Source organism: Schistocerca gregaria, chromosome 8 (genome assembly GCF_023897955.1).
Source record: "Schistocerca gregaria isolate iqSchGreg1 chromosome 8, iqSchGreg1.2, whole genome shotgun sequence".
NCBI classification, from domain to species: domain Eukaryota; kingdom Metazoa; phylum Arthropoda; class Insecta; order Orthoptera; family Acrididae; genus Schistocerca; species Schistocerca gregaria.
Genome location: NC_064927.1, coordinates 427,611,916 through 427,684,004, shown reverse-complemented (window position 1 = coordinate 427,684,004; position 72,089 = coordinate 427,611,916). Strand labels below are relative to the sequence as shown.

Below are 72,089 nucleotides of genomic sequence, written 5' to 3'. Positions count from 1 at the left end.
GGAAAGAAATATGAATGTTTTAGTTGGAGCACTTTGGCGCTTTGTGATAGATGGCGCTGTAATAGTCACAAACGTGTAAGTACGTGGTATCACGTAACATTCCGCCACTCCGGACGGTATTTGCTTCGTGATACATTACCCGTGTTAAAATGGACCGTTTACCAATTGCGGAAAAGGTCGATATCGTGTTGATGTATGGCTATCGTGATCAGAATGTCCAATGGGCGTGTGATATGTATGCTGCTCGGTATCCTGGATGACATCATCCAAGTGTTCGTACCGTTCGCCGGATAGTTACGTTATTTAAGGAAACAGGAAGTGTTCAGCCACATGTGAAACGTCAACCACGACCTGCAAAAAATGATGCTGCCCAAGTAGGTGTTTTAACTGCTGCCGCGGCTAATCCGCACATCACTAGCAGACAAATTGAGCGAGAATCGGGAATCTCATCGACGTCGGTGTTGAGAGTGCTACATCAACATCGATTGCACCCGTACCATACTTCTATGCACCACGAATTGCATGGCGACGACTTTGAACGTCGTGTACAGTTCTGCCACTGGGCACAAGAGAAATTACGGGACGATGACTGTTTTTTTTGCACCCGTTCTATTTAGCGACGAAGCGTCATTCAGCAACGGCGGAAACGTAAACCGGCGTTATATGCACAATTGGGCAACGGAAAATCCACAATGGCTGCGACAAGTGGAACATCAGCGCCCTTGGCAGGTTAATGAATGGTGCGGCATTATGGGAGGAAGGTTAATCGGCCGCCATTTTATCGATAGCAATCTAAATGGGGCAATGTATGCTGTTTCCTACATAATGTTCTACCGATGTTACTACAAGATGTTTCACTGCATGACAGAATGGCGATGTACTTCCAACATGATGGATGTCCGGCACATAGCGCGCGTGCGGTTGAAGCAGTACTGAATAGCATATTTCATGATAGGTGGATTGGTCGTCGAAGCACCATACCATGGCCCGCACGTTCACTGGATCTGACGTCTCCGGATATCTTTCTGTGGGGAAAGTTGAACGATATTTGCTATTGTGATGCACCGACAACATGCGTCAGCGCATTGTCAATGCATGTGCGAACATTACGGAAGGCAAACTACTCGCTGTTGAGAGCAATGTCGTTACACGTATTGCCAAATGAATTGAGGTTGACGGACATCATTTTGAGAATTTATTGCATTAATGTGGTATTTACATGTAATCACGCTGGAGCAGCATGCGTTCTCAGAAATGATAAATTGGTTGGTTGTTTTGGGGAAAGAGACCAGACAGCGAGGTCATCGGTCTCATCGGGTTATAGAAGGACGGGGAAGGAAGTCGGCCGTGCCCTTTGAAAGGAACCATCCCGGCATTTGCCTGGAGCGATTTAGGGAAATGACGGAAAACCTAAATCACGGTGGCCGGACGCGGGATTGAACCTTTTTTTTTTTTTATAGGATGGAGCCCCTCCACGCCCGCACCAACGTGGTGACCAAACCAAAAGTTCTACTGTCACCTCCGTATAACATGTTAGTTTTTAGAATCAAGAGTCACAGGATGCAGGCTGTGATGTTATCCATGCGTCTGGGTAAGATTACTCATTTACATGGTCCATCAGGAGATAGAAGTGGTCGAAAGCGATTGAAGGGTAGCGGTTTTTAAGGGCAGAGGGAAAAAAGTGCCAAGGCAAGCGCCAAGGGAAAAAAACCTCTGCGATAGTAGGACGGGTAGTAAGGGCAGTAGCGGATTACTAGCTGCGACAGCGCATGCAAGGTGTGGTTATGTTAGTGCGAGGTATCGTGCATCGTTACCGTTGTCGTTGCTGGCGTTCGTTCCAGGATCTGCTGCTGCTGCGTCCCTGAAACATGACATTGTCATCATATATTAGTGGGCGATCGGTCATAGATCAGCTCACAGTGTGGGGGGTGTGTGTGGCTGGTTTGCGTGCTGTGTGCAGTACGGTTTCCCTGCGGTTGCCGGTATTTCGGCGGGTTAATCATCTGGGGTTGCCAGTAGTAGCTGAGTTGCAGGGGCTCGCCAGTACTGTCATGTTAGCGTGCTATGGACCATAGATGTTTAGTTTCGTGCTAATAGTGTTTTTGGTCTATTATGTTGCCATCTATGGTTGTGGTCGTAGTTACCCAGAGAAAGAATAAACGGGTTACGCGACTGTCTCGTGTTCCTGTATAGTCGTGTGGAGAGTTTTTGGAATACCTGCAAGATAGTATCTAGCCGATATTCCCGGTGAAGGTCCGCGGTGCGCGTGTAGCGCGGAGCGTTGCTTATGATTCTGAGTACTTTGTTCTGTATGAGCTGCAGACGGCGCACACGTGTGGGCGCAGCGTATCCCCAGACGGGAGCAGCATACGTCTTCAGAGGTCTGATAAGTGTGGTGTACATGGACCTGGACACCCTCCTATTCAGTGTGCTACGCCTGTTAAGCATAGGGTAGAGTTGTTTGAGCCTCGCGTTTGCTTTGTTGGTCACGTGTTGGATGTGGTCCCCCCAGAGTAGTTTCCGGTCCAGCCAGACACCGAGGTATTTGACCTTCTCTCGGAAACGTATTGGGCGTGCGTGTAGTGTTATTTGATTGCAGTGTTGATGTTTGCGCAGTTGTTTCGGTCTTCTGGTGAACAGAACGGCTTCGCACTTGTCGACGTTTACTCTAACACGCCACTTCACCAACCAGGGCTCTGCCGTTCTGAGTGCGGTCTGTAGTCGTGAGTTAATGTTAGACGGCTTCCAATCTTGCGCTAGGATGGCAGTGTCATCCGCGTAGATTGCCATCGTCGTGTTATGTGTATCTGGGAGGTCGTTAATGTAGAGGTTAAACAGTAAGGGCCCTAGGATGCTTCCTTGGGGTACCCCTGCCTGTATACCGTGTCGTGTTGATTGTTTGCCCTGCACGTCAGTGTTGAAACTCCTGTCCGTGAGATATGAGTGTATGAGACGTACGAGCCCGTCGGGAAACCCTGCGTCGTTTAGTTTGCGTATGAGGCCGTTGTGCCATAGACGATCGAAAGCCTTCTCGATGTCCAGGAACACCGCACCAGTTGCTTTGTTCATGTTGTATCCGTGTGTGATGTATTCGACGACGCGGAGGAGTTGTTGTGTTGTCGAGTGGTGATTCCTGAAGCCGAATTGCTCCGGCCTCAGGGTGTCATTTGTGATGCAGTGCCTAGTGAGTCGTTTTAGTATTACCTTCTCAACAATCTTGCTGAGCGCGCTCAGCAGGCTGATGGGTCGGTAATTTTGTGGGAGGGAGTGGTCTTTCCCCGGCTTCCTGAACATCAGGACGTTGGCCATCTTCCAAAAGGCGGGGAAGTGTTGGTGTTTGAGTATGGCATTCGTGATGTGCGTGAGATAGTCTATTGCTTTATCCGTGAACTCCTGGAGGACACGGTTTTGAATGCCATCGTGACCAGGGGCCTTCCTAGCAGTGGTATGCATGATGGCCCATTTCACTTCAGCTGTGCTAGCCTGGCGGATGTTGTTGCGCGCTGGTTGGGCCAGGATGCGAGTGACCTCCTGGTCTGTTGCAAGTGTGAACACTGGATCTGACGGATCCATGTTCGGTGTGAATGACGCTGCAAGTGTGAGGGCCATCAGTTCAGCTTTTTCTTCCGCAGAATATGCCGGTCCGTCGGGCCCTTGTAGTGTGGGTGTGTAGTGTTTCTCCCTGGTGAAGTGTCGGGCCATCTGCCACACGCCAGGTCGCGTGGTGTCTAGCCCTGCGAGTTTTTGGTCCCACTGTTGTGTTTTAAATGTTTGTATTTTGTCCCGGATTATTCCCTGGAGCCTGTTAATGTGCCGTTTGAAGTGCTGGCGCCTGGTACGCTGCCAATACCTCCTGAGGCGGTTCCTCATTGAGATAAGGCCCAGGATCTCCTGGGGCAGGGCAGCACTGTAATGTTGTGGTGTGCGGATTGGTATGGTGCCGGCTATTGCGTCTTGGACGGCGTTAGTAAGGGTTTCAACAGCATCATCTATTTGGGCTGTCTCATTAATTGCGTGGGTAGGTGGGATGTGACTGTCGAGCGTTTCCTTGAACAATGTCCAATTCGCGCGCTTGTAGTCGAGCATCCTGCGTTGGTCGATGTGCTGCAGTGTTTCTTCAATGTACAGCATAACAGGTTGGTGATTTGAGGGCAGATCGTTTTCAACAGCAACGTTGAGTGTCGTTGTTATGCCCTTGATGAGGGCCATGTCTAACACGTCTGGCCTGTGTCCCCTCCGGTAGGGAATGTGCGTCGGTTCGGTCGGCGCTAGTGTAATGTAGTTTCGTCCTAGCGCGTGTTCATATAGTTTTTTGCCGTTGGAGTTTCGTATACGTGAATTCCAGTCTGGGTGTTTCGCGTTAAGATCTCCAGCGGCTATTACGCGCGGTGATATGTTGAGTATAGTGCTGATGTCGCGTGTCACTATGTTCTTAGGACTGTTGTATACTGACACCAGTGTGGTATAGGCTCCGTTGAACTTGACCCTGACGGCGGTTGCCTCTAATTTTTCAAGTTCAGGGAGCACTATGTTTGTGTGTTCGATGTCTTTGTGTATAATGATGGCCGTTCCACCGAAACCAGAGCCGTCCGGTCGGTCGGTACGATAGACGCAGTAGCTGGTAAAGTTTAGGTGGTTGTGCGGTTTGAGTTTAGTTTCGCTCAGTAGTGCGATAAGGATGCCCTTACGCTCCATGAACGCGGCAAGTTCCGCCCTTTTGTTGTTGATCCCGTCTGCATTCCAGAACAGGATCTGTGATAGTGTCTGGTTGTTTGCGAAGGGGGCCGGGTGTGGCGTTTTATCCATGTAGGGATGTGAACAGTGTGGTGAGAGCTGTTTGTATGGCAGCCAAGTACTGCCCGGGTTGGGCATCCAAGAGCTGTGAGATCAGTGTGGTGACGGCCGAGAGGATCCTGAGAAGGATCTCTCTGGTCGTATGCTGGGGGAATAGTGTTTCCATTATTCCCCCTTGTGTTGTGTTTGTGTTGTGCATGTCGGCCTGTGGCTTGTTTGTGGTGTTAGCGGCCGCTGGTGCGGGTGTTGGCGTTGTGTGTGGGCTGGCGCTTGTGTTGCTGCTGTGTGCTGCAATCTGTGGTGCCTGTGTTACAGGTGTGGTGATGGGTGGAGTAGTGTGTGTGCTGGTGTCACTGGCTTGCTGACTGTGTGTCTGCGTTTCCGTGTTCTGTTGTTGTCGAGTGGTTTGTTGTGGCGATCTTGTGTCCCCGTTCCTGTTCCCTTGAGGTCGCCTACGCCTTCTCTGGGTTTTCGGTTCTGGGGGTCCTTGTGTGGGTGCGTCTTCCTGTGCGGTCTGCGTGGTTTCGCATGCCGTGGCCTCAGGGAGTGGGGTCGTGTTGTTTTGGGGAGCTGGTGTTGGAACCGGTGTGGTCGATGTGTTTTTTGTTGGCTGAGACGGTTGTATTGTTGTCGCAGCGGTTGTGTTTTGTGCGTGTGATGGGCGCGGAGGTTCCGCCGCCCGCACCGCTCCTCCAGGGCTCGTAGCCATGGCGAACGTTACACCGTTCCTGACAGGGTTTGGTGCGGGCCTTGGACGTGGTATGGCGCTGGGTCCTCTGGATTGTTGTATTTTACGCCTCTGCGCCTCTCTGTATACGTCGCAGCCCCTGTAGTTGGCCGCATGGCCTTGACCACAGTTGGCGCAACGGCGTGCGCTTTGTTGTGCTTGTGTACAAGCGTTGGATGCGTGTTTGCCAGCGCATCCGCGGCAACGGGGTGCCAGGCGACAGCGAAGGGCCGAATGACCGAATCGCTGGCAGTTGTTGCATTGTTGGGGGACGAGTGGTGGTTCATATAATTCTACCCTTACGTCCATCCGCAGAAGGCTTTTTATCTGCAGAAGGCCGCGGGAGGCAGCCGTATCGGCCATCTCGACCAGGTAGTGTGGTAGGCGGGTGTGTGTGCGGAAGCCCGTCATCCGGTTAGCACTTCGGCAGTCGTAACCAAGGAAGTTGAGCGCCGCTTGAACTGTTTTGTTTGGTGTGCTGGGGTCCACTCCCTTCACCACGTACTGCTGTGTCCGCTCTTCAGCCGTTATGTACGTGTAGTGCTCGATCCCCTGTTCTTTGAGGAAGAGCAGGAGATCTTTGTACTCTGTGTTAGTAGCCACGTACAGTGAGGCCCTATCCCCAGAGTATTTAGTGTGGAGCGTGCAAGGTGTGTGCCTCGCTTCGAATGTGGTGTTGAGGACGCTAAGGTCCCCATAGTTCTGTATTACGACTGGGGGAAAACCAGTCTTTTGTTGTGCGGGCGTAGCTGCGGTTTGTGTATTTGAGTTATTACTGACCGCAGGTCGGTTCGTGTTGGTTATAGTGTCTGTGTTCCTAGCCGGAAGTGTTTGTTTCGGTGTAGGCAGCAACGCCTTTCGGCTGCCTAGCGAGTTTGGTTGCTCGCATGTACCTCTTGTGTTTCTGCGTTTGTGTGATGGGCCCTCCACCTGCCAGGGCCCGGTGTAGTGTTGTTCTGTGTCCTCGTCCGCCGCCGCTGATTCCGCCACTGGAGTCAGCAGCGACAGCGGGACGGTCGTGCAGGAGTCACCAGTAGCAGGCGAGTGAAGCGTGATGTGAAGCGTGGTGCGCTTCGGTGTGTCGTTTGCGCCGCAAAGGTCGGTTATCAGCCGACGTTGGTCCAGCAGTTCCTGCGCTTGCTGCGCGATCTGCCGATCCTTGTCGGCCAATACCTCCCCCACGGCGGCAAGCGGGACGCTGGCGTCGACGGGGTCAGTCGACCCGAGCGCCTCTTTCGCTGCAGCTTTGCTGCGGGTTATGGCGGGAGAAACACCGGCGGAATCTGCCATCTTGGTGTTCTGGGAGGGACGAGAAAGGGGAACGACAATTTTGCTCTTTCTGAGAAGAAAAAGCCCTAACTGTTTTACCCTACGGAAGTGGGGGGAGTGCCCTACGGCCTAGCGTGCGCCGTTAGTGCAGTGGCGCGGCACCTAAAGGAGGTGCGGAAGAAGAGAATCGGCCTACAGTACGCGGGGTGATCCGACGTGAACGGGCCCCTGGCACTGATTAACCCTACAAAGAACGAGATAGCCTCTCTGGGGAGTTTGTAACAAACGTTACGGGGTTGCTGTGAGTCTAGGACTCTTCGCGACAATTCTGCTTTCCGCAACTACGCGGTTTCTCGACGAAAGGGAGCAAGCTCAACCCTCCGCCGATCCACCGGGCGCTACTGTCGCGCTTCGGAAGAACACTCTCTGTAGAGCAGAGCGGTCAGCGAGGCTTAAGCCCCAATAGCTACCGATGCACCGGCCATCACCGGCTGAGAGCTCCTTCCGCCACGACGGCCAGAGCGCGTCTAATCGCGGGATTGAACCGTCGTCCTCCCGAATGCGAGTCCAGTGTCTAACCACTGCGCCACCTCGCTCGGTAAATGATAAGTTCCCAAATGTACATGTATCACATTGGAACAACCGAAATAAACTGTTCAAAGGTACCTACGATCTGTATTTTAATTTAAAAAATCTACCTGTTACCAACTGTTCGTCTAAAATTGTGAACCATATCTTTGTTACTATTACAGCGCCATCAACTACCAACCGAAAAATGTGATCCAACTAAAACATTCATATTTCTTTACGTAATACACAAATACATAATAAAAAATGGGGATTCCTATTTTTAAAAAAAGCACTTGATATCCGTTTGACCTACGGCAGCGCCATCTAGCGGGCCAACCATAGCGCCATCAGGTTTCTCCCTTCAAGCTAGACAAGTCTCGTTCTTTTTAGTTTTTTCGTTTGACGCTTATTTCGTGAAATATTCGGGCTGGTCACGATCAATGGACCACCCTGTAAGAACGAAACCTGTCTAGTTTGAAGGGAGAAACCAGATGGCGCTATGGTTGCCCCGCTTGATGGCACTGCCATAGGTCAAACGAGTATCAAGTGCGTTTTTTTAAATAGGAACCCACATTTTTATTACATATTTGTGTAATACATAAAGAAATATGAATGTTTTAGCTGGACCACTTTTTTCGCTTTGTGACAGATGGCGCTGTAATAGTCACAAACGTGTGGCTCACACTTTTAGACGAACAATTGGCAACAGGTAGGTTTTTTAAATTAAAATAAAGAACGTAGGTACGTTTGAACATTTTATTTCGGTTGTTCCATCATGTTGGAAGTACATCGCCATTCTGTCATAGAGTGAAACATCTTGAAGTAACATCGGTAGACCATTACGTAGGATATCTTCATACATTGCACCATTTAGATTGTCATCGACAAAATGGGGGCCGATTATCCTTCCTCCCCCATTGCCGCACCATTCATTAACCCGCCAAGGTCGCTGATGTTCTATCTGTCGTAGCGATCGTGGATTTTCCGTTGTCCAATAGTGCATATTATGCCGCTGTTGGTGAATGACGATTCATCGCTAAATAGAACGCGTGCAAGAAAACAGTCATCGTCCCGTAATTTCCTTGTGCCCAGTGGCAGAACTGTACACGACGTTCAAAGTCGTCGCCTTGAAATTCCTGGTGCGTAGAAATATGGTACGCGTGCAATCGATGTTGATGTAGCATTCTCAACACCGACGTTTTTGAGATTCCCGATTCTCGAGCAATTTGTCTGCTACTGATGTGCGGATTAGCCGCGGCAGCAGTTAAAACACCTACTTGGGCAGCATCATTTTTTGCAGGTCGTGGTTGACGTTTCACATGTGGCTGAACGCTTCCTGTTTCCTTAAATAACGTAACTATCCGGCGAACGGTAAGGACACTTGGATGATGTCGTCCAGGATACCGAGCAACATACATAGCACACGCCCGTTGGGCATTTTGATCACAATAGCCATACATTAACACGATATCGACCTTCTCCGCAATTGGTAAACGGTCCATTTTAACACTGGTAATGTATCACGAACCCAAATACCGTCCGCACTGGCGGAATGTTACGTGGTACCACGTACTTACACGTTTGTGACTATTACAGCGCCATCTATCACAAAGCGCCAAAGTGGTCCAACTAAAACATTCATATTTCTTTACGTACTACATGAATATGTAATAAAAAATAGGGGTTCCTGTTTAAAAAAACGCAGTTGATATCCGTTTGACCGATGGCAGCGGCATCTATTGGGCCAACCATAGCGCCATCTGGTATCCCCCTTCAAGCTAGACAAGTTTAGTTCCTTGTAGTGTTTCGTTTGACCCTTAGTTCGTGAGATGTTTGGCCCGGTCACGATCAATGGACCAGCCCCGAAAGTAATGCTCTGCATTTCTTTTCTCAGTCGAAAACAATTCTACGAATGCAAAACGTTACGTATGTGTTATTTGAAGTCTCCTGAGTGAGCGCGCCGAGGTTCCGTCACTTCCGACAAATAGCGTAGCTGAAGAACAATTTCAAAATGGCATCTGTAGATGATGTACGTTAAAAGCAACGTTCTGTTTTTGAATTTTTTGCTACAGAGAAAGAAACTGTGAGAAATATGCACAACCGCTTGTCGACAGAAGTACAGTTAGTCGCTGGGCACGGTGGGTGAGGTCATCAGAAGGCGGTTCGGCGGAGCTCCAAGATTTGCAGAGGTCGGGGAAACCATCCATGGCTGTCACATCTAACATCTTGCAGCTACCTGATGTCATTGGCCAGGACAGACGCAATTCGACTCGGCAGTTGGACGACATTTTGAGAATGAAGAGGAGATACTGATCTGTCACTTGTCATGAATAGTGAGCTTTGATTTTGTCCATTATAAATGTTTTTCTTTTTTTTTAAGTGTGAGACTGTTTGTTTATCAATAACTTTCTGCTACCACTCACGATATTTTTCTATTTATGTTTTACATGACGCGTTTCGGGAAATGATTCCCACTGTCAAGTATTTATTTCCTTTTTGTATTATGCCATTTTTTCTTAATTTTTTCTATGTGGAAGGTTCTGCTTTGTTTTGTAGACCTTAAGCAATATATAAAAAACGATAATATGTTAAAATCGATAATAACTAAAATTGTCAACCAAATGAAACAGAAAGTCACACATCGAAAACATTACGAAAAAATGGCATGATACAAAGAAATACACACTTGAAAATGGGAATCATTTCCCGAAACGCGTCGTGTAAAACATAAAAAAAGGATGTCGTAACTGCAAGCAGAAAGTTATTTATAAACAAAACAAGAGTCAGCTGATCGTAGCAGTCAGTCTTCTGCAAGATTTGATGGCGTAGACCAAGTATGACGAGAATTTACATCCAAGGGTAGTTCTGGTACATACAACAGAAATAAGTCTAGACATCCAGGTGTGGTGACAGTTCAAGAGTGGGTTTGATGATATCAGAATGGGAGGTATTAAATTATATACAACTACGGGTCAGAGTAACGTTTTAGGACCAGTGTGTGATCGTAAAAAGTGAGGGTAGCAGTCAGCGATACAGGCACTTGGTACAGTCAGCTGTTTACTGCATGAATACACACAGGATTGTGCAGTATCGTTACAACCCGCGAGCACGGCGGTTTAGTGGTTTCAGCCAGCAAAAGGGCTATCTTACAGGTATAAGTGCCCGTTCAAGTTGTTAAATCAGAGCATAAACACACCCATGTCCAGAAGAAACAGAATACCTTGAACGACTAAAGATAGGGCGTTCATATTCACAGGACATGTACATTAGTATGTTCTGCAGAAATGATTAGCGTTTCAACCATGACGGCCCACAGGTTCAAGGTCGACATCGATACAGCAGCGCAACACCACCTACCGGTAAAGTGTGTCTGCGGCTCTAGTTGTCGCTTTAAACCGAAGGTAATGGAGCAATGTGACTGGAACAGATGTGCACGATGACTCGCAGACGCATGCTCGAACCATGCCATCAAATCAGTTTGATTGAAAGAGGGAGCATTATTGGCGTCAGAGAATGTGGTGCATCCAACCATAGGTGGAAGCATAAGCGGCCAAATCACTAATAGCTAGAGCATAATCACCTATGGCAAGCTAACATCCACCAACAAGCGGAAAACGTCGGCAAGCCCCTGCTTATCAGCAACGTTGACTTGACATAGCACCTGCTGTTAAAGCCGACCAACAGGCTACAGCAGGGGAACCGAAGAGCTCGCCCATTGACGCGCAAACAAAATCGGCAACATTACCCTACGCTGTGCACCTGACATATGACCTATCGGACCCAAAACGATGATGAACCTGTTACAGGTTTGCTGACGCTGACCAAGAGATCAACACCGGCACCCAGTGGCAGCCGCCGAGTAACAGCTAGCACCGAACAACGTCAAAGGTATCGACATGCATGATACCCACTGCTAACGAAACCTACCCTTACATGACCTGTCGCAGGCAGCAAGACAGCCGTTACAGCTCTTACTACCCGACCTAACTATCGCAGAGGTTTTTGTCCCCTTTTCTCTTGCCTTGCCACTTTTTCTCCTCTGCCCTTCAAACCGCTACCCCTCCTTCGATTTTCGACCCAATCTATCTCCAGATGAGATCGTATTAATGGTTAGCCTTAACCAGACGTACGCAAACATCGTAGTACCCACATCCTGAGACACCCCTCTTTAGTAAAAACTAACCCTTATGCAGAGATGGCAGTAGACCTTTTGAGTTGGCCATCATGCCGGTGTGGGCGTGGACAGGCTCCACCTCCTGAAAAAAAAATCCATTCTCGAAACTGCTACTCGTTTGGGACGAGGTGTTTCGGCAGTGCAACGAGTGTGTGAAGAATTGGGTCAAGGGAGGTCGTAGAACATGACGAGATGGATCATGTCGCACCACCCAGATCACCATCCGAGAAGGTCGTCACCTCATCCGAATGACTTTACGGGACAGATCTGCGTCCTCCTTAGCTCTGGCTCAACAGTGGAACAGTGGAACACATCGTACACAATCAGGGGTGACAGTCCGTCGCCGCTTTTCACATCATAAGTCAAGTGCAGGTCGTCCACTTCTTCGCCTATCTTTGACGAGTATGCAGAAATATGCTAGACGGCAATGGTGAATGGAACGACGTCACTAGGGACAGGAATGGTATCAGGTCGTGTTTCGGGGCGCAGTGACTGCTTTCGCACAAGTCATACAGCGCCAACTCAAGGCCTTTTCGTGTGGGGTGCTATTGGGTACTATCACAAACCTCCTACTTATTGCGTGTCCAGGACACTGTGATCAGCGTGACCGCCGTGAATGACATCCTGAGACCCGTAGCCATACCTTTCCTGCAAAACACTCCAGACCATTTTTCAGCAAGACAACGCTCGACCAAATGTTGCTGCACGAACACGTGCCTTCTTGGTATCACAGGATGTCAGCCTTTTGCGCTAGCCCGCCAGATCACCAGACTTGTCACCAATCTAAATTGTGTGGGATATGATAAGACGGCGGTGCAACGCTGCGACACACGGCTAATAATCACAGATGAACTTTGGAACCAGGTGTGTGAAGTACGGAAGTCTATACCACAGGACGCCGTTCACGCCTTATACGCCTCGATGCCATCACGCTTGGAACAAGTTATCAGCGCCCAGGGCGTATCCTGTGCCTACTAGGCAACAGGACACCTGCTGAACCGAGATGACCCAAATACTAATCATTTCTGCAGAACATATTAATGTACATGTCCGGTCCTTTCATGTGACTACGAATCTCTTAGCTCTTGTCGTTCAATGTGTTCTGTTTTTGCTGAACATGAGTTTAGCTGTTCGGTCTTACACATTGCTGAAATCAGCGGGTGTCGGTGTTGATTGCGTTTTCCAATCTTTGCTAAATGCCAGAAAATCATAGGTCTGCCAAGTAAGTTGTTTCTGTAAGGCACCCCATGCAACAGGAAAAGCTTGCATTCGACAACATACAAATGGTACAAATGATTAGGAAGCCTATCCTTGCATTATCATGAGTCGAGTCGTATCCATAAGAATAGCGGTGTGATAAAAGGTGGGCAGGATTACCGAATAAGGTAGATTAATTCCAAAGTTGTGATTCGAGCAGAGACATTGGTTAAGACTCGCGCGAACAGCTGACTCTGGGACTAAGTTTATGTCACTGGCCCACATGAATGGTGATATATCTATATCTAAATCTGCAAAGTTACTCCGCAAGCCACCGTACGGTGCGTGGTGGAGGGTATCCTGTAACACTACTAGTCGTTTCCTTCCCTACTCCTCTCGCAAATAGAACGAGGGAAATACGACTACCTATATGCCTCCGTATGAGCCCTAATTTCTCTTATCTTATCTTCGTGGTCCTTACACGCAGTGTATGATGGCTGTGGTTAGACTGTCTGCAGTCAGCTTCAAATGCCGGTTCCTAGAAAAGAATGTCGCTGTCTTTCCACGGATTCCCATTTAAGTTCCCAAAGCATCTCCATAACACTTGCGTATTGTTCGAATCTACCAGTAGCAAATCTAGCCGTACGATTTTCAACAGCTTTGATGTCTTCCTTTAGTCTGATCTGGTACAGATCCTAAGTACTAGAACATAACTCAAGAACGGGTCGCACCAGCGTCCTATATGCTGTCTCCTTTACAGTTAAACCACTAAACCACTCTTCCCTAAAATTCTCCCAATAAACCGAAGTCGACCATTCGCCAACCCTACCACAGTTCTCCCATGCTCCTTTCATTTCATATCTGTTTGGTTGTACCATATTGTTTTGACTGTTACTTGTTTCAGGTGCTTATCGTAATGGCAGTCAGACAGTGTCTGGGGTCGCTGTGCTGAAAAAGGACCACCTTGTTTGCGAGGGGGCAATAAGGTGCCAACTGATTGAGGGCAGTCTTCCGGAATTGGTAGCCCGTTTGGGCGCTGCCGTTCTTCAGCCGGTTGACGTCACGTCGGCGTTGGTGGGTGAGACAGCGGCTATTGAAATTTTGGTTAAGGCTGTCAGAGGCCTTGAAAACACTATTACATTTCGCAAAGAATGCAACCTACGGACAGTCAATTGGACAGTGAGCGGGTACTGTTACTGCATTAGTTCAAGACATCATCTTCTGGTGTTAAGGTTTTGGTAGCTCTTTGGGTGTCAATTACGAATAGTTCCTTCAACTTCGTCATCTTGTGAGCCTTCTTCAGTGTAGGGATGTCGGAGTGCCTACTGGCACGTTTCCTCTGCATTGTTGAAGTCCGAGCAGGTATCGCACTATTTTCGCTGTTGACTTAGCAATGGTTTTGAACTGCTCGTCTTGCGGGACTTAGGTCGGTCCCTTCCTGGTGCAGGGATGTCGGGTAGCCAGTGGGCGTGTCCCCTCTGCATGGGCGGGTCCGAGCGAGTGTTTCGCTTGCGGCTTTCCTCGGCCATTGTCTTGCTTTCATTAGGAGCTGCTAGCCATTTCATTTCGGCATGTGACCCCCGGGATGGAGTCTGAGAGGGAAAGGGGGGGGGGGGGAGGTTGAGCAGTGTGTGGCTCGTGTTTGTGCCATACCTCATTTGACATTCTGTTTTTACTGTACTACCATCTCGTTACGTTAATTTCAATTACTGGTGTCACCGAGTTACCGCCTTGCCTGTCCGTGAGAGGCAGAAGCGGCGCTTATGGATATAAGCCCTGGTGTATTATCTTTGCTGATTGCTATTACTTTCCGGTTGTCGTGTGTTCGGAGTTAGTTCCGATCTGCCAGTGAGTTGGGAGGCGCTAGCAGTGGAGTTCGGACCTGGCAGTGTTTGGCTTAGAACGCGGCAGAAGTTCAGTCGGGGCGCGGCTGCAGTGAAGTCCGGACAACCATGACTCGCCCGGCTGTTGCCGATACATACACTCCTGGAAATTGAAATAAGAACACCGTGAATTCATTGTCCCAGGAAGGGGAAACTTTATTGACACATTCCTGGGGTCAGATACATCACATGATCACACTGACAGAACCACAGGCACATAGACACAGGCAACAGAGCATGCACAATGTCGGCACTAGTACAGTGTATATCCACCTTTCGCACCAATGCAGGCTGCTATTCTCCCATGGAGACGATCGTAGAGATGCTGGATGTAGTCCTGTGGAACAGCTTGCCATGCCATTTCCACCTGGCGCCTCAGTTGGACCAGCGTTCGTGCTGGACGTGCAGACCGCGTGAGACGACGCTTCATCCAGTCCCAAACATGCTCAATGGGGGACAGATCCGGAGATCTTGCTGGCCAGGGTAGTTGACTTACACCTTCTAGAGCACGTTGGGTGGCACGGGATACATGCGGACGTGCATTGTCCTGTTGGAACAGCAAGTTCCCTTGCCGGTCTAGGAATGGTAGAACGATGGGTTGGATGACGGTTTGGATGTACCGTGCACTATTCAGTGTCCCCTCAACGATCACCAGAGGTGTACGGCCAGTGTAGGAGATCGCTCCCCACACCATGATGCCGGGTGTTGGCCCTGTGTGCCTCGGTCGTATGCATCCTGATTGTGGCGCTCACCTGCACGGCGCCAAACACGCATACGACCATCATTGGCACCAAGGCAGAAACGACTCTCATCGCTGAAGACGACACGTCTCCATTCGTCCCTCCATTCACGCCTGTCGCGACACCACTGGAGGCGGGCTGCACGATGTTGGGGCGTGAGCGGAAGACGGCCTAACGGTGTGCGGGACCGTAGCTTAGCTTCATGGAGACGGTTGCGAATGGTCCTCGCCGATACCCCAGGAGCAACAGTGTCCCTAATTTGCTGGGAAGTGGCGGTCCGGTCCACTACGGCACTGCGTTGGATCCTACGGTCTTGGCGTGCATCCGTGCGTCGCTGCAGTCCGGTCCCAGGTCGACGGGCACGTGCACCTTCCGCCAACCACTGGCGACAACATCGATGTACTGTGGAGACCTCACGCCCCACGTGTTGAGCAATTCAGCGGTACGTCCACCTGGCCTCCCGCATGCCCACTATACGCCCTCGCTCAATGTCCGTGAACTGCACATACGGTTCACGTCCACGCTGTCGCGGCATGCTACCAGTGTTAAAGACTGCGACGGAGCTCCGTATGCCACGGCAAACTGGCTGACACTGACGGCGGCGGTGCACAAATTCTGCGCAGCTAGCGCCTTTCGACGGCCAACACCGCGGTTCCTGTTGTGTCCGCTGTGCCGTGCGTGTGATCATTGCTTGTACAGCCCTCTCGCAGTGTCCGGAGCAAGTATGGTGGGTCTGACACACCGGTGTCAATGTGTTCTTTTTTCCATTTCCAGGAGTGTATCATCTGAGTGCAGACCACCTTGGTTGGTCGTCGGTCGGTCGTCTTGTCGGACGAATTGTATGTTGCCCGGCGATCGCTTATGGGTTTGCCCGCTTGTGCCGACTCGTGATTTTTCCTTGTTATTACACAGTCGCTGCCTGCTGTCTCCGTGCTGATGTGTGGCAGTCGGTCGGTTGGCGTTGAGCAGCGAGGAAATCTCCACGAGGCGTAGTTGGCCGGGCCCGCTGGCGGTCTCTACGCAGTGTCGGAGTGTGTGGGGCTGTTCCCATTGCTAGGAGGTCAGTGCCTCGCCGACCTTGGACACGAAAGTTAAGTTTGGATTTAATTTACCAGCAAGTCAAGACTGTTCATATTGTGCCCTTTGGTTCTCGCTGTTGGCTGATACGACATTCCTGCGAGCAACGACGTGTGTGTTCGAGTTGGCGATGGTTTAGCCACTGTCCAGTGGAGTCTAACTGTATCTGGTTATTATCAATTGAAGTGCACCAGCGGAATTTTCTGCCTTGTGGCCATTAATGTTGCGGTTACCTGCCCCGGCCGTTGACGTAAATTTAGGCAGCGTCCTTTCCTCAACGTGTTGTCGTTGTCCAGCATATGTTTAGTTCGACAGCTTAACGTATGTTTGATTGTGCGGGTCCATGCCGTTTACGTTTGCACTGAACTCCTGGTTGTGTGATGGTCGAGTAGAGCGCAAGTTACTATGTCGTTGGGTCCGTTGAATGTCTGTTGGTTGGATTGTCGCCGGATCAAGAATGGTTGGGCCGGCTGCCTGTCTCACCTAAGTGAACGTCAGTATTTCAAGTGCTGGCCGACCCCCGAAACTTCTGAGGGCCGTTAGCTGCACTGCCTTTTCTAATTCTCTGTTGTGTATATTTGTATGGCTCACAGCCGATAGTTTTGAAATAAAGTTGAATTGTTTTAGTGGTGTTTTAAGTCATGGGCCTTAAGCTGCTTTAAAATTAAAATTCCTTGTTTGTCGTTAGATTGTTTGAGCCTTTACCCTGATTAAAATATTGTTTATAGATAAAGCCCTGGGCCTTCTGCCTACTAAATTATTTTAGTTGTGTTTTGAGTTATGGGCCTTCAGCCGTTTTAAAATTAAAAGTTTCTTGCTTGTTAGATTGTTTGGGGCCTTCAGCCTAATTTAAGATAGGCTTTGTTGTTTAAATTTATTTTACCTTGAGTTTTAAGTCATGGTGTCTTCAGCTGTTTTTAAACTAAGGATCTTTCTCTTTCGAGCATCAGACTGTTTGTGGCCTTCAGCCTTATTGAAGATAAGACCTTCTGCCTTGCGTTTTTTTTTAAATTTAATTTTAACTTGAGTCTTAAATCATGGACCTTCAGCCGTCTTTAAATTAAGGTTGTTGCTTTTCAAGTGTTAAAATGTGGGCCTTCAGCCAAATTGTAGAACTTACTTAACGTGAGGCCTTCTGCCCTCTAAATATTCTCTTTGGAGTCTGAATTTTGAGGTAATAGCTTTTAGCCGTTTTTTTTAAATTAAAGTGGTTGTGCCCTTAAGGCGTAAGATAGTGTGGCATATTCAGCCGATTACTAAGTTCAAGAATTTGTACTGTAATGTTTGGTCAAATAAATAAAGTTACTTGTGTTCGAGTGTAACTGACAGCCGTTCATTTTGGCTCCTTTCCACAATTCCAACTACCTGTCCTGTCCTGAGGGTTTAGCGGGGCGTTTCAGTCACATCAACTAGAAATTTTGTCTAAATCTTCTTATATCTTCCTACAGTCACTCAACTTAGACACCTTACCATATACCACAGCAGCAGCAACAAGCAACTGCAGATTGCTGCCCAGTCCGTCCGCCAAATCATTTACGTATAACGAGAACAACAGCGGTCCTATCACACTTCCCTGGGGCACTCCTGACATTACCCTTGTCTCACAAGGAACTGAGTGGTATCGGTACTGTAGAGGTCTAGTATTGCCACTATTTTTCTCCGCTGTTTAGTGTCATAACAATAATTGCGCGACTGTTGCAAAAGGCTATGGAAGCCAGCAGATTCAAAGTCTGCCAAACCACCGTTACATCAGATGCAGTAACTCAGTGGTCGATGTCCATATAGCAGGTGGAGCCAGGGCCAGCAATTCAATAACGTCGACGCAGAAGAAGGATGGGAGCACCGCAGGCCAGTTTGCTACACCTCCGAACTACGGACTTCTTTTAGTGTTGGTGACTGAATTGGTACTTTGGCAAACCAAGTTGACGTCAAACCTGTGTAAATACACATCATTCTTAACCAAAAACATCTCCGTCTCGCAGCATCCTCTACTAGGGATGGTCTTTTCTGTGTCATTGGGGATACGCAGGTTGGCTAGGAAATAGAGTTCCTTCAATGGAAAGCTGCTGAACATCATTCAAGATCTTAGACTTATTAATGCAAACTGTATTACAATAAAAGCTTTCATTCCTTGGTACTCAAAATAAATACACTGATAAAGGTTCAGCTCAACTTACCAGCTATTCTTTAAAAATCAGAATATGTAGGATCAAGCTCAAGCAGAAACATTAAAACCGAATGACACAATCAAACGGAAACTGTTAGTCTACTGTTATGCTGTAAAAGAGAACAATTCTTCCGACTCCTTTTACGTCAAACACTATAAGACATGGCAACACTAAAACAAAACTCGATAGGTCCTTTCTCGTAATATGAAGATACTAAAGGAATGTCTGAAGTATTCGCCAAGGAATTCTTTTATCGCTAACAACAGATACCAGTTGGTCACCGCAAAAGACCAACTTTAACCACCATTTAGTAGGATACTACAAGAGATGGCAAAATCATTTGTCTTCCAGTCTAAGAATGATCGTTGACAAACGACTCCTAATCATTGACAGTTGGCCGCAGTACCACTAAGGAAGATGAAGGCAGTAAAATACCCTTGTAAGCGTTAGCCCGAAAATTCGTGTACCGCCACACCAGGAAATCCAGCTGAGTTAAACGTTAGAGGACCAGAGCCAGAATATGTAACATTACGCTAGTTGGTCAAGAGCGTGCAAACCCGCTGCAGGCCGGTTGCAATTCTACAGCAGTTCCATGGTAGCACGGAAAACTAGTGCACCGATTATTAACAGCCTTCTGTCGGGAACTGAAATTAGTTAACTCAAATAATATACACTTTCCATACCTGCCCCCTTATAGCAGTTGCAGCGTGCACAAGCGACAAAACATTAAAAACCAAAAACGGTTCATTCACGAATGTCACACCTTGTGACGAGTTATGTTACCCCCCCCCCCCCCGAAACAGTTTCTTCCAGAGTTAAAGCGAAGGAATACAAGCAGCTAAGTGAACAGAGCGTGAGGTGAAATTAGCACTGGCAATGGAAACCTTAAAATGTCTACTACGACATAAACTTAAACCTTAAAACCAGGCACTGCATAAAAAATGTAATGAGCCGCGACGCCATCACAGAGGCCACAGTTCCATATCACCTACACGCAGAGCCACTGCCGGCACTAGAGTCTCCCTCGCCATTTCGAAGCCGGTAGCCAACCTCCAGGTCTGTCCAACCACCGCCTTTTTTCCAGCTTGCTGCATAAATCCCATTTCCTCTCCACGGAGCATGCTGCCTCCAGCGACCCACCAACGGTATCCCTGGAGTCGACTGGGCCCGCGGCAAAATCGATCGGAATGCATCAATGACAACCCCCCGCCGCAGTTCAACGCTGTCAGTGTAGAGGTCATCCACGCTACATACAAAACCAGACCCGGATCTCCCTCCCCCCGCCCCCCCCCCCCCCACGCCCCTAGAGCGCCTGAGAGAAGATGTCAGAAATTAAAAAAAAAAAAGATTTTTGAATAATATGTTCATTTTGTAGGGCACATCTTTCTGAAGAGTTTGATGCATAAAACATATACGTTCGACGTTGTGTAAGACATGTTATTTGGTCTTAAGAGTGCCAAAGTGCAGTGCCATGCCTCTTCACACGGCGTTCTTCTATTGCACGTCACTGTATTCCGCTCTGTGGAATTCAAATGCGTAAATTCTGTAATGGAAACCATCAAACCTATATTTAGGAGAGTGAAAATTAAAATGTTCTGTGGCCCCTCTCCTGGTCCCAGGCGGCCAGTTTGACATCCTACCCTCCTTAAAAAAAAGTAGCAGTTATTACAAGGTGGGACGCTTTGTAGAGAAAGAGAACTGTTCAGAAAATTTGCAATCTTCGTTGCCTATTAGCTAATAACTTTCTCTTTTGTGTGAGATGAAATTAAATATGGGAAACAGAAAACCAGTAAAGACAAGAGAGAAGCAACACTACACATTTCTTCAATCCTTAGGTAGCAACATTCTTCTCTCTCCAATCTTTCTACAGATTTACATCGAAAATCTATTACTTCATCAAAGTTCGCCAAACGTTTTGCTACATGAAAAATCAAAATGTCGTTGTCTAATACTGAAAAATCTATTAATACGAATAGTACCCAAGACTGGTGTGGTTTCTCGATTTCATTACGTCTATTTTGTCACTGTCTGTTAGGGAAACGAAATAGACCTCTCTAATGTTGCAGCAGTTGTAACACTGGCCAAATAAGCGAGACCTTTTTGGGAGAAATGACCTTTTTCTCGACCTTATTTATATAAATAACACCATAAAATATAATTCACGAGGACCAATATCAACTGTCTATTAGACCAACTACAAGCAAAAAGTTTTATGTTAGGAAATAGTTTCACAGTTCATTCACACGCTCCAGTTTCTCAAGCGTGAGATTGAAAAGTAGTAGAACGAAATTTTTATATACATTTCGAATCGTCATATCCTTCCACATAATTTGTGTGCTGTCCCCCTTTCTTCTCCTTCCTCATTCTAACAAACAATCTTCTCAAAACTCATTATCCAGTTAACTGCACTAACCCTGCCAGAATCACCGGTGTAGTTGTTGTTGTGGTCTTCAGTCCTGAGACTGGTCTGATGCAGCTTTCCATGCTTCTCTATCTAATGCAAGCTTCTTCATCTCCCAGTACCTACCGCAACCTACATCCTTCTGAATCTGCTTAGTGTAGTCATCTCTTGGTCTCCCTCTATATTTTTTACCCTCCACGCTGCCCTCCAATACTAAATTGGTGATCCCTTGATGCCTCAGAACATGTCCTAACAACCGATCTCTTCTTCTGGTCAAGTTGTGCCACAAACTTCTCTTCTCCCCAATCCTATTCAATACTTCCTCATTAGTTATGTGATCTACCCATCTAATCTTCAGCATTCTTCTGTAGCACCACATTTCGAAAGCTTCTATTCTCTTCTTGTCCAAACTATTTATCGTCCACGTTTCACTTCCATACATGGCTACACTCCATACAAACACTTTCAGAAACGACTTTCTGACACTTAAATCTATACTAAATGTTAACAAATTTCTCTTCTTCAGAAACGTTTTCTTGCCATTGCCAGTCTACACTTTATATCCTCTCTATTTCGACCATCATCAGTTATTTTGCTCCCCAAATAGCAAAACTCCTTTCCTACTTTAAGTGTCTCATTTCCTAAACTAATTCTCTCAGCATCACCCGACTTAATTAGACTACATTCCATTATCCTCGTTTTGCTTTTGTTGATTTTCATCTTATATCCTCCTTTCAAGACACTGCCCATTCCGTTCAACTGCTCTTCCAAGTCCTTTTCTGCCTCTGACAGAATTACGATGTCATCGGCGAACCTCAAAGTTTTTATTTCTTCTCCATGGATTTTAATACCTACTCCGAATTTTTCTTTTGTTTCCTTCATTGCTTGCTCAATATACAGATTGAATAACATCGGGAAGAGACTACAACCCTGTCTCACTCCCTTTCCAACCACTGCTTCCCTTTCATGCCCCTCGACTCTTATAACTGCCATCTGCTTTCTGTACAAATTGTAAATAGCTTTTCGCTCCCTGTATTTTACCCGTGTCACTTTCAGAATTCGAAAGAGAGTATTCCAATCAACATTGTCAAAAGCTTTCTCTATGTCTACAAATGCTAGAAACGTAGGTTTGCCCTTCCTTAATCTAGCTTCTAAGATAAGTCGTAGGGTCAGTATTGCCTCACGTGTTCCTATATTTCTACGGAATCTAAACTGATCTTCCCCGAGGTCGGCTTCTACTAGTTTTTCCATTCGTCTGTAAAGAATTCGCGTTAGTATTTTGCAGCTGTGACTTATTAAACTGATAGTTCGGTAATTTTCACACCTATCAACACCTGCTTTCTTTGGGATTGGAATTATTATATTCTTCTTGAAGTCTAAAACTTGTAACATGTGAATTCTATGACATTATTTCCTCCTTGTTGAGGGAGACTAAGTCATACAACATCAAAATGACTACGAAGATATTGCCGAGGAAAACGTCGGCTTAAGACTGAACATCAGTTAGAAGAAAAGCTCCCAAATGATGCGAGATGTAGAGTAACGTTAGATTTTGAGATAAAAGTGATTTTTAAAGAAACCTTAAAGGAAGCTCAAATCCAGCAAATACTAAGATTATTCATGTCGTATGCATTGACTATAACATGTCTGAACGCTCATTGCACAGTAATGCTCCTGCACCCCCCCTACATTAGTTACGGTCAACAGTTCCGCTTGCACATAAGACAGATGAATCATCAAATTCACCCATTTACATTCCAATTATTTCGAGATATAGTTCAGAATTAAGTATATAAAATTAGATATCAGGACCTAGATCTTGTGGATTTAGATGATGAAGAGGTAACTGTTCGATTGCGCTTACGAAAACGTAATGGGTATAGTATACTGGTAACATGTTATCTGTGAAGAAAAAGAAAGAAATGAAAAATGTGTTTGCTCCTCACAGTTGACAAATGATATCATCACTACGATATTCAATACAATAAATACTGTCACCATTTTCTGTGAATCTCTCATTCGTCATTGTGATGAGTGAAGAAGACGAAGATGAATTACTTACTGAATATGAGAGCAAAAGTAAATGTCGTTGACGGCTCTGTGCGTCGTTTCGGGTATCATAAGTGTAGAGCATTTTGTCAACCAGTTTCGCTCACAGTGGTTCCATTCCAATAGTTACACAATATGATAACTGGTAACTACTACCTTGAGGGACTCCGCCCTCAGTAGCTTAGTGGGCCGGCACGGTAGCTCAGCGTGTTCGGTCAAAGTGGTAGCAACTCTCCGTAATAAAAAAAGTTGAGTACATGGATCAACGATGAAATTGAACGTGTGTCATAAGACGTCCGCCCTGAACAAATGAAAAGAACGACAACGCAGAAATTGAGATAAACAAAAAAAAGGGTCAGCGTAACAGAATGTCAAACCTAAGGCACCGGGCTCGATTCCCGGCTGGGTCGCATATTTTCTCCGCTCAGGGGCTGGGTATTGTGTAGTCCTAATCATCATCATTTCCTCCCCATCGACGCGCAAGTCGCCGAAATGGCGTCAGATCGAACGACTTGCACCCGACGAGCCGTCTACCCGCCGGGAGGCCCTAGCCACACGACATTTACATTACCTTGTGGGAGTCGTTTCTCAATGAAGTAAGGCTTAAGGTGCAATGTACATGAAGTTCACCGAAAATGTGCACTTTCAATTTATTTCTTATTTAGTTCCAAAGGATTCAATGATGAAATCGCATCCGAAGTGCCTGAAAAACAATTAAATGTGTGAAGCGACCTTCGTGCCAGGCCAGTTTTTGAAGCAACAATTCAGTATTACCTCGGTGAACAACAATCCCGTGGATTACTTTCAAGGAAACTTGCTTGGGATACATCTAGAACACTGTGATATGTACTGTTTGGTTTCATGCACTGAAGCGCCAAAGGAACTGCTAAAGCCATGTGTATTCAAATACAGAGATATGTGAACAGGCAGAATATGGCGCCGCGGTCGGCAATGCCTATATAAGACAACAAGTATCTGGCGCAGTTGTTACATCGGTTACTGTCGCTACAATGGTAGGTTATCAAGATTTAAGTGAGTTTGGATGCGGTGTTATAGTCGACGCACCAGCCATGGGACAAAGCCTCTCCGAGGTAGCGATGAAGTGTGGATTTTCCCGTACGACCATGTCACTACTGTACCGTAATTATCAGGAATCCGGTAAAATATCAAATCTCCCCGCTGTGGCCGGAAAAAGGTCCTGCAAGAAAGGGAAAAACGATAAGAATAGTTCATTGTGACAGAAGTGCAACGCTCCACAGATTGTGGCAGATTTCAATTCTGGGTCATCAGCAAGTGTCAGCGTGAGAATCATTCAGCGAAATATAATCGATGTGGGCTTTCGGAGCCAAAGGCTCACTCTTGTACACTTTGATGACTGCATGAGACAAAGCTTTACGCCTCGCCTGGACCCGTCAACATCGACACTGGGCTATTGATGACTGGAAACACGTTGCCTGGTCGGCATTTAGATTGTATCGAGCGGATGGACTTGTACAGGCATGGAGACAACCCCATGAATTGATAGAATGGGGCCCATGGTACGTCTAGGTACTTCTCTGACAGGCGACACGTACATAAACATCCTGTCTGATCACCTGCATCCATTCATGTCCATTGTGCATTGCGACCGACTTGGGTAATTCCAGCAGGACAACGCGACATTCCGCAAGTCCAGAATTGCTACAGAGTGGCTCCAGGAACAGTCTTCTGCGTTTAGACACTTCCGCTGGCCACCGAACGTTCCAGACATGAACGTTATTGAGCACATCTTGGATGAAACATAAGTCAGAAGCGACAACCGGGTACCAACCAACCCTTCCTTCACCTTAATACTCAAACTTATACAGAAAACAATAATAAAACTGATTTCATTCATTTAAGCAGAACCACGTACACGAATGATGCAAACGGAACTGGCTCATTAAAACCCAAGCATCACATGGAGCACCTTATGTGGGCTTGTAAGGTACCACACGCAATCTTTAAACACGGAATATAGATCGTTCGGTAAGGCTGCGCACACTTGCCAGCTGAAGTAAGAACAATACTATTAAGGAGCGAAGCACACACTGAATAAGAGGCACGAAATATCACATCACAGTCCTTGCAACGCTTTGCTGCCTCAAGAGCAATCATCATTATATTTCTCTGATCGTTGGTAGGACTTGAACTAGTTAACTTGATGCCAGCTGCTGGATCGATGGGGCGAAGACACCAGACGTCGCTTAGTCCGATAGTAACAGCGTGTTTCTTCACGGAAGCGAGCACATGCATAGCTTCACGAGGTCGCCAAGAAGCCACAGCGCCGGCCCGCTGTTACTGACCCCTGTGCGATCGAGCTCTAACTGCCGCCCGTACTCAGGCACACCGTGTTCGCTGTCGTCTCGCCAACGTCTCGCTAATACGCGCACTTCCGCGTGCCGTGCCCAACGTTGTTGTCTCTTTCTACTCCCTACTGCCACACTATATCCTCAGCCGGCCCAGGCTCCAAAGACAAACTTCTGCCAGGGGGAATCGACAGTGCCAAAGCCAAAGATATCCCTGGCACCAGTCCCCCCACGACTCAAATATGAATAGGTGTCATGGGATCTCGGCCCGAATCAAATGTAACGAACAATTACGAACAAAATGAAATTAAAAAAAAGAGAGCGTAGCGTGTTCGATTACAAATCAGAACGTCCTCGGCCCGGGTTCCGAACCTGTCACCGCTTAAAATTTGATTAATAATCAACACTGACTTCCGGCATATGGAGTCAGAGTCTTTCTGCCAACGGCCTTGTCAAAGGGGGCGGAAGAGCGGGCAGAGGTTCAGGGCACTTTTTTGTCCTTGGGGTGCGAAGCTATCCTTAAAGAAGGGATGGGGGGGGGGGGGGGGAATCATCAGTGGTCAACGGCATGAGGATGCAGAAGGAAATGGATACCTCTCCAGTAGAGACACATACTGTGTATTCACAGGACATGTGGCCTGTAACAGGAATTCGTGCCGGGCCGCATCATACCAGTCAGAAGACTGATGACATATAAAAACAGCCGACCAGTTACAATGGATAAAGGATTCTTTACCTAGGTTTCGGCAAATATAAATTTCTCTTCATCAGAAGGTGGCAATTTTACATTAGTAAGGACTCTGTCGGTTGGGAGCTCTGGAAGATCCATGTACTAATTTATTCTTACGTGACAAACCCTAATTTTAGGGCTATATTTCATTTTTAACATATGGATCTATGCCGACATTTGTAAACACGGCGATGGTACATTAGTCCTTACTAATGTAAAATTGCCACCTTCTGAAGAAGACAAATTTATATTTGTCGAAACCTAGGTAAAGAATTCTTTATCCATTGCAACTGGTCGGCTATTTATAATCTTATTACGTGGAACCGTTGCTGTTGTGCAGCTATGTTTAAAATATTAAAAAACTTTTTCCTCAGAATCTATCAAGGCTAGGGCAACGGACTTGCCGCAGTGGATACACCGCTTCCCTTCAGATCACCGAAGTGAAGATATGGTGGGGGTGGCCGGCACTTGGATGGGTGACCATCCGGGTCGCCATGAGCTGTTGCCATTTATCGGGGTGCACTCAGCCTCGTAATGCCAGTTGAGGAGCTACTCGACCGAACAGTAGCGGCTCCGGTCAAAGAAAACCATCATAACGACCGGGAGAGCGGTGTGATGACCACACGCCCCTCCTATCCGCATCCTCATCTGAGGGTGACACGACGGTCAGATGGTCCCGATGGGCCACTTGTGGCCTGGAGACGGAGTGCTATCAAGGCTAGATTAACGAAATTTTGTACACCTATTTCTATATACTGCATCCCTCTCTGCGTGATTCTTGGTTTCGCGGAGAGACGGAAGTATCAAGTAACGTGTACCAGAACTGACGTCTCGGCTGACTCAGCGTTTTCTACTGCGGGTGTCGTCAGATGACCAATTGACCAATGTCACGCAGCAGGTCTGGCAGTGCACAGCCCGGGGTTATCTCTCTTGCCGGACTTCTGAGAGAGCGACAAGAAAAAAGAAAAACGAGATCGCGGACGGAGTATTAAAGTCCGGCTGCACCAGACCGCCGCCGTAGTCAGAGCGAGCCGGAGTGGTCCGAGATGGCGCAGTACAAGGGACGCGTGGCGCTGGTGACCGGCGCTGGGGCAGGCATCGGCGCCGCCATCACGCAGGCGCTGCTCCGGCACGGCGTCAACGTCGTGGGCGTGGCCAGGAGGCGCGCCAGGGTGCAGGTGCGTTCAGAATGGTTCAAATGGCTCTGAGCACTATGGGACTTAACATCTGAGGTCATCAGTCTCCTATAACCTAAGCTACTTAAACCTAACCAACCTAAGGACATCACAAACATCCATGCCCGAGGCAGGATTCGAACCTGCGACCGTAGGTGTCGCGCGGTTCCGGACTGAAGCACCTAGAACCGATCGTCCATCGCGGCTGGCGCAGGTACGTCTGCTGCCGTGTCTCCAGAGCCGGGTAGGCCCAGAAGGGCACCAACAGAAAATGCGGCGCTTCTTTTCTCGGTAGACTTGACCACACCAAAAGTGGAAGAATTTTATACAGTCTGGCCTGTTCAGGTTCTACAGACCATTACGCTGAACCTTTGCTGCTGGGCTTTCCAGCGAATATATTTTTGATAACGAAATCTGATTTTGTACACTCAGTTCGTCATTTCTCAATTTTATGGTTCCGTACCTGAACTGATAGAAACGCAACCTTATAGTAGTGGTTCAGATCCTTTCTGAGTGCAATCAGTTATTAGCTAGCACACCCAAGCCTATACAGAACCAGCACTAGCATTAGCGCGCAACTAAACTTTAAAAAGAAAAGAAAACTTCTCTTTTAATACTTTTATTTTTAAAACGACGAAAGATAAGTGGTATTTAGTTTTTGCTAGGTTCTCTAGGTGTAATGACGACGAACTAACGAGTGAGAGACAACTAGTATTGTTAATGTCTAACAACCTTTTCTTTTTGTAGAATGATGAAGCAATTTCCAGTGCATCGTGCGTTCTAACAACTCCTTCACAGGAAAGAAACCTAACCACACGCATTGAGGGTAGACACTTCTTACGAAGGATGCTTGGTCTCCATCACTCCTCTCTCTAGTGACAGTAGTTTCTCCCACAATCTGCACTCCCACCTCAAATCGAACAGGTTAAAATGCGTGTACTGTACACTGTAATTTACCTTATTTCTGAAGTCTTCGCTTCTGAACCATGATGAATAAGACAGCTTCAGCTGCACACTAAATCTTTATTTCTGACCCAGTCCGTTTAGTGACGTTAGAGCATCTTCGGGGGTACAATTTAAAATTTATTCCAAACCGAAGGCATTTTCATGACATATCTAGGCATGTATGACACATGTGTCTCAATCTTACTGTTGTACATGCAGGGTAAGAAGTACACAGTATGTGTGTAGACAAAGTGAAGAATTCGATGCTCATACATTTATTTCTCAAGCTGTCACCTCAAACACACTGTGTCACACGTTAATGCTAGTTTTTGAAACCAAAATTATTGTTGCAGTATAATAGTTTTGCGAAATAAGAATGATCTTTTTCAAATAATTTAGTTTCGTGACCAAATCGAGCCATTTTGTTTTTACCACTCACAAAACTCGTTTCACCTTCTTTGGGGCGTAATTACCCCCAATTTGGAAACCACTGCCTTCTCGGACCACTTTGTTATCCATCCATCTATCTGTCTGTCAGACTGCTAAGACCCTTTAAACTTCCTGGCAGATTAAAACTGTGTATCTGACCGAGACTTGAACTCGGGACCTTTGCCTTTCGCGGGCAAGTGCTCTACCATCTGAGCTACCCAAGCACCACTACGGATTCGTCCTCACAGCTTCAATTCTGCTAGTATCTCGTCTCCTACCTTCCAAACATTACAGAAGCTCTCCTGCGAACCTTGCAAAACTAGCACTCCTGAAAGAAAAGATATTGCGGAGACATGGCTCCGCTGCAGGTGAAAATCTCATTCTGGAAACATCTCCCAGGCTGTGGCTAAGCCATGTCTCCGCAATATCGTTTCTTTTAGGAGTGCTAGTTCTGCAAGGTTCGCAGGAGAGCTTCTGTAATGTTTGGAATGTAGGAGACGAGATACTGGCAGAAGTAAATCTGTGAGGACGGAGCGTCAGTCGTGCTTGGGTAGCTCAGATTGTGGAGCACTTGCGCACGAAAGGCAAAGGTCCCGAGTTCGAGTCTCGGTCCGGCACACAGTTATAATCTGCCAGGAAGTTTCATATCAGCGCGCACTCCGCTGCAGAGTGAAAATCTCATTCTGCTAAGACCCTTTTTTCTCAGTAATGAGTAGAGATACCAAATTGAAATTTATATCAACTAATAAGATCCACAAATGGCGTAAATAATTTTCTAAGTGAATGCAGTCAAAAAATACAGCTATTTGTGTTGTATATTTGACACTTATCAAAACATATAGATAAACCGTATACACACATATCGATCTTGGGGGTCTACTGCAAACCGAGAGGTCCTGGTGCCGAATCTCGGTTGGTCCATGGATTTTTTAGTCTTCGTTTTAACATAGTCTTCACCTCTCAACGATGGGAGCAGTCGCCGGAAACAACACGTGGTTCGGATTTTGCTAAACTGCAGGTCTCCTTTCCCCATATGCGTAACTGGGATGGGTTAGGGATATGTAAGTCGCCGAAGTGGCGTCGAGTAGATAGACTAGCAACACACCACCGAGCAACACGAAATTATTTTTATTATCTATATACATATTAAGTTTATACTGAACCCTCAAAAAGCGAATTCTACTCCCAGTTGCCCCCGTATTTTTTAATATATTTTTTATTTATTTACTTTTTTTAAACGTCGTAATAGAAGTTTGGAAATTGTACTAGTAGAAATGAAACCAGTTTTTTTTATTTACTTTTCTTTCACTTCTTTAGCCAATCGCCTAACCGCAGTGGCAACACCGGTTCCCATCAGATCACCGAAGTTAAGCGCTGTCGGGCAGGGCTAGCATTTCGATGGGTTACCATCCGGACTACCGAGTGCTGTTGGCAAGCGGAGTGCACTCAGCCCTTGTGAGGCAAACTGAGGAGCTACTCGATTGAGAATATAATGTCTCCGGTCTCGTAAACCGACATACGGCCGAGAGAGCGGAGTGCTGACCACATGCCCCTTCATAGCCGCCTCCAGTGACGCCTGTGGACTAAGGATGACACGGCGGCCGGTCGGTACCGTTGGGCCTTCCAAGACCTGTTCGGACTCTGAAACGTCAGTGCCTAAAGGATGCAGCCTTCTGGGATAGCTACACAACAATTCAAGCAAATCACATTAATGGTTTTTAATACAGTAAAGTAGATTGACAGTCCTTTGCTACATACAATGTCCACATAAGCAAATAATGTAAGGCACAAGTCTCACTGTAACAGGATGACGGCTCTTCTATTCCAGGTCTGCTAGTGCCTTTGTACTACTGTCCGGCCGAGGCTAACAGTGTAACTAGGCTGTTTAGGTTTTTATGTTGGTAACGCCACGTAGCGCCCTGTATGAAAATCGCTGACTGTGCTGTGTGCAGTCTGTGGCTGGTTGGACTCATTATCGGAATATTCGATTGTGTAGTGCTGGGCAGTTGGATGTGAACAGCGCATAACGTACGCGTTGTGCAGCTAGAGGTGAGCCGCCAGCAGTGGTGATGTGGGGAGAGAGATGCCAGAGTTTTGAGAACGGACGATCTGGACGGGTGACCGACAGAAAAAAGAAATTTGTAAGACTGGATGTCATGAACTGATATATATATATGATGACTTTTGAACACCATTAAGGTAAATACATTGTTTGCTCTCTATTAAAATCTTTCATTTGCTAACTGTGCCTATAAGTAGTTAGTGCCTTCAGTAGTTACAATCTTTTATTTAGCTCGCAGTATTGGCGCTTGCCGTATTGCAGTAGTTCGAGTAAGATGATTTTTTTTGCGGTATGTGATTCATGAAAGGTACAGCTTACTGTTAGTCAGAGTCACTCTTTTGTAGGGATTATTGAAATCAGACTGCCTTGCGCTAAAATATTATGTGTCACTTTAGTGATTATGAGAAAAAGTAAAGAGAGAATTGCCTGAGTACGTTCAGTTTTGCTCAGCTGTCTGAAAATCAAATAACGTAGAAGTTCACCAGCACAGTCATTCATAATTTTTCTAAGGGGTCGTTTCAGTAGGAGCGGCGCTTATATTCTCTTCGTATAGTTGCCGCTGCTGTCGTGGTGACGTCCTAGTCAGTGTACTGTTGCCTCTCTGCTCTTGCGTTCTTCATCTTCATGTCAGCGCTTGTCGGTAGGCCAGAACACTAAATGCAATTAATCATGTCAGAATCGTCTCGAAAGGACAGAAATATATCTTTCTGTATAAAACGATTTAGAAATCTGTCTGTAGTACTATGTGCGATACATCGAAATAAGTACCTCTCAGTGAGGTGAACAGATTAAAACTAAAGAATTGGGAAAGTAGTAAACTTAGCCACTTCTCCCGAGCAGTAGGGTGGTACCATATTTCCCGGTCGGATGTCACGTCGACATTAGCGGTTCGTAGATCAAGCTACCAGACAGGAAGAAACAACAAGGAGTTACATTTATAAGCGAAAAAATTTTGTTTAAAAAGTGACATTGTAAAAAGTATTACTTTAGGTATTAATCGGGTAAAGGGAGAAATATATCCAGAATGAGATTTTCACTCTGCAGCGGAGTGTGCGCTGATATGAAACTTCCTGGCAGATTAAAACTGTGTGCCGGACCGAGATCCGAACTCGGGATTTTTGCCTTTCGCGGGCAAGTGCTCTACCAACTGAGCTACCCAAGCACGACTTACGCCCTGTCCTCACAGCTTTACTTCTGCCTGTACCTCATCTCCTACCTTCCAAACTTTACAGAAGCTCTCCTGCGAACCTTGCAGAACTAGCGTTCCTGAAAGAAACGATATTGCGGAGACATGGCTTAGTCACAGCCTGGTGGATGTTTCCAGAATGAGATTTTCACTCTGCAGCGGAGTTTGTTCTGATATGAAACTTCCTGGCTGATTAAAACTGTGTGCCGGACCGAGATCCGAACTCGCGACCTTTGCCTTTCGCGGGCAAGTGCTCTACCAACTGAGCTACCCAAGTAGGACTCATGGCCCGTCCTCACAGCTTTACATTACTCCTTTCTTTCAGGAGTGTTAGTTCTGCAAGGTTCACAGGAGAACTTCTGTAAAGTTTGGAAGATAAGAGACGAGGTACTGGCTGAAGTAAAGCTGTGAGGACGGGTCGTGAATCATGCTTGGGTAGCTCAGTTGGTATAGCACTTGCCCGCGAATGGCAAAGGTCCCGAGTTCGAGTCTCCGTCCGGCACACAGTTTTAATCTGCCATGAAGTTTCCAGAGTAGTATAAATGGCTTACTTTTCATTAGACAACTGAAAATCAGAAAATTCCTTACTAAAAATGTAACAGAACAGGCTCCCTCTGTCAAACTCATGACAACAATGATGATGTGTATTGGAACAGGCAGCATCACTATACAGGTCTAAAATTTCAATGGCCGATTTTCCAGCCCTGGCCTGTTTTCCCGCCTTCTCCTATCAGGGGCAGACAAATGAAACCCGGTCACTAGTGTAAAGTAACGGAAACGATTTCATTAACTCAAAAACGGAGCTATACACAGTACATATACTCAAAAATAGTCGCCGGAACGGTTGGCACATTTATCCCACTGCGATACTAGCCGGTCTATTCCATCCTCGAAGGAGCTAATAGGCTGCTGTCGGATCCGTGACTGGACCCAGTCACACACTTCGTCGTCCGTTTGGAATCGATATCCGCGAATAGGTTGTTTTAGAAGTCCAAACAACGATAGATCTCGTCCACGGTGATTCTGAGGTTGTCCAAGACTAAAGCGTTCACTTCCGCAACCGATGTGATGAGGCGATGAGCCTGTCCAGGACCAGCATTGTCTTCCAGTGACTCGCGCCCCTCAAGGAATCGTTTGCGCCATTCCACAACACTTACGACTCAGACTGAACTCACCGTACAGAGCCTTCATCTGTCGATACACTTCTCAGCCTCCAACTCCCTCCGCTGCCAAAAATCGGATCACTGCTCGTTGTTTCTGCTTGTATGTATTGTATTTTATGTTAAACGGGGGCCTAGAAACGACGGAAAGGCTCCGTCCCCGCCGCAGCCGCCGTGGTCCACAGCCCCACGACGATTACCGCAGTCCACTTCACCCCTCCGCCGCCCCACACCGAACCACTTCTTCAGGGTTAGTGTGCGGTTCGGCCCCCGGTGTACCCCCCTCCAGGGAACGTCTCACACCTGACGAGTACAACCCCTATGTTTGCCTGGTAGAGTAATGGTGCTGAATGCGTACGTGGAGAACTTGTTTGCGCAGCAATCGCCGACATAGTGTAGTTGAGGCGGAATAAGAGGAACCAGCATGCATTCGCCGAGGCAAATGGAAAACCGCCTAAAAACCACAGACTGGCCGGCTCACCGGACCTCGACACAAGTTCGCCGGGCGGATTCGTGCCGGGAACCAGGCCCTCCGTCCCAATCCGGAAAGCCGTGCATTAGACCGCACGGCTTACCGGGCGCGCTGTTCCTGCTTCCCCTCCTGCGTGTTTGGTAGTAGTCGATAACTTGTGTAACCACCTTCTCTTAGGCGTGAAACCACACTGCCGCTATACAACATCAAGCGGTGCGCGCGTCAGTCTCATCTACATCTACATCTACACTTATACTCCGCAAGCCACCCAACGGTGTGTGGCGGAGGGCACTTTACGTGCCACTGTCATTACCTCCCTTTCCTGATTGTTCGGGAGGACAAAAGTTCAATCCCGTCTCCAGCCATCCTGATTTAGGTTTTCCGGGATTTCCCTAAATCGTTTCAGGCAAATGCCGGGATGGTTCCTTTGAAAAAGGGCACGGCCGATTTCCTTCCCCATCCTTCCTTAACCCGAGCTTGCGCTCCGTCTCTGATGACCTCGTTGTCGACGGGACGTTAAACGCTAACTTCCTCCTCCTCCTCCCTTTCCTGTTCCAGTCGCTTATGGTTCGCGGGAAGAATGACTGTCTGAAAGCCTCCGTGCGCGATCTAATCTCTCTAATTTTACATTCGTGATCTCCTCGGGAGGTATAAGTGGGGGGAAGCAATATATCAGATACCTCATGCAGAAACGCACCCCCTCGGAACCTGGCGCGCAAGCTACACCGCGATGCAGAGCGCCTCTCTTGCAGAGCCTGCCACTTGAGTTTACTAGACATCTCCGTAACGCTATCACGGTTACCAAATAACCCTGTGACGAAATGCGCCGCTCTTCTTTGGATCTTCTCTATCTCCTCCGTCAACCCGATCTGGTACGGATGCCACACTGATGAGCAATACTCAAGTATAGGTCGAACGATTGTTTTGTAAGCCACCTCCTTTGTTGATGGACTACATTTTCTAAGGAGTCTCCCAATGAATCTCAACCGGGTACCCGCCTTACCAACAATTAGTTTTATATGATCATTCCGTACGCATACTCCCAGATAATCTACAGAAGTAACTGCTACCAGTGTTTGTTCCGCTATCAAATAATCATACAATAAAGGACCCTTCTTTCTATGTATTCGCAATACATTACATTTGTCTATGTTAAAGGTCAGTTGCCACTCCCTACACCAAGTGCCTATCCGCTGCAGATCTTCCTGCATTTCGCTACAATTTTCTAATGCTGCAACTTCTCTGTATACTACAGCATCATCCGCGAAAAGCCGCATGGAACTTCCGACACTGTCTACTAGGTCATTTATATATATTGTAAAAAGCAATGGTCCCATAACACTCTCCTGTGGCACGCCAGAGGTTACTTTAACGGCTGTAGATGTCTCTCCATTGTGTTCTGTTTGCTAAAAACTCTTCAATCCAACCACACAGCTGGTCTGATATTCCGTAGGCTCTTATTTTGTTTATCAGGCGACAGTGCGGAACTGTATCGAACGCCTTCAGGAAGTCAAGAAAAATAGCATCTACCTGGCAGCCTGTATCTAATATTTTATGGGTCTCATGAACAAATAAAGCGAGTTGCGTCTCACACGATCGCTGTTTCCGGAATCCATGTTGATTCCTACAGACTAGATTCTGGGTTTCCAAAAACGACATGATACTCGAGCAAAAAACATGTTCTAAAATTCTACAACAGATCGACGTCAGAGATATAGGTCTACAGTTTTGCGCATCTGCTCGACGACCCTTCTTGAAGACTGGGACTACCTGTGCCCTTTTCCAATCATTTGGAACCTTCCGTTCCTCTAGAGACTTGCGGTACACGGCTGTTAGAAGGGGGGGCAAGTTCTTTCGCGTACTCTGTGTAGAATCGAATTGGTATCCCGTCAGGTCCAGTGGACTTTCCTCGAGTGATTCCAGTTGCTTTTCTAGTCCTTGGACACTTATTTCGATGTCAGCCATTTTTTCGTTTTTGCGAGGATTTAGAGAAGGAACTGCAGTGCGGTCTTCCTCTGTGAAACAGCTTTGGAAAAAGGTGTTTAGTATTTCAGCTTTACGCGTGTAATCCTCTGTTTCAATGCCATTATCATCCCGGAGTGTCTGGGTATGCTGTTTCGAGCCACTTACTGATTTAACGTAAGACCAGAACTTCCTTGGATTTTCTGACAAGTCGGTACATACCTACCAATAGATGGCGCCACCATACCCGCAGTTACGTGATGCCACATAACGTGTAATGCAAAAGTAGACGAACTGACCAGATTTCATTTGAGTGAACCTCACAGTTTTCCATAAGCGGTACTGGTAAAACCAATTTTTTTCTCATTTTACATAAAAACGCCTTAGGAGGAGGAGGATCTTAGTGTTTAACGTCCCGTCGACAACGAGGTCATTAGAGACGGAGCGCCAGCTCGGGTGAGGGAAGGATGGGGAAGGAAATCGGCCGTGCCCTTTCAAAGGAACCATCCCGGCATTTGCCTGAAGCGATTTAGGGAAATCACGGGAAACCTAAATCAGGATGGCCGGAGACGGGATTGAACCGACGTCCTCCCGAATGCGAGTCCAGTGTGCTAACCACTGCGCCACCTCGCTCGGTAAAAACGCCTTAAATTTCGAACATTTTCAGTTACATTATTATGAATATTACGGAACATTAAGCAGAGGGTATTTAAAGTCAGTAACAACAATTCCTAAAAAATCTTTAATGGGTCGAAAATAGCACAAACAACAGAGATACCAACCATAATTTAAGCACACAGGTGGTGAAATAATGAAGGCCCGCATTGCGTGACCACATGGTACCGAAAGTGCAAATCTCACGACTTCTTACGGTAATTGTACTTGTAAAAGGGCATTGAAATATACTCTGAGAGTGAGTGAAGAACACAAAGAAAGAATATGGGAGCAAAAACATGCATGTGGGCCAGAACACGTACCGAATAACCGATTCGTCATTATACACGTTCAGATTCTCAAAACGCAGATAACCCATATTCCGAGACCATAATGCGGCCAGAATGTCACTTTAATTTTTATCGATGTTACAAACGAGAGGAATGATTGAAGGATTTGAGTAATAGTAATGAAGATTTCGTTATCCACAAACTGCTTATTACAACTATGAAAAAAGTGATCAGAGCAGTACATGAAGTCTCTTTCTTAGTCTACAGTAAGCAAGTTGGTAAGGGAGCGGAGGTCATTAATTATTTGCTTTAGCTTCCTACCTTTCAGCAGCGTTAGTTTACGTATTAAATGAGACACCCCGTACACAATGACACCACTCCACTCACAAGATTTCACACGCTCAACTTCATCTCAGTGCTAGTCGCCAAGTGAACGTTAACAGATTAATGGCTGCTCATCTGCCAAAAACAGCACCATCAACGGAAACACATTTTTTAAAGACACAGTAAACGCATGACATATACTCCTTAACTTCGTGGCAAACATATGTCACTGTAAATAATTTATGCAACTGCATCTTCATTCATGCAGTTAGCCACATAACAGTATTAATTTAAATGTCTTATCTCTTATATGATAATAGTACTATGAGTTATGGACTTTCGACCATCATCTGGTGCCTAATTTGTTTAGGTTCAACACTAAGAACATCTGCATGTCACAGAGTAGAATAAAACTTTTCCTAACTTAACCTATTGTAGCAGTCAGTTTCTCTATCAGATGTCTGTTCACGTTTAACAGTTATTTAGATTTCAGTCACGCGCAGACTATGGGGAAGCAGCGACTTGTGATGTCATGCCGTTTGCAATACACTCACACTTTGGACCACTGCCACTGTTTACATTGGGACAGTAAACCATTTCATAATCCCTACTGTTCAGTTTTGAATTTTAAGTGATTGTTTATCGAAAACTTTCATTTACCCGCAGATCACAACACTAAAATAGTCAGTAGTAATACTGAAACCAAAACAAATCCTCATGTTCTGAATTGTAATAGAACTCAAATTTGGGCTTTGCTTTATATGAATCTACAGTTGAACATTTAACCTACGTCTGACATGCTAACAAGATCTGACCCCAGTGACTCGTACAGTAACAAAACAGTAAAACAGTAAAAAAACAATCATGCGGCTGAAACTAACAAGAATCTTAATTCAAACACGGGTGGCCGAATAAACGTGAATGGAGTGTGACATAGCTTTAGATATGGTAACAGAAAGAGGTTTCATCGTTCCACAAAATGAAACGAAATGTCACAGTAAACTGTTGTTTATTCCTAAAAGAATTAATTGGATTCCACCACACAAAACAATTAACAATGCAGTGCACAAAAGTTCACTTGGATTGTAAATGAGACACGGTAGGACCTTGTCACAGTTTGTTGTAACTGGAAATGAAACGATAAAATTCGCTTTGCCCACCTAAACGCCCATGATTGCGAAATTTGCAATAGACTGGAGAAAAGGACCCAGAAACGTCCACGCAATCAGTAGCAGCCTTGCCTAAAAATATGATGACTTCAACTAGCCATATGTTTGGATTAATTATAGAAAATCATGACTCTAACTTGCAATGAAAAACTTCACGATCCTCTCGTCACAACTCTCGCAAATGTGGCTTCTTCTTATCATCGGTCTAAGACTCAGGCTGAGTATGACTCTGATTACAGCTGAAAGTGAAAAATTTACCTCTGGCATCTATGGTCAGCTCTAAGGCAACATCCTCCATCTGTGCAGCTCTACAGTGGATCTCTTCAGCCAATCGCTAGAGACCTTTCAAGTTCAGACATTAGTTTCCCTTCTCCTCAAGAAATGGCTGTGAATAACCAGTAATGAATTATCTACCTCAGAGCGGATGGAAAGCAGAAGTTCTCTCCAGTCATGATAATGGTTTCATATTTCTGCAAAAGAAAAGAACCGAAAATAAGCACTTCCTCCCCACTGTGAAAATGATTTTGGTAAACCAACCTGATAGTTGTGTACAAAATAAAAACAATCAGGCCTGCTGACCTACTGTGAGTCAAGCAGATTCCTCTCAGCCTATGTCATGTCCCCCCACACCCTTGCAAATTCACATTTTGCGAAAGCATTCTTTCCTAGGCATCTCACAATGACAGTTTAGAGTTTATGCCCTGGTGAAAGTTGCCTTGGGAGCTGCATTTGGGGTACTGTCTCTGACAATGGCCCCGTGACTGGGATATCTGCCTTGAGCCACCCACCCATTCACAGGGCTATCAGTCAAACCAAACCCCCAGCCGAGCGGGTCTGCTCTGACACGTTCGCCTTTATATTCGCGAATAGTGGTTGGGTCTACAGTCTACATCTACATACATACTCCGCAATCCACCATACGTTGGGTGGCGGAGGGTATCTCGTACCACAACCAGCATCTCCTATCCCTGTTCCACTCCCAAACAGAACGACGGAAAAATGACTGCCTATATGCCTCTGTACGAGCCCTAATCTCTCTTATCTTTTTGGTCTTTTCGCGAAATGTAAGTTGGCGGCAGTAAAATTGTACTGCAGTCAGCCTCAAATGCTGGTTCTCTAAATTTCCTCAGTAGCGATTCACGAAAAGAACGCCTCCTTTCCTCTAGAGACTCCCACCCGAGTTTCTGAAGCATTTCCGTAACACTCGCGTGATGATCAAACCTTCCAGTAACAAACCTAGCAGCTCGCCCCTAAATTGCTTCTATGTCCTCCCTCAATCCGACCTGATAGGGATCCCAAACGCTCGAGCAGTACTCAAGAACAGGTCGTATTCGTGCTTTATAAGCGGTCTCCTTTACAGATGAACCACATCTTCCCAAAATTCTACCAATGAACCGAACACGACTATCCGCCTTCCCCACAACTGCCATTACATGCTTGTCCCACTTCATATCGCTCTGCAATGTTACGCCCAAATATTTAATCGACGTGACTGTGTCAGGCGCTACAGTACTAATGGAGTATTCAAACATTACGGGATTCTTTTTCCTACTCATATGCATTAATTTACATTTATCTATATTTAGAGTTAGCTGCCATTCTTTACACCAATCACAAACCCTGTCCAACTCTTCTTGTATCATCCACTCAACGACGACACCTTCCCGTACACCACAGCATCATCAGCAAACAGCTTCACATTGCTATCCACCCTATCCGGAAGATCATTTATGTAGATAGAAAACAACAGCGGACCTACCACACTTCCCTGGGGCATTCCAGATGATACCCTCACCTCCGATGAACACTCACCATCGAAGACAACGTACTGGGTTCTATTACTTAAGAAGTTTTCGAGCCACTCACATACTTGGGAACCAATCCCATTTGCTCGCACCTTAGTTAGGAGTCTGCAGTGGGTCACCGAGCCAAAAGTCAAGGAATATGGCATCCGTCTGATACCCTTAATCCATGTTTCGCAAGATATCATGTGAAAAAAGGGCGAGTTGCGTTTCGCAGGAGCGATGCTTTCTAAAGCATGGACAGCAACTTGCCTGTCTCAAGGAAATTTATTATATTCGAACTGAGAATATTTTCGAGAATCCTGCAACAAACCGATGTTAAGGATATTGGTCTGTAATTTTGAGGATCCGTCCTTCTACCCATCTTATATACAGGCGTCACCTGCGCTTTTTTCCAATCGCTCGGGACTTTACGTTGGGCAAGAGATTCGCGATAAATGCAAGCTAAAAAAAATGGCTCTGAGCACTATGGGACTCAACATCTTAGGTCATAAGTCCTCTAGAACGTAGAACTACTTAAACCTAACTAACCTAAGGACATCACACACACCCATGCCCGCGGCAGGATTCGAACCTGCGACCGTAGCAGTCCCGCGGTTCCGGACTGCAGCGCCAGAACCGCACGGTCATCGCGGCCGGCTAAAATGCAAAGTAAGGAGCCAATGCAGTGAAGTACTCTTTGTAAAACCGAAATGGAATCCCATGAGTCTAGTTGTATCGGATCCACTGGCTCACCGCTACCTGCTTTTCCAACTGATACCTCCCACTCACACTCTGCCCTTACCCTTCTGTTTTGGCATGGTGAAAGCTGCCATGAGACTGGGCACAGGTAGGATCCATCATACAGTTGCTGTGTGCATACGCACAGACAGACAGATCGGCGACGTGCTCAGTGGGGGGGAGGGAGGGGTGTTGGCTGACTTGTTAGCCTGTGAATAGGTGGCTTCAGTACCTGACATTTCAGCTAGAAACGTTTTTACTGCGCGTTAGCCACTGGATAGCTGCGCCCCTCACTTTCCCACAGGCTGCTATCAGATCCAGCTCCCAAAGCAGCATTAGAACTATCCTTACAGAAGAGAAATGAATCTGAGGAGTACTTAGTTTTTCAATCATTGGTGGTTGTTTCACTTACTTTAATATTTTAATGCATCAGTGGCAATCTGAATTTAATTTTGGAATTTAATATGGATAGAGGTGTATTAACTAGGTTACAAAGTGGTTTTGGAAGAACTACCTCACAACAGTTGTCAGCAAGGACTGGCGGATACAGACTTCATAAACCATGATGATTCTTTGTGTGACATTTTAAAGAAATGTAGAGCATCTAAAACTCGATACGTTTCAATACTTGGTGATGTGAATTATATTTGCAATAACAGTCTAAAAAACACCTGAAACTTCCGTAGTCACTGTGAGTACAGTAAATAAGTAGACAATTATCGTGGTGTGATTTGTCATGGGAATCAACTAATAGCTTCTTCTTTCCTAAAACAGAATCCAAAGACAGCACAGTATCTACGTAAAGCTTTGCTAGCCAACTGCAGTGCATTTTTCCTTTGAGCTTTATCTCTCTCTCTCTCTCTCTCTCTCTCTCTCTTTCTCTTTCTCTTTTCTCTAGGTGCCCACTGATTTCTTCTGTTTAGATGTTATACAGTTTTATTGATGTACACAACATTTTTCATTGAACAAGAAGTCATTTTCCCTGTCTACAGCAGATTTAATTTCCATTCGGTTAGTGACACAACGTCTAATACAAATATTACAGTACACATACTGAACAGGCAAAGAAACTGGTACACCTGCCTAATATAGTGTAACGCCCCCGCGAGCACGCAGAAGTGCCGCAACACGACGTACCATGGACTTGACTAATGTCTGAAGTAGTGCTAGAGGGAACTGACACCATGAATCCTACACGTCTGTCCATAAATACATGAGAGTATGAGGGGTGGAGATCTCCTCTGAGCAGTATATTGCAATGCATGCCAGATATGTTTAATAATGTTCATGTCTGGGGAGTCTGATGATCAGCGGAAAAGTGTTTCTGGAACAACTCTAGCAATTCTGGACATGTGGGGTATCGTATTGTTCTACTGGAATTACCCAAATCCGTCGGAATGCACAATGGATATGAATGGATGCTTTCGTACTTGTCACCTGTCAGAGTCGTATCTAGACGTTTCAGGGGTCTCATATCACTCCAACTGCACACGTCCGACACCATTACAGAGCCTCCACCAGCTTCAACAGTCTCCTTCTTACATGCAGGGTCCATGGATTCATGAGGTTGTCTCCATACCCGTACACGTCTATCCGCTCGACCTAATGTGAAACGAGACTCGTCTGACCGTCCAACATCTTTCCAGTCATCAACAGTTCAATGTCAGTGTTGATGGGCCCAGGCGAGGCATAAAGCTTTGTGGCGTGCAGTCGTCAAGGGTATAAGAGTGGGCCTTCGGCTCCGAAAGCCCATATCAATGATGTTTCGTTGAATGGTTCTCACGCTGACACTTGCTGAGGGTCCAACATTGAAATCTGCAGCAATTTGTGGAGGGTTCTACTACTGTCACGTTCAACGATTCTCTTCAGTCGTCGTTGGTCTCATTCTTGTAGAATTTTTTTCAGGCCGCAGCGACGTCAGAGATTTGAAGTTTTACCGGATTCCTGATATTCATATATATATATATGAATCGGGTTAGCAGGTAGCAGGAACAGTTGTTGCTCTTTTGTTGAAAGCATATATTTACTCTCAAATGGAATTTAACAAAAATGCAAATGACAGTATATATATATATATATATATATATATATATATATATTGTCATTTGCATTTTTGTTAAATTCCATTTGAGAGTAAATATATGCTTTCAACAAAAGAGCAACAACTGTTCCTGCTACCTGCTAACCCGATTCATATCTGAGATGAAGCTACAGAAAGGTTGAAGTGGTTGCAGCTGGTGGACAACAAAAGCTTTTATATAGGCTGTAATTAATACCAATGGATTCATACCGTGCAAGAGGGGTACGTAAAGATGTTAGCTGCAACCACACGATAGTCATCACTTGATAACAGACAAATAGCATTCGACCTAAACTCTCGGACGTTAAACCATTTGATGAGAGTCGATGATCAAGAATATTGTATGAGCATATATCGCTGTTTGTACATCTACAAACCTCTTTTACTGAGTTGAAAATCTTCATCTCTTCAGCCTCATCCACCATCCGTTATCATCTTGACCTAAATACAAAATCTCCTAACGAAACTGTGGTGGTTGACCAATACTATTCAGTTCTCTCTTAAGAGTGGGACAGTAGACAGAAATTCTCTACCGCTCTCATTTCGTCCAACAGAAATAGCTGCACGCCCACACACCCGAGTCTCTTTAATTTAGACGTCTACACCTGCAGCCTCCTCCAGCCCTCAATGGCTGTGTCCCATGCTGAGTGCTTGGTGTTTTTCACTTTTCTTCGCAGATTCTATCTCTTCTAAAAGGCATTATTTAAGCTACTTGTGCACTGAAATTTAAGTTGTGCTGTGTGCTTTTGGACTGCCATCCTCGCAGTAAATGCCCAGGATCCTCGCTACTGTAGAAAAACAGCACTCATTTCCGAGCATGTGTAGGTTTCTTTCGGAACCCTGGTTTCCAGCAGAAACATCTTTATGGTCTGTGTGATGTGCTCCCATCCGTGCTCTTATGCATTCTCAAAGCTGGACAGCTGTCCCAAGTTGCAGAAATGCACTACACGGACCCATCAGTGCAAAGAATTACAGGAAACACCACATCTGAGAATTGCAATCACTGGTGTTAGATTTAATTGTGTGCTTGCTTTCATGCAGCACTAGTAATTTAAATGATTTTGGTATCTACATTCATATAATGGTTTAGTAATAAATGTTATAGAACAGCTTTTAGAACCTTTAGACCAATACAAATAAGAATATATTACCTCCATGCGCCAACATATTCCAAATGTCAGAAGGTTAAGTGTCAATGTTGTTGAAAATTTGTAAATAAAATCCATTTTTACAAAGACTACGGAACTGTTCCAATGATGATGATCGTTTCAATAAGCTTCTTGTATCCTACTCTGTGGCAGCCTCCAAATTTTGATGTTAATGTCTAAAGAAACAGTGACGGATATTGTATAAAATCTGAAGAGGACATTGTACATGAAATTCGCTGAAATTTGACATTTTCTGTTTTCTACTCCATAATGTACTTTGGACTTTCCTGAACATTTTGGTATATAATACATTAAAAATCAGACAATTGTGAGACCTTAAAATGACATTTTGAATGTTGACAAGTGACTGTCAAATTTCACGGCTATACTCATATACTGCCACAGTTGAGCAATCATATCTTGGGAACTACACAGTCTAGAAGGCTGCGCATTGCTTTGTTTTGTGCCTACTGCTACGTCTCAGAAATGTGCAATACGAATAAACCTAAAAAACCAAGTTGGGTAACAAAAAACTGTCTGATGGCAAGACAATGAATTGTGCTGGAAGACTAATGGACAAAGTAAGTGATGAATTAGATGAATATTATGGAAAAGCCACTAGAAATGATTGTGACAACTTAGAGAAGATGAAAAGAGTTGTTCGGAGCACTTTCTTCCATCGAATATCAACCAATGAAAAGCCATGTCATGCTTTGTGTCCACCTCCACCAAATATAGGCTCTCAACATGAATTTATACATAAACATTCTCTTCCTTTGACAGTAATGGAGGCAATCAAACCTATTTGCCGAGATTTGGCAAAACTTGAGTTACTGAAGAAGTGTGTACATTGGAAGACCCAGAATGTGAGTGAGACCTTAAATAATGTTGTATAGTGCTGTGTACCTAAAAATGTATTTCTTAGCCTTATGACTATAAAGTTAGCAGTGTTTGATGCTGTAATGGCTTTTAATGGTGGGGACCATGAAAGACTTCAGGTTCTGGAGGAGTTGGGGATAAGATTTGGGCAGAACAGAGCTAGAGGACTGCGGAAACTAGATGAGCTTCGTGTATGTGAAGCAGAGTTAGCTGCTCAGCAAATGACAAAAGAAGCAAGAAAGCAAAGGAGGAGGCAAGCACGGAGCTGTTGTGACGCTAAAGAAAACGCAGACTATGGGACAGTGCAATTGTAGTGCATAAAAGACGCAAAAATGTAAATCTGTATAAGAATTTGTAATAAAAATGTTTTAAACCTCAATATCTCTGAACTACATTTTATGAAATAAATGACTCTTTTTCTAAAAAAAAAAAAAAGTACTGATGGTAGAGACATGTGATTTTCACTGCATGCCAAGTGTGAAATTCAACACATATGGAACTAAAATATATAAAATATCCTGAGTTGCTTTGTTTTTATGTTCATTTATTTACTAAATTCTGTCAAAAATTGAGTTTTTGAAAAAAAAGAATACATGCCCCACAATACAATTTTAGTATTAATTCTAGTTCAGTGTATCTAGAAAGGTACATTCAATAATCATGGTAAATTGTAAGTTGGTGTCTTAAAAAGCTTCCAAGATAATGGGTCACAAAATTCGATAATTTAACGTTGGCGGAATAGGACATGCAATGTTCCTTTAACAAAAGGGAAGGTTTCCCATTACCTCAGCTGATTAGTAGAGTTTAAAGGCATTGACACTAATGTAGCAAGTCAGTCTGTCACCTGTATCCAACGGAGAGTGATGACCCTGTGTTCAAAGCACTGAAGTGATATGTGGGAAATTCTCGGGTTCGATTCCCGGCGGGGTCAGGGATTTTCTCTGCCTGTTGATGACTGGGTGTTGTGTGCTGTTCTTAGGTTAGTTAGTTTTAAGTAGTTCTAAGTTCTAGGGGACTGATGACCATAGATGTTAAGTCCCATAGTGCTCAAGGCCATTTGAACCTTTTTTTTATATGTGGGAAAACACAGCACAGATCCAAGTCAAGCCAGTATTTAAGTTCCTCATGGCTACGGTAAATCTCTTCTGGAGAATGCAGGTTGATTACTTCGAAACTACCCGATCGTTTTATTAACCAGTGAGTCTGTGGGTAAGTGACACACTAAAAATCCTGAGATCCACGGTTCAGTCCTAGAATTTGATACGTTACGTGACACTTCCCTAATGTCCCACAATGATTTGAACTCGCGAAAAATTACGAGTAGCTCCGTGGTTCGGTATCCACGTTACACTGTAGGCTCATTTGAAACGACTGGGTGAATCAGTTCAGAGGCCAAAGGAAGAGAAAGATAAGTCACCTGCAATTGCTCAGCCTTCTTGTTGAGGATATAATTTTCTCTAGTAATCAGGTAACTAACGATATTCTGCGTTCCTTTTTCATCACCGTGGTTTCTGCTTTCGTGCAGGCTCTGGCTTTGAAGGATGCCCCTGGCAAACTGTACGCCCTGGAAGCGGACGTCAGCAAAGAGGAGAGTATACTGGCCGTTTTCAAGTGGATCAGAGAGAACCTGTCTGGAGTGGACATCCTCGTCAACAACGTCGCAGTCTTGGTTGACGAAGACCTGACAAGTATGTACAAAGTTCCTTGCTATCAGCTAAACCGCTAATCTGTATTCAAATGATAAGGAACGACAGCAATACCTTACCTGTACAAATTTTTCACTAAATTGCGTAGTGTTCTCTTCATGTGGCCATGCTCACATCACTTCTCGTTACTTCTCTTTTTAGAGCCAGTTGTGGTTATGATATCCACATGGAACTTTTTTTCAGTGGACGTTTAATATATTCCATTAATCATGTCAATTTTTACATACAGATATATCGACGATACGAAGACTACATAATCTCAGCATCAGGTACCAAATACGCCTTAAAAGTCGAGTGGTGTTCTTAACCAAGAGCATCCAAAGTAGCTAGAAGAGGTTTGGTTTTCTGGATAGAGGTTTTGAGTGGCACGCTGAATTGAAGACTGTCTGCTCTTCTTACCGTGTCCTTTTCAACACGAATAATCGTTGTACTTCTGGCACCAGAGCTTTAAGCATAAGCCATCTAACTGTTTGTACAGTTTTCCTATGGGGTCCTCTCGTAGTCCACTACTGGCTGAAATATCAATGGAACATTTCTTGAGCAAATAACTTTTGACTGCAAATATTACGTGTATAATATACTGTTTACATCGATAGGCACTACAACACAATACTTTTTTTTTAGCTCAGTCAACATAAAATTTTCAGTTCACAGTGGAGATTGGCAATAAATCCATAACCTTCCTAGACCCAACCGTCGACGTCAGTTGACTAACAAGTTGTTTCATAAAATTACACAAAAAACAGAACTACAGACATTTCCCCAGGGAAGTGTGTGGTAACCTTTGCTGTTCATGTCGTTTGTTAAACGTTAATAGTAACCTCAGATTTTTTACAGGTGATACTGCTACCTATAAAGAAGTTCTGTCTAAGAGAAGCTGCATAAGTATTCAGTCAGATCTTCATAAGATTTCAAAGTGCTGCAACGATTGGCAACTTGCTTTAAACGTTCAGAAATGTAAAACTGTGCACTTCACAAAACGAAAAAGAGTAGTCTCCCGTGACTGTAATATCGGTAAGTTGCTGTTGAATTTGGCCAACTCATACAAATATCTGGGTGTGTCACTTTGTAGGGATATGAAATGGAATGATCACATAGCCTCAGTCGCGGGTAAAGCAGGTGGCAGAGGTCGCTTTTTGGTAGTACACTGGAAAAGCACAATCAGTCGACATAGGAGATTGCGTACAAATCACTCACGTGACTGTTCCGAGAATATTGCTCAGATGTGTGCGACCATTACCAGATAGGACTAACAGGTGTAACTGAATCTATACTGCAAAGGGCAGCACGAATGGTCACAGGATTGTTTGACCCGTGGGAAAGTGTCACAGAGATACTGAAGAATTGGTAGGTTCTTGAAGATAGACATTAACTATCCTCAGAAAGTCTACTAACAAAGTTTCAAGAACTGGCATTAGATAATGGCTCTAGGAGTGTACTAAGCCCACCTAAATGTCGCTCACGTAGGGGTCGTGAGGATAATACTTGAATAATTACAGCATGGACAGAGACGTTCAAACAATCATTCTTAGTGCGCTCCATACGTGAATGGAACGTGAAGAAACCCTAATAACTGGTGCAATGGAACGTACATTCTGCCATGTACTCAACTGTGGTTTGCAGCGTATAGGTGTAGATGTAGAAATAATACCTTCTTGCTCACAATACCCAGTAGCACACAAAGATGCAAATTTCGACTCACTGTCGCACTGTCCCATATTTGTGCGAATGTCCAAGGGAGATTTCAAAGCAGAATCTGACACAGTAAAATTTATTGCTTTAACCAGTTGCTATATTTCTAACTTGAATAACTGTATCTTGCATAGAAAAGAAAAATTGAAACTAATGCCTCACTTCCAAGCTCACTCTGCTTTTCCTTCCAGCATTTCCAGGAAATGGTGAACACTCCCATACCTAGGACAGATATCACAAACTGTTGGCAAAACAATGAAATCCTGCAATTTCCTATTGCGGGAGGAACACAACAGCCCAGTATATTTTCAGAAGTAACGAAAAGACCCAATTACTAGCGAAGAACGGGGTATACAAAATTACTTGTGACATTAGTGATAAGTTTTACATTGGTCAATCGGGCAGAGACATAGCAGATAGCCTGGCTGAACGTGTAAGCAGGCAGCAGAGGTAGCACAATTCTGACTTCAGACACAATCGTACCTTCTTGCTTACAAACACCCAGTAGCACGCTAACACACAGATTTTGACCTACGAGTAATAGCGCACCGTCTCTCCTCTGCTTCCACGTACAGAAAAAATTTCAAAGCAGATTTTGAAACAATAAAATTTGTTTCCTTATCCAACAGCTATAGCCCTGTCCAGACTGACCACATCTTACACGCGAAAAATTGAAAATTATGCCCATCCACGTTCCCTCTACTGTTCCTTCCGATGTTTGCATGAAATGGTGTGCAATCCCATACGTATGACAAATATCAAAACAATGCCTTCAAATAACTCAAATCCGGCAATTTCTTACTATCACAGGAACCCCAGGGCCCAGTATACTTTCAGTAGAAACGAGAAGGCCCAGCCACTTACCAACGGCGTATATATAATGTCACTTGTCCCGCTTGTGATAAGTTTTCTATTGGTCATTCTGACAGAGGCATAACGACTAGCGTGGTTGACCTGAAAAACATCTGACGGTAGCAGAATTCTGACTTTACACGTCTGAGGAGCATGTAGTGAGCCAGGACCACAGCTACCATGTCCTCCACTTAAGGAACCAACGCCAAGCCCTGGAAATTAACAAGCATCTGGCCCAAAGTCCTGATCTAATATTAAATAACCAACACAGTTCAGTACTCCCCCTCTTCCAAACTTCACTCAATCCCCACAGTTTTCCACTGCTCCCCACACTGCCTATTCCATTCTATTCCACCATTTCTCCTGTATTTATTCATTTTATTCTGACTGTCTATGCACTTCACATGTTCTGTTTACGGAGTTCCGCCTGTCAATCGTTGAAAGAGGAATCCTTGTAGAATTACTGTGTTGCCCGTCTGTCTGTGTGGCCGACTGTTAGAAACCCTTTCCCTCAGGAAGAGTCAGACGTATCAGTTTGAAATTTTGTCACATACTAATGCCCACAGAGCCTTTGCGTAGTAAAAAAATGGAAGCTTCTAAATCAGTGTAGTCAAAAGACACGACTCCTAAGTCACAAATTTTGGTACTCTCAAATGCACACATCAAAACCTGTAGGTTGTCTCCTGTTGGCCTATAATCATGAAATTTGACTAGAAGCAAGCTTTCACAGTACAAGTAAAGGAAAAAAATCCCAAAACTGTAAATGTGTAATTGTATCACACAAAAAAGTATTTTGTCATTTCTTATCCAACGTCAAATTTTGAACATTCTCGAAAATCTTGGAATTTCTGGGATTGATATCTTGCTAATATCAGAGATTCTCGATTTCCAGAATGGACGGACTGTCTATACACATAATTAAGTTTGTATAGCACCCTGAGTGGGTGAGACCTATTCGCACCTGCACAATCTTTAAACTCACGTTTTCCGTAGCGCAAGAGATGTTGTTCATACCACTGATAAATAATTAATCTTACGCACTCCCTATTACAACTGTCAGTTTTAACCCTCTCTTTCTCTGTCACCGCTCACATGTAATACCTCTTCAACCTATTCTTCACACTTTCTTGTCTTGAATTAATTTTACTTTTGTGACTGTTACTTTAATTTACATACGTACAGTTTCATTTTGGAATTTTAATTAAATATTTTTCTGTTTCGTTCGCTTTATATTTATTTACAGTTTAACTTTACGTTTTTAATTGCATTATAACTGCGTTGTCAAAGATGACATTTACTCTTACGTCGTTCGTCACACTACGTACAAAATATTTTTCAGTGTGGTTCAAGAATATTGTACGATAATCAGTTTGTTTCTATTGTGGCACTGTGTATATGCTAATATTCTTCTATCTTCTATTACAGTGGAGCGCCAAAGAAACAGGTGTAGACATGCGTATTCAAGTACAGAGATATGTAAACAGGCAGAATACGGTGCTGCGGTCGGCAACGCCTATATAAAATAAGAGTCTGGAGCAGTTGTTAGATCGGTTGCTGCTCCTACAACGGCAGGTTATCAAAATTTATGTGAGTTTGAACGTAGTGTTGTCGTCGGCGCACGAGCAATGGATGTTCACAGGATCTCCGATTTTCCTATACGAACATTTCACGACAGTAGCGTGAATATTAGGAAGCCAGTAAAACATCAAATCTCCGACAACGCTGCGGCTGGAAAAAGATCATGCAAGAACGGGAGCAACGACGACTGAAGAGAATCGTTGAACGTGACAGAAGTGCAACCCTTCTGCAAATTGCTGCAGATTTCAATGATGGGCCATCAACAAGTGTCAGCGTGCGGGTTATTCAACGAAACATCATCGATATGGACTTCCGGAGCCGAAGGCCCACACGTGTGCCCTTGATGACTGCACGACAAATAACTTTATGCCTCGCCTGAGGCTTCCCTCCGCCCTCCCCCTCCCACCGCAATACCACCATGGGACTGTTGATGAGTAAACATGTTGCCTGGTCGGGACGTGTCTCGTTTCAAATTGTATCGATCGGATGGACTTGTACGGGTATGGAGACAACCTCATGAATCCATGGACCCCGTATGAAAGAAGAGAACTGTTCAAGCTGGTGCTCTGTAATGGTGTAGTGCGTGTGCAGTTGGAGTGATATGGGAACCCCCCCCCCTCGCCCGTACGTCTAGATACGACTGTGACAGGTGACACGTACGTAAGGGTCCTGTCTGATCAGCTACTCGTACATCGATTCATGTCTATTGCGCATTTCGACGGACGAGTAATATCAACAGGACAATGCCACAAAAATGGTTCAAATGGCTCTGAGCACTAAGGGACTTAACTTCTAAGGTCACGAGTCCCCTAGATCTTAGAACTACTTAAACCTAACTAACCTAAGGACGTCACACACATCCATGCCCAAGGCAAGATTCGAACCTGCGGCCGTAGCGGTCGCGCGGTTCCAGACTATAGCGCCACCCCATCCGGCGACAATGCGACACCCCACACGTCCAGAACTGCTACAAAATGGCTCCAGAAACGCTCTTCTGAGTTTCAACGCTTCCGCTGGCCGCTAAACTCCCCAGACATGAGCGTATATGGGATGCCTTGCAACGTGTTGTTCAGAAGAGATCACGCCGTCTTACTCTTAGAGATTTATGGAAAGCCCTTCAGGATTAATGGTGTCAGTTCCCACCAGCACCACTTCAGACATTATTCGAGTCCATGGTACGTCGTGTTGCGGCACTTCTGCATGCTCTAGGGGTCCCTACAAGATATTGGGCAGTTGTGCCACTCTCTTTGGGCCTTCAGAGTATAATTTCGCGTGGAGTAACGTTGCTACATTAAAAAAAAAATCCGTTTGTTTTTAGCTCGCACACACATAGTTGGATGGATAGATAAACAGAGAGAAAGAGAGAGAGAAAAGAGTATACTAGTCTCTGGGTATACACTTCCGCTTAAAAATATGTAATGTTTTTGAATGTGTATGCCGATATTTTCGTTGCTCGCTGAGATAGAATCTCTGATGTGCGCAGCTGCACCGACAGAGTCATGGAGGCGCATGCTGGATGTGAACGTGCTGGGTCTGAGCATCTGCACCATGGAGGCCATCCAGGACATGATCAGGAGGGGCGTCGACGACGGCTTCGTCATCCACATCAACGGGTGCGTTCCCTACTCCTTTTGCATACTGACTTCATTAATTTACCCATTCCTGTATCACATTTCACTTACGACCTGGCATACACTGCTAGCTGTTTTCCATAGATTTTAGCATGTTATAACAAAATTCTTTTGTTGTTTTTACTGTTATTTACCTAGCAGTGACTCCCAAAACCACATGAATTACCACTTAACTGCGACTGAATTTAATTTTTATAAAACGGAGAGAAAGACCTGAGTAGAGGACAGAATGCATGAGAATACAGGGCGAAAAGTATTTAAACCGACAGACTCTGGGAGGTTGTAGGGGACATCAAAACAAATATTTTTCCCCAATGTCAGTTTTTGCTATGAGGAGTATTTAAACCGGTAGAGGAAGATTTATCTGGCAGCAAATTAATTAAACCAACAAACACTTTTCCATTTTTAATGACCAAAAGACAACACATTAACACAACCCAATTTCAATTACCGTAGATTTTCAAAACTGCCTCCATTGACACGTAAACAAAGCTTACACCGTCGGATCATGTTTTGTCTGACACGGACAAAAACCCCAGGAGTATCCTGAATAGTTCCTGCTGCTGCTACTATCCGGGCAACCAGATCCTCTTCTGATGCAATAGGAGTTGCGTATACAAGGTTGCGCATCTCTCCCCACACAAAAAAGTCCAGAGGGGACATATCTGGGGATCGAGCAGACCATGGTACAGGACCACCTATGCCAGTCTACATTTCTGGTAACCGTCGGTCCATGAATCGACGCACACGACGACTGAAATGTGCCGGCGCCCCGTCATGTTGGAACCACATGCGTTGTCTTGCAGGGAGCCGGACTTCTTCCAGCAATTCTGGCAATGCTCTGGTGAGGAAATTGTAATAGTGCCTACTATTTAATGGCCTGGGTAGCAGATACTGACCAATTGAACAGTCCCCAACAACACCGAACCACACATTAACGAAGAACGGCACTTGATGAGCGCTAGTAACTGTGACATGTGGGTTATCCTCACTCCAAACATGCAAATTGTGCGCGTTGAAGACGCCATGATGGCCGAACGTTGCTTCATCGGTAAACAACGCAGAGTATGGAAATGTAGGATGCGTTTCACACTGTTCCAGGTACCGCTGCGAAAACTGTGCTCTGGGTGGATAATCAACTGGTTCCAGGTTGTGGACACGCTGTAAGTGAAATGGACGTAACAATTGCTCTTGAAGGACTGTTCTTACATTCGTCTGATTCGTCCGTATGTTACGTGCAATTGCACGAGTGCTGATTGAAGGATCCCGCTTCACATGCTCCAAGACAGCTTCCTCAAATTGAAGCGTTCTTCCGGTGTGACGGCGTCCCTGTCCAGGTAATCGGCTAAATGACCCGGTCTCACGCAGACGTTGGTACACAGCAGCAAAGGTCGTATGATGCGGGATACGGCGATTAGGATATTGTTGTTGAGAAACCCGCTGTGCAGCTCGTCCGTTGTGGTGCGCTACGTAGTACGTACCAACCATATCAGTGTACTCACTCCAGGTGTATCGCTCTATTAGTAAACAGAGACAGTGCACTACAACACTGGTGGACAGCAGTTGCGTACAACTGAAGAGCATAATACGCCCTCTAACAACTGAAGATCGTAATACGGCCTCTAACCACTGAAGAGGGCAATACAGTTTAAATAATCCTCATAGGAAAAAATGACATTAGGGAAAAATATTTGTTTTGATGTCCCCTACAACCTCTCAGAGTTTGTCGGTTTAAATACTTTTCACCCTGTATAGATGAGTGGAGGGAGACCGTGAGCATAGTCTAGTAACTATCTCTTTCAAGAGTAATAACAAAAATACGAACAGCAATGGAGCCAGACTCTTGCCAGAAAGATACAATCATTTTTCTCAACAAAGAATTTCGTAAAAAATTTTGTAGAAAAGGTACATTTATTTAGGATATTTCGGACAGATGATTCAAGAGTACTGTAACAGTTCAGAGTCTCGCGGTGGTAATCCTGAAGAAAATGTTCTTCGGCTTCCAGTCGCGCCAAGTGGTTGACATCCCACGAGCCATTGTCAGCTGGAGTAGCTGCTGACAAACAGTTGATAAGCCCTTACATACTTTAACTGCCGTCGCAGCCGGCACTTGGCGGATGCCACGCCACGCTTAGCTCTAGGCGGTCGTCTCCGTCAGAGGTACTGTCAGTGATTTCTGTTCCTGTAGCTTCTTTAATTACACTGTCCAGAAACCGTTAGTGCGAGCCACGACACGGGTTCCGTTAAACTTGACCCTGTAGCTTTTATCTACAGCATGCTCAGCTTAATCGGATTTTTCGAAGATGATAAAACCTCTCACGCTCCTTCCTGCGTTGTTCTACAGTGCACAGTGTTTGCATGGCGTACGACTGGCCACAGTTGAGAGGTTCTTTGTAGACGGCAGCTGTTCTAAGAGTTTCCATATACGTAACTGGTCTCGGCATCTGTCGTATTTTTGACAATGGCTTGACGGATGATTTGACCTTGTGTCTCTTCAGCAGGCTTACTATCTTATTCGACGCGGAGTCACAGAACGGTAAAACAGCAAGTTTCTTTTCCTGTTCCTCATCGATGGCCTTATGTGATTCTTGCTTGAATCCAGTTCATTTATCTGGTCGTTGTTGTCCTGTTGTTTCTGTATACTTGGCGTTGGTGGCTAAGCCCGTGGGGCAGTTTGTCTGCGTCTGATGTCATTACTGCGTAATGTACCAACGTTGGTAACACAGTGCGCCTCTGTGCTGCTGATGATAGCTGATAGCGTGCTAATACAGACGACTGGTGTGCGTAGGTTATCTGTAGACGCTGTGGCGAAGACCTCCATTTCCTTTTGCGGCGGACGAGATGGTCGAGGAATGCCAAGGCATCGTCATTTCTTGGTTCCATAGCGAATTGGACGCTACTATCAGTGCTGTTGAGATGTCCCAAGATCTCGTTGAGTTTCCACGTCCATGGGGCCAAATGCCAAATATTTCTTCAGCTTATTGAAAGAAACAACCAGGCTTTAATGGGAGCTTATATGATGTAAATCCTCGAACTGCTTTGTAAAGCGATTCGCAACACTTTGAGCCAATGGATTTCCCATCATAACGCCGAGGGTAAGATTATAGTACTGGTGGTTGTGAAGCCTAAATGGATCGATCACGTCACTTTCGAATAAATGCGGTCCAGAGGGTCTTCGATAGGTACATTCGTAAAATGCACGACCATGTCAAAACTGGCCAAAATGATACTCTTAATATATTGAAGACGGTTGATTCTGATGATAAAATCGTGATTTCGTAATACGATGTGCACAGTGATGCACAGGCGGAGCGAGAAGATTGACCAAGTGCTTCGGCGGTTTGTACGTCAGTGAACTGGTGGTGGATATGATGAGGTGGAGAGGTGTCCGATCTTTGTAAGTGTTGGACAAAACTCAAACAGCAGGTGACCTGATAGAAATGTTTGTGGACCACACTTTCTTCCATCATTGCTTAAAAAGCTCATATGCCTTTTTCATAATTCTTTAGCGACCGATCGGAACTTACTTTCCGGACAACCCTCCTATTTTGGTCCAGTAGCCTGCATATCTTCCTATCATAATACGCGTGTTCCACAGGTAGATTTGCCTTGTCCTTGCCATAAGAAAGAACTACAGTGCTTTCATCACTGCGTAACGTGCACAGGCCATTGCACTCATCGCTGGTCATGTCTGGTGCTGGTGCTTTTTCGATGATACAGTTCGTTTTACTTCGTATTTGTGTGTCGTTTGTCTGGAGATCTTACGCTCTGCCTGTTCGACATCACTTATTATTGCACATACGGGGACGACCTATGGCGAGGGTGCAAAGTTAAATTCTTTCTTACGTGTTCACGTAGCGCTCGTGGTTGTGTCTCCGTCAAAATGACGACCGTGCGATCAAAGAAACTGTGCTCCGCACAGTATTGTTGAGAAAGCCGGATGAGCTACCATCTACATCTACATCTACATCTACATCTACATCTACATCCGTACTCCGCAAGCCACCTGACGGTGTGTGGCGGAGGGTACCCTGAGTACCTCTATCGGTTCTCCCTTCTATTCCAGTCTCGTATTGTACGTGGAAAGAAGGATTGTCGGTATGCTTCTGTGTGGGCTCTAATCTCTCTGATTTTATCCTCATGGTCTCTTCGCGAGATATACGTAGGAGGGAGCAATATACTGCTTGACTCTTCGGTTCTCTGCTTCTCTGTAGTTCGTCTCTGTGATTACATTTTTTTGGGAAATGAAAACGATGGCCAACACCAGGCAGCAATATATGTAGAAGAATTTACTCTTATCGTCTTGCATCTGCAACTGTCATGGATGTTGACAGCCTTGAATTGGGTTGGTATCGGTATGGGTATGTTACTCCTCAATAAATTAATTAGCCATGTAACATAACAGAAAGTGCCTGCATCCAGGGCGACGTACATTAAACCGTAATCTGTGGTGTCTAAGAGGGTTGCAACTTAAAATAGTAGAAACTATTTATTCACAACCGATACAAAAGAGTTACATGTTTGCACCTGTTACCGTTCTTCAAAGTAGTCACCAGCGTTGTGTAGAACCCGTTGCCAGAAATGTGGACGGCGTAGTATACCGTGTAGCAGAGCCTGTTCTGTTGATGGTGCGAATAGAGCGTTCTACTGCCTGTCGAATCTCTGGAACAGTTCTAAAGCGAATGCCACGAAGTGGTTCCTTCATCTTCAGAATCAAATTAGAGTCACAAAGACTTAAGTCCGGGGAGTATGGTAGATGGTACAGTGCTTTCCAGTCCCATGGACTGAACTGAGCAGCCACAGCATGAGCTGTATGCGCCTGCGCTTTGTCGTTCAAAATGTTGGGTGGGTTGCGCAGAAAGTGTCGCCGCTTCTTTCGCAGAGCTGGTCGCAGGTGATGTTCCAAAAACGAACAATAATACTGTGCGTTGACGGTCTGCTGTGGAGGAACGTAATGAGTTAGTATAACACCATCACAGTCGTACACGAGAATCACCATACCTTTAACCATACTGGGGTTCTGACGCACTTTCGACTTTCGGGGCCACCCATAATGACGCCATTCGTTAGATTGGCGTTTCCGTTTTGGTTCGTACGATGTGGCCCATGTATCATCCAGTGTCACGATACGGCTTAAGAAAGCCTCTCCTTCGCGCTCATAGCGCTCCAAGTGCGCCTGAACAGCGTCGTAACGCATCCATTTCTCCGTCAAGCCATGCGGAAACCATCGTGATGCAGTTTTTCGCCAGACGTTCCTTCAGGATCCGAAACACAGTCATATGCTCAAATTCTGTTTCACGGGCGATCTCAGGAATCGTATGGCGCCGATCATTGTCCACTAACGCAGCAACAGCATGTACGTCTTCTTCAGACACGCTAGGACGAACTGCCCGATGCATGTCAGCCACAGTTTGCCGACATTCGTTGAAGGCTTGTAGCCAAAGTGCCACTGTTCTGTACGTCAATGTCGATTCCCCACACAACTCTTGAAGACCTTGATGACACTGTCGTGCTGTACGACCTCTGGCACATTCAATCTTAATCCACTTCCATTGTTCCTGTTCCTAAAATATAGTGACACCGTTACTTTAGACCGCTCGCCCACAAGTGACTGCATTTCCCTCGATTGTGCGCACGCCATTGACGTGGGACGGGCGAGTCTATTTGCTCGGAAGTAAGGGAGGTATGTCAACAACGTGTCCTATCAGCGACATTAGTAGATTCCATTGCATAGTGTCTCCACAGCATTGTTGCCACTATATAAGTTCGAACCTATGTATTTGTGCCTAACGCTTCTTATGCTAATTCTACAGACAACCTCAGCGACTCATGCAAGGAGTTCATTAATTTAAAAGTTCAAAGAAGCTGAGGAAATTGAATTTTATGAGAGTGTTCAAGTTTGAAAATTAACTGTCTGCTCCTTTGAGACTCTGAGGGTGTCTCTAGTACTAGGACACGAAGCGATAGGCATAGAAATTTGGCTTGGACCGCGGTTTAATGCGCGTGTAACAAAAATCGGCAAGGATGTGAACACCGGTCATCGAAGCCTACGTTGTGTAACACAGTGTTCGTCTTGCACAGGCTCTGGGGACACAACCCACCACCGAACAGCAAGGTGGCCATGGCTGCGGCCACCAAGCAGGCTGTGACGGCGCTGCTGGAAGGCCTCAGGAAGGACCTCGTCGCCAGGAAGAGCCACATCAGAGTGGGGGTAAGCCACAGCCTGACTATCCTAGGTCGTGATCTCTCAGTACCTCTGCTTCTACACTGAACGACGGGAAAAACTACCACATGTGGAGACATCGCTGTCTGCTTTGAACAGGCCTGGACTGATATGTTGTCATTTTCTATGCAGCAGCGAGAAATTTTCTCAGAAATATGACTGATAGTAAGCGCGATGTACCGATATACTTACGCGCCGCAACTGTAGCTTAATACTGTTAATTCATATATTCCATAGGCCGCACGGGTATTGCACTACACGTCCGAGAGTTTCGCGTGTCATGTGGAAACTTTTTATACTTACCTTTAACACACATCATTTCCACATACTGTTGTTGTTGTTCTTGTTGTGATCTTCAGTCGTATGAATGGTTTGATTCATCTCGTCACGCAAGTGCATTCTGTGCATCCCAAATCACCTCTTCATAAATGCTGCAGCCAGATCTAATCGAACCCGCTTACTGGGAACATGTCCAGGTCTTTCTCTCTCTATAAAATTTTCATTACCTTCACATCCAAACTGACGATTACTTAGTGCCACAGATCGTGTCCTACCAATCAATACCTTGTTATAGTCAAGTTTCGCCGTACATTTTCTTTCTTCTCCTATTCTATTCAGCATGTATCATTTAGATACGTGATCTACCCATTTAGTCTTCAGCATTCTTCTGTAGCATCAAATTTCAAAAGTTTCTATTGTCCTCTTGTCTCAACTGCTCAATGAAAACAAGATCTCATGTGGTGTTGATGGAGTCTAACAGAATCTTGAAGTGTTGCTCTAATTTAATAAGTGGAGTCCTTAGTGATATATGCAATGCTTCGCTGGCACAGGGAATTTTTCCAGACAGATTGAAATATGCGATTGTCAAACCTCTTCATAAGAAAGGGGACAAGAGTGACTTAAATAATTGTAGATCAATCTCATTGCTGCCTTCATTTTCTAAAATATTCGAAAAAGTTACGTAGTCAAGAGTAGTCTCATATTTAAGTGAAAATAATCTACTCAGCATGTCACAGTTCGGATTCCGGAAGGGCTACTCGACTGAAAATGCTACCTACACATTTCCCCTTCAAATAGGCACAAGTCCTACATAACAAATTATCGCCAGTTGGCATTTTCTGTGATCTTTACTAGGCATTTGACTGTGTGGATCATGTCACACTCTCAGAAAAAGTCAGGTTTTATGGAATTGAAGGCTATACACGCACCTGGTTTGAATCATACTTAACTAACAGAAAGCAAAAAGTTGAGCTGAATATCACAAATAATGTTGGGAGGGTGGTAGATTCTAGTGAATGGGGAGTTACCACAAAGGGAGTCCCACAGGGTTCAATTTAGGGTCCTCTGATGTTCCTTATTCGTGCGAATGACCTCATTTAATGTTCAGCAAGCAGAACTAGTACTTTTGCATGTGACACGAGTGTTATAATATATCCTATTCCAGAAAAAGCAGCTGAAGATATTGTTAAGGATGCTTTTCAAAAAATTATTAAGTGGTTCTCAGAAAATGGACTCTCCCTTGATTTTGAGAAAAGTATATCCAGTTCTCTACACTGAATAGCGTCATACCGACAATTGATGTAGCATATGCACAGGGCTCAGTTATCAGGGTAGACTTCTCCAAATTTTTCGGTGTTCACATTGATGACAACTTGAACTGGAAGAAGCATATTGCTGAGCTTGTCAAACAGTTAAGTTTAGCTTCTCTCGCTCTTCTTATAATTGCTGGTCTTGGTAATTAACAGATCAGCCTCCTAACGTACTTTGCATATTTCCACTCAGTAATGTCTTATGGAATAGTTTTCTGGGGTAACTCACCACTTAGACATAAAGTATTGATTGCACAAAAGAGAGCAGTGAGAATAATTAGTGGTGTTCAACCCAAGGGCGTCATGTGAGCACCTATTCAAGGCGTCAGGTATTTTAACTGCACCATCAGAGTACATATATTCGCTAATGAAATTCACGAAGAACAGTGATGTTCATAAGTACAACACTAGAGGGAAAAATGACCTTTCCTGTCCGTTGTTGAAGCTGTCAGTTGCTCAAAAAGGAGTACATTATTCAGCAACAAAAATCTTAGATCATTTGCCCAATAACATAAAGTTGCAGGTAGCAAATTATGTATTACATCCAGCTTAAAATCATTTCTTTTGGACAACTCTTTCTATTCCATAGACGAGTTTCTGTTTCAGAATTGGTAAAAAAAATGTACCTCTAAATGTAGTTGCATGTGTAGAGCAAAACATTTCAGTAATTCATGTGTGTGTATATATATATACACTCCTGGAAATTGAAATAAGAACACCGTGAATTCATTGTCCCAGGAAGGGGAAACTTTATTGAGACATTCCTGGGGTCAGATACATCACATGATCACACTGACAGAACCACAGGCACATAGACACAGGCAACAGAGCATGCACAATGTCGGCACTAGTACAGTGTATATCCACCTTTCGCAGCAATGCAGGCTGCTATTCTCCCATGGAGACGATCGTAGAGATGCTGGATGTAGTCCTGTGGAACGGCTTGCCATGCCATTTCCACCTGGCGCCTCAGTTGGACCAGCGTTCGTGCTGGACGTGCAGACCGCGTGAGACGACACTTCATCCAGTCCCAAACATGCTCAATGGGGGACAGATCTGGAGATCTTGCTGGCCAGGGTAGTTGACTTACACCTTCTAGAGCACGTTGGGTGGCACGGGATACATGCGGATGTGCATTGTCCTGTTGGAACAGCAAGTTCCCTTGCCGGTCTAGGAATGGTAGAACGATGGGTTCGATGACGGTTTGGATGTACCGTGCACTATTCAGTGTCCCCTCGACGATCACCAGAGGTGTACAGCCAGTGTAGGAGATCGCTCCTCACACCATGATGCCCGGTGTTGGCCCTGTGTGCCTCGGTCGTATGCAGTCCTGATTGTGGCGCTCATCTGCACGGCGCCAAACACGCATACGACCATCATTGGCACCAAGGCAGAAGCGACTCTCATCGCTGAAGACGACACGTCTCCATTCGTCCCTCCATTCATGCCTGTCGCGACACCACTGGAAGCGGGCTGCACGATGTTGGGGCGTGAGCGGAAGACGGCCTAACGGTGTGCGGGACCGTAGCCCAGCTTCATGGAGACGGTTGCGAATGGTCCTCGCCGATACCCCAGGAGCAACAGTGTCCCTAATTTGCTGGGAAGTGGCGGTGCGGTCCCCTACGGTACTGCGTAGGATCCTACGGTCTTGGCGTGCATCCGTGCGTCGCTGCGGTCCGGTCCCAGGTCGACGGGCACGTGCACCTTCCGCCGACCACTGGCGACAACATCAATGAACTGTGGAGACCTCACGCCCCACGTGTTGAGCAATTCGGCGGTATGTCCACCCGGCCTCCCGCATGCCCACTACACGCCCTCGCTCAAAGTCCGTCAACTGCACATACGGTTCACGTCCACGCTGTCGCGGCATGCTACCAGTGTTAAAGACTGCGATGGAGCTCCGTATGCCACAGCAAACTGGCTGACACTGACGGCGGCGGTGCACAAATGCTGCGCAGCTAGCGCCATTCGACGGCCAACACCGAGGTTCCTGGTGTGTCCGCTGTGCCGCGCGTGTGATCATTGCTTGTACAGCCCTGTCGCAGTGTCCGGAGCAAGTATGGTGGGTCTGACACACCGGTGTCAATGTGTTCTTTTTTCCATTTCCAGGAGTGTATATCTTGTAATCTGACTTGTTCCACATCACATCGATAAAATAATCGTGAAAATGATCTGCAGAACATGACATAACTAAATTCAAATAATCTATCGCCCACCTTCTTTTCTTTGCAAGGCTACAGCCCTGACAAATACTTTTAGAAAAGACTTCCTAACAGTTAACTTTATATTCGATATTAACAAATTGTCCTTTGTCAGAAGGAGTGTCTTACAATTGACAATATGTATTTTATAGTCTTCCTTTGTCCAATACCAGTTATTCTGCTGTACAAATAGCAGCCCTCATCTACTACGTTTAGTGTCTCATTTCTTAATCTCTTTCGCTCAGCATCATCTGATTTAATTCCACTACATTCCATTAGTCCTGCTCTACTTTCGTTGATCTTCTCCTTATAGCGTCTATTCAAGACACTATCCATTCCATTCCATTACTTTTCCAAGTCCTTTGCCATCTCTGTCACAATCATAATGTTACTACCAAACGTGCCTGTACTTTAATCCTTTCATAGAGTTTTCTTTGATTTCCTTTACTACTTGCACAATGTATTAACTGAATAACATCGAGGATAAGCTATAATATTTTCTCACTCCGATCTCAACCACTGATTCCCTTTGATGACCTTCGACTCCTACAATTGCCGTCTGTTTTCTGTATAAGTTGCAAGTTAAATTTCGCCTCTGTATTTGACCCCGGCTGCCTTCAGAATTACGAAGACAGCGTTCCGCTCAATTTTTTCAAAATCTTTCTCTAAATCTGCTAAAACAGTTAACATAAGTTTGCTTTTCTTTAAACTACAGCCCAAGGCAAGCTATAGAGTCAACATCGCCACCACCCCAACATTTCTCTGGAATCGAAGTTGATCTTCCCCGAGGTCAAATTCTACCAGTTTCTTCATTCTTCTGTAAATAATTCGTTACAGTATTTTGCAGCCACGGCTTCTTAAAGCAATGATTGACACTATTCACACCTGTCAGCACCTACATTCTTTGGAACTGAAATTATCTTCTATACATTGTGACATAAAATAAAACATCTATCGTAACTTAATATATTAGAGCAGTCTCTTTACTGTTGCCTTTGGTTTATAAGGTGGTGGATAGTTTCAAATGCTGCAAATTCAGTTTGTTTATGTATTTTATTTACTTTCCGTGACCAGAACACTAGTCATTAAACATACATTAAAATCGAGTACAAATCAGCTGTAATAAAGTTTATAGTTTCAATATGTCTTGTTAAATAATCAGCTACTCAGGTAGCTTAGCAGTAAATCTAGCGGAGTGTAGCTTCTGCTGAAGTTTTGGCATGTCAGTAAGTGGTCGTTTATTTGGACATTCCCACAGCCACATAGGGTTCCCCATCGACGCAGCTGCATTGGGCACTGTTATACTTGCAATTTGAGACCCTGGTCTTCAGCCCATTGAGAGGCTTCCGGTTTCTGAAGGATTTGTTATTTCTAGCTGTAATTTCTTCTTTCAGCTCCAGGAGAGGACGGTTGCCTCCTTTCATAGCTGTAGTCTCTTTTTGGTGACCTTGTCTGTCTCTGAAGTGCAAACGAAACTCTTTCTCGAGCGGAGTCGCCTAGGCTGTTGTTCGTGCCCTTGCAGAGGGTGGCGATAAACTGTCACCTATTTCTTTCTCTCCACCTCGGCAGCTACTTGGTGCCATATACTGAAGAGAGCTGTCCTTCTGAGAGATAGACCTTCTATGTCGACGTGGGATACCTTGTAGTCAAATTTTAGGACAATGTCTGTTATCATCGTTAATAAAAATGTAACGCCTCATAGTTCCTGAGGAAGCTTAGCATGGCGTTATGTGGATGCTTTTTTCCGTGTAGTGTGGTGTGGTACGAGAGTATACCTTTATTTTCAGTCAGTTCACTGCTGTCGGTGGTGTAGATCGTAGGCCAATAGACAAAATTTAAAATTCATTTTCATTTCCACAAAGTCACAACTCCATTCAAACGACGTTCTTTATGTTCTGCTTAAAAGATAGCGTAGTCTTGAGGTACTTGCTTTAACTGATAACGAAAACGCCGATTCCCCGGTACTAACACAGTTATTGCTTATATTTTAAATAAAAATCATCAGTAATGGTGACCGAAGACTTACGGTAAAAGCAGTTTGCTCTTTCCTGCCAACGGCCTTGTCGAAGAGGGCGGAGAAGAGAACAGAGTTTCATGGCACACTCTTGCTCTTCTAAAAGGCGAAAGAATCAGTGGTGTTCATAGGATGGGGATGCAGAAGACAATGGAAACCACTTCAATAAGGACACTCAATATGTATCCGCAGGACATGTTGCCTGTTATTGAAAGAGTGTCATTATGATCTCTCCATTTACGAAATATTCTGAATTAGTCACTCATTCAGATCTCCTGGAGGACCTGCCGAGTGGAAGGTTAACTTGAGAAAAACTCTGAATAATCCACGAAAAGGTGGCGTTCTGCGAGTAGGAGCAGGGAACGTCAAAATTTTGATCGTGGCTGTGAAGCCAGAAAATCTAAAAATAGAAATGAATAGGCTACATGTACGAGGACGTGCTGAAAAATAAAGCCCCCGAATTTTTTGCGTGAAAACTCTGATAGCTCTTTAAATAAAATAAATATTATTAACATTCTAAATCGACCTTGTTCATGTCTACGTATTTGCAGCCCTCCGACGCCGGAGGTATCCGTATTGTAGCGTGTAACATGATTGTGTCTAACGTAACTACAATGGTGTCTGAGAAACAGCTTGCTGTAATAGAGTTTCTTTTTCAGCATGACAATGCCAAATCACACACAAACGCTACGATATCTACAAGAACCTGGCGCCTTGGGTCCAACGTCGTCGACCATCCTCCATGCAGCCCCGACTTGGCCCCAACCGATTTTCGTCTGTTTCCAGAACTTAAGTAACTCCTTCGAGGACTTTACTTTGAGAGTGATGGTGCGGTGCAAGCGGAGATGAGGCTGTGCCTCCTTCAATAAACTCAAATATTGTATAATAACGGCATCAGCAAACTGGTATATAGTTGAGAGAAATTTGTTCGTCACCAGGATGACCACGTTGAGAAATAAATATATATAAATGAATAATTAAGCCCCATAATGTTAATGACTTCCGTACTATGTAAAGCGTTTGAAGAGTTTTCACACAAAAAATTCGGGAGCATTACTTTAAAGCAATCCCTAATAGATGTATTGTGGGCCAGTGTAGTGAAATGGAAAGAAAATAAAGATTTCTGGTCAGATGTGTATAGTATAATATAAACAGCGTAAGAAAATTAAGTGTCTAGAGTATGATTCGTTATGAGAACCAAAGTATGGCAGAGTGAGTTAATTTCAACAGTTAAATGATAGGATTCTTCCCAGCAGAATCTACAGTAAACCGTCACCGGCAACGACAGTTCAGGTACACATTCCAACGTCAGAAGCAAAATATGACGAGATAGATAAGGCGTATGAGGAAGATATTGTGATGGTAATTCAGTGTATGTAGTGGGATGATAATCTAATAATGGTGGGGGATTAGAATGTGGGGGGATTAGAATGTGGTAGTACGGTAAATATTTAAAATAAAGCTACCAGATGATATGGGCTTGGCACTTGGAATGAGATGGGGCAAAAACTAATTGATTTCAGTAATAAATTTGTATTAGTAATAGCGAATATTCTGTTCAAGAATCAAAAGAGGAGGAAGTATGCTTACAAAAGGCTGGGAGATATGGTAAGATTTGAGTTAGATTAAGTCATAGTCAGGTAGTGATTCCGAAATCAGATATTGGATTTTAAGGTATAGCCAGGAGCATATCTAGACTCAAATCAGAATTTAATGGTGATGAAGCGTAGGTTGAACTTTAAGAGACTAGTCAGGAAGAATCAATGCGCAAGGAAGTGGGATACGGAAGTACTAAGGAATGAAGAGATACGCTTGACGTTCTCTAATGCTGCGTTAAGGAATACCTCAGTAGCCAGTTCAGTTGAAGAGGAATGGACGTCTCTAAAACGGGCAATCACAGAAATGGAAAAGAAACATAGGTAACAAGAGGGTAGCTGAGAAGAAACCATGGTAACAGAAGAAATGCTTGAGTTGATCGATGAAAGAAGAAAGTGCAGAAAAGTTCGGAAAAATTCTGCAATACAAGTCACTCAGGAATGAAGCAAACAGTAAGTTCAGGGAAACTAAGGCAAAATGGCTGGACAAAAGTGTGAAGAAATCGAAAAAGAGGTGCTTGTCGGAAGAACTGTCTCAGCGTATAGGAATTTCAAAACAGTCTTCAGTGAAATTAAAAGCAAGGTTGTTAACACTAAGTGTGCTACGGAAATCCCACTGTTAGCAGAGAGAGGATAGGTGAAAAGTGTACACTGGTGGCCTCTAATATGGCGGGGGGGAGAGGGGCAAAGAGGAAAGAGAAACAGGAGTCTTTATAAAAGAGACAGGGATTCAGTATTAGAATCAGAATTTAAGAGAGCTTCGGAAGACTTAATAACAAATAAGACAAAAGGAATAGATAATATTCCATCAGAATTTCTAAATCATTGGGGGAAGTGGCAACAAAATGGCTTTTCACGTCGGTGTGTAGAATATGTGGGCGTGGCGAAGTACCATCTGACTATCGGGAAAACATATTCCACACAATTCCAAAGATTGCAAGAACTGACAAGTGTGAGGGTTACGCACAATCTGCTTAACAGCTCATGCATCCAAGCTGCTGACAAAAATCGTATACAGAATAATGGAAAATAAAATTGAATAAGTGTTATATGACGATCAGTTTGTCTTTAGGAAAGGTAAAGAAACCAGAGAGGCAGTTCTGATGTCGCGGTTGATAATGGAAGCAAAATTAAAGGAAAATCAAGACACGTTCCCGGGAGTTGGTAACCTGGAAAAAGCTTTCGACAAATGGTGCAAGTTGTTCGACATTCTTAGAAAAACAGGGGTAAGCTATAGGGAGAGAGATTAACAGACAATATGTACAACAGCCAAGAGGAGATAATAAGAGTGGATGATCAAGAACGAAGGGCTCGGCTTGAAAAGGGCATAAGACAGGGTTGTAGTCTTTCGCCTCTGCTGTTCAATCTATACATTAAAGAAGCAATGACGGAAATAAAAGAAAGCTTCAGGAGTGGGATTTAAGTTCAAAGTGAAAGGATATCTATGATAAGACTCACTGGTGACATTGCCATCATCAAGGAAAGCGAAGAAGAATTACAGATTTTGTTGAACGGAATGAACACTCCAATACGTACAGAATGCGGAATGAGAGAAAATCGAAGAAAAACGAAAGTAATGAAGTTAAGGAATTCTGCTGCCTAGGCAGCAAACTAATCCTTGGGGGACGGAGCAAAGAGGACATAAAGGCACACTAGCATTGTCAAAAAGGGAACACGTGGACAAGAGAAGTCTACTAGTATCAAACATAGGCCCCAATCTGAGAAAGAAATTTCTGAGAATGTACGTTTGGAGCACATCATTATATGGCACTAAAACATGCACTGTAGAAAAACCGTAACAGAAGATCATTGAAGTAATTTGAGATGCGAAGCCACCGAAGAATGTTGAAAATTAGGTTGTTTGATAAGGTAAGGATTGTGGCGGTTCTCAGTGGAATCGGCGAAGAAAATGCGGAAACACTGACTAGAAGATGGGACGGGATGATAGTAAGAATCGTGGTACTAGAGGTAGCTGTAGACGGTAAAAACTGCAGAGGAAGACAGATCGACATTTTTCCAGAATAACTGAGGACTTGGTTGCAAGAACTACTCTGAGATGATAAGGTTAGCACAGGAGAGGAATTTGTGCGGGGCCTCATCAAAATAAAAGAGAACAGAAGTCTCTTTAGATAACACCTATTCTGAATTTCTGTTTACTGTAATCACGTTAGTAATATATTCCAAGTGACTTTTGTGAAATTGGTACGGATCTGTCATAAGGTCCATAGCGACTGACTCAATTATCGCTACACTGATGTGTTTCATACATTGTTTTATGTTTTTATCTCGAAAACAGTCTTTTGCCTTTCTGAATAATTTGGAGTGGATCGAGGCCATTTAACGACAATGGGCATCTTGTACTTTGTAGTTAGGTATTTGCCGCAGATTTGTGCGCTTTCTCATATTGAAGCACCCAACATATTTCTGGAGAGGCTTTTATAACTGGTAAAAGAATTGATAAAAATTGGAGCATATAATTTTATATATTCCAAGTTGATCACATTTATTCTGTATTTGCTTCATGTTGTGTTCTATTCCTTATCTCCGGTTGTTATTAGCGCAAAAGGCAGTGATGATGAAAGTATTTCTGAATTTTTTCCCATTCTATCTGAAGCTATTTCAAAATACGAATCGCTTGTGTATTTATTTAAATCATTTGTATTAGTACTGCTACGGCGATTTATTTATTCTGATCTAGTCCGCCTCCGTAGCGAAGCGGCAGCGTTACCGCCCACCACGCAGGGCGCCCGGGTTCGATTCCCGGCAGGGGACTAAGTGTTATGTGTCCGTCATCATTTTCATCATCATTGACTCGTAAGTCGCCGCTGTGGCGTCACTTAAAAAGGACTTGCAATACAGCGGCCGATCAACCCCAAATGTGGTCTCCCGGCCAAGAATTCAATACGATCTTTTTTTTCTGATCTGTATTTTGCTTCAGCTTCTTGTGGATAGAATCAATGTTTGTTTGCTATTTGTTCGATAGCAATCTTATTATTACTTTACACATCTCATTTTAAAACTTCTGGATTTAAAGAGTATTTATACACAGGCACTGAGGACAGACCTGATCGCAGCATCTTCACGAGAGTTTGTAAGTGTGGAGTTTGTGGCTATTTTGGTGCCTGTCGTAGTTGGTTTTCTATACTTCAGAGATGAGTGTGTTATTAAATACAAGTAATTAAGATTTCTATTTTCTTCTTATTCGACAAAGTAATCTATTTGTATCAGCCACAGGCCCTTATTTAACAAATTTATCAGGGTCAAATTGAAAAAATCGCAAAATAAGAGATTCAAAGTGACTGAGATGTCCTATGCAAGAATGCTGCGTGGTCTGAGAAGACAAAAAATGGGAAAGTTATCAACAGAATCTTCAAGAAAGGGAACATGAGGAAAACACTGGCACTGCAAAAATAAGGGACAGGACGATAGCACTTGTTTTAAGAATCACAGGAACAGCTTCGGTGGCACTAATGGAGCCACAGAGAGCAAAAGGTGAGCGGCAAGACAGAGACAGGAATATGTTAAACAAATAATTCAGGATGTCAGATACAATCCCTAGTCTGAGATGATGGTGTTGGTACACGAGAGGAAGTAGTTGTGGGTCGTATACAATCCTAGAACTTCAAGCAGTGGGACTCTCAAACCGTCTCACACAAAAGATTTTCTGAAACATTTCAAGTAGTAAAAGGGAACGAATACAGTTCTCTGGTAACTCAACTAGGTCCTACAGTGAGGGTGCAACGTTGACATATTACATCGATGTTCTGCTCACCCATTCTTTACTCACACTGCTGTGCATTTCGATCGCCTTATCATCATCATCCTCAGGTACATTTCTTTTTGTTTACTTGATGAATTTCGTTGGTGAGTCGCAGTTTGCGAGTTATTTGGCAGACGGCGTCCATACGAGCAGCTGGAGCTGCAAGTCTATAACCCAGCGAAATCTTTTGTTCAGGACTTTTTCCAATCTCCGATATTCTTCTGATCTTGTACTCTCACATATATCTGGTTTTTAAATTATTTATTCAATAATCTTTGAGGGACACTCTCGAAATTGGCTGGACGCCTATTTAAACCTGAAAAATTAACTGATTCCTTCACACTTGGTATTGAGGAAAAAGCTCACCATAAAGAGAGAACTGTATATTATTGCGGAGAATATACTATAGATTAATTTCTGTATGCTGCGTATCTCAAATAACATAGTTTTAAACAACCTACGAGAACTTTGTTATACGATTCAGAGCCAAAATTACTATTTGTATTCTGTTTTGGAACCCTTCTCTTTCTAATTTTATATTTTTCTTTTTCGTTATAGCAAGTATCTCCCGGATTGGTGAAGACAGAGTTCTTCAATACAACTAAACACTTGACACCTGAAATGTACAAGACAGCACCATATCTGGAACCAGAAGATATAGCGAATGCTGTCATCTACATGTTGTCCCAGCATCCGAGAGTACAGGTAAAGCTTATTTCGTTCTACATTTCCTGCGGACACAAACTAATCACAAAGGTTCATATATTCTACAAGCTATAGTTTGTCACATGATTTCTGTGCTACTCTTAGCTGCTATGCACTGAAAAATCCTAACTTTTATTGTGTTTCTTCCACGCTTTACCTCTCACTTCGTTTTGTCTCACCAGAAGAGTAGAGGAAAACATACGAACCGATGATTTTTTTGTTCCAGGTTCATGACATCCTAATCCACCCGACCTGTGATCCGTTCTAGATGGAATCCTTAGTGATGATGCACGGATAAACGCACGGCATCTACCCTTCACTGTGAATTGCGGGTCATGCGTTTGTTTCTGTTGTATCTCATAATCAACTGAATTGTTAAGAAGTTACAAAGTCATCTTTAAAAATAAATTATCCAATTAGAGTTTTCTGCTTTTATTTGTTTGATTACTACTTATTCGTTTGTTTACTCTTGTCACAATGGCTACTTGAGGCCTCTCACGCATCGTGTCAAATACATTATAATTTACGGTCCAGGTCTGCATAACCTTGCTTTTAAGTTACCATTGAAGATAATATACGACAGAAAAAAACTTGCTTTCTACTGATTGAATGTTTCGCAATGACATGAACTTGAGTACATATCTTTTTGCAGATGAGGAAATGATTATTAGCCATAGCAAGGAATGACTTACCAGAAAGCGATTTTTAAATGAATCCTGTAGCTAAAGTTTCCTGTACGCCACTGCTCATGTAGATTTGCAATGATTATCCCCTATTTTCAACATGTGTTAGGCACAGTGTTACAGGTGAGTATTACCATCCTTGTTGCAGAAGCACTGGCGGCTACAGGACCAAATCTGTGCCTAAAAGATAATCTCAAAATTACGGTGTAAGTAGGCTGTTTAGGTTTTTCTGTTGGTAACGTCACGTAGCGCTCTGTATGAAAATCACTGGCTGTGCTGTGTGCAGTCTGTGGCTGGTTGGCATTGTTGGAATATTCGCTTGTGTAGTGTTGGGAAGTTGGATGTGAACAGTGCGTAACGTTGCGCAGTTGGTGAGGCGCCAGCATTGGTTCATGTGGGGAGAGAGATGGTGGAGTTTTGAGAGCGGATGATCTGGACATGTGTGCATCAGAAAGAGTAAATATATATATATTGGTGGATGCACACACGTCCAGATCATCCGCTCTCAAAACTCTACCATCTCTCTCCCCACATCCACCAATACTTTTGAATATTATTAACGTAAATACATTGTTAGTTCTCTATCAAAATCTTTCATTTGCTAACTATGTCTATCAGTAGGTAATGCCTTTAATGCCTTCAGCAGTTAGAATTTTTTTATTACCTGGCAGTATTGGCGCTCGCTGTATTGGAGTAGTTCGAGTAACGAAGATTTTTGTGAGGTAAGTGATTCATGAAAGGTATAGGTTATTGTTAGTCAGGGCCATTCTTTTGTAGGGATTATTGAAAGTCAGATTGTGTTGCTATAAAAATATTGTGTCAGTTTAGTGATGATCAGAATGAGTAAAGAGAGAAATGTCTCAGTACGTTCAGTTCTGCTCATCTGTTTGAAAATCAAATAACGTAAGAGGCTTATGAGCACAGTCATTTATAATTTTTCTAAGGGGATGTTTCAAAGGCTGTACCAAAAAATCTATCTATTCCACTTTTCATTTCATGATCACGCTGTAAGTAGGCTGTTTAGGTTTTTATATTGGTAACGCCACGTAGCACTCTGTATGAAAATCACTGGCTGTGCTGTGTACAGTCTGTGGCTGGTTTGCATTGTTGTTAGCTATTGCAGTGTTGCGCTGTTGGCTGTTAACAGCGCGTAGCGCTGCGCAGTTGGATGTGAGCCGCCAGCAGTGGTGGATGTGGGGAGAGAAATGGCGGAGTTTTGAGAACGGATGATCTGAACGTGTGTCCGTCAGAAACAGTACATTTGTAAGAATGGATGTCATGAACTGCTATATATATA

The 72,089-nt window shown here is 44.6% G+C and overlaps 1 protein-coding gene and 1 pseudogene across 1 annotated transcript; both read left to right on the top strand.

The window, feature by feature from the left end:
- Positions 1–27,120: 27,120 nt before the first annotated feature.
- LOC126284842 (dehydrogenase/reductase SDR family member 11-like) lies at positions 27,121–70,530 on the top strand. The gene is made up of 6 exons (XM_049984069.1): positions 27,121–27,284; positions 46,089–46,251; positions 51,875–52,004; positions 58,104–58,233; positions 69,963–70,109; positions 70,336–70,530. Exons 1-6 carry the CDS (start codon positions 27,153–27,155, stop codon positions 70,375–70,377), a joined length of 744 nt encoding a protein of 247 aa, XP_049840026.1. The 5' UTR covers positions 27,121–27,152; the 3' UTR covers positions 70,378–70,530.
- On the top strand, positions 29,972–30,089 carry LOC126285693 (5S ribosomal RNA; annotated as a pseudogene).
- Positions 70,531–72,089: the final 1,559 nt, after the last annotated feature.

Excerpts from the sequence above, each read along its gene's own strand:
- LOC126284842 (XM_049984069.1), top strand. The coding sequence starts at position 27,153 with ATGGCGCAGTACAAGGGACGCGTGGCGCTGGTGACCGGCGCTGGGGCA. Across the intron at positions 27,285-46,088 it reads GGAGGCGCGCCAGGGTGCAG|GCTCTGGCTTTGAAGGATGC; the intron begins GTGCGTTCAGAA and ends GCTTTCGTGCAG. Across the intron at positions 52,005-58,103 it reads TTCGTCATCCACATCAACGG|GCTCTGGGGACACAACCCAC; the intron begins GTGCGTTCCCTA and ends CGTCTTGCACAG.